Below are 70,023 nucleotides of genomic sequence, written 5' to 3'. Positions count from 1 at the left end.
TTGCTTCTCCTTCACCTGGCTACCGAATGCCTGGCCTGCTGCCTCTGTGTCTCCCAAGAGCATGAGTTGCTCCACCTTTTGCTGTCCTTGTTGCAAAACAGCAGAAGCACATGAGACAACAATTCTGTCCTGGTGAAGTCCGGGGCTGTGCACACATCCATGTGCTGGAGGAACAGATTTCTCTGATTTGAAGTCATTGGAACAGACTGCTTTACTATCTGATGGGCAGATACCTACAGAGGAAGAACATCGAAGCTCAGTGCTTGGATGCTGCCAGTCCTGCCCAGCCTGCCATGTGGACTCTGAGGCGTCACCGATCACTGTCCTAGACTTTTACAAGCTTGTCTCTGTGGTCATCAGGGCTAGAAGCTTTTTTTTTTTCTTAATGAAAAGCTGTGATTCTTAAGATACTGAATTATTCAGTGGATTCAACACTTGCGTTGTGCGCTTGCATATAGAATGCACGCAGCCTTGCAAATGCCCCTCCAATAAGCAGGTGCAGCGAACGCACAGCCCTTCCATAGCGCCAAAGCAGCGGTGGGGAACCTGGGGCCCTTCAGATGTTGTTGGATTCCATCTCCCATCAGCCCCAGCCAGCAGGGCTAATGGTCGGGGGTGATGGGGGTTGTAGACCAACATCATCTGGAGGGGCACAGGTTCCCCATTCCTGTGTTAAAGGGTCATGTAGGGGTGACATATTTTTAAATATGGTCAGCGGTATATAAATCTATTACATAAAAAAATAAAAAAATAGAGGTAAAACCATCTCTGCGCATATGCATGCAAATATGTACAAAACAATCCATTTTGAGAGAGAGATAAATCTGACCTAGCAACTCTATGAACACCAAAATGAAGTCTTGGTGTCTGAGAAAAGCAACACTTACTGAAATGAAAACTGAGGATAGTTAACCAAACAACACCCACCATGCATTAAAATTATTTGTTTTAAAAACAGAAGACATTGGCTTAATAATGATGATAATAATCAAAATGCCACTGAGGAAGCAAAGGGATAACCTATCAGTGACTTGAAAGAAACCACACTCAGCTAAAAGTCCCTTTGAAGTCTTAAGTGGCATGGAAGGCCCTCAGCCACCCACATTCTTTGCTTTAACATGATTTTTATTTTTCAGATGTAAGTCTTTGATCATCCTCCCGCCATTGCTATTTCTCCATCCTTCTTTGCAGGGAGAAATGCTTCACTGATATATAAATAGATCATCGGAAGTGTCTACCTGCTGCCATAAGAGCCATTAAGGGAGCAATCTCATTGGGATAGGCAGCCGCCTCCAAACTCGGAGGCGACTGCCTTTCCAATGCAGGGCAGGAGAAGCGCGGAGGGGATCTTCCCCTCTGTTTCATCCATCTTGCATTCGCGGCTAAACAACCACTTTTGGCTGCCTAGCCGCAGGAAGTCGGAGCGTGGGAAGCGGCGGCCGGACGACATCTAGGATGTGTCGCACTGGACTTCTGACTTCCCCACCCTGGCACGACCCCAGGAACGCCCCATTTTCACCACTCCACACTCCTCTTCCGAGCACAGCGTGCGGGGCCATTCTGCGCTGCCTACGAGGCAGCGTGGGAGGGGGTGAAGGTAGGTTCCTGGGAACCGACCTATCCTATGGCTGTCTAGCCGCTGCTGACTAGTGGCCATAGGATCGTACCCTATGAGACTGGGATCCAAGCCTCACAATATCTGCTATGCAATGCAACATTTCCTTGGTTTGTTGCCTTCTTTTTCTCTCTGGTCTGGTTTCTCTCTGGAAACAGTAAGCCGAGCTAAGTGGCCTCAATTTGCTGCCATCCCCAATCTCTTATCATTCCAATGCCAGAACAGACAAAAATGGAAGCATTAAGCATCCAGTGCAACGTATATGCATGCATTACATTTCTACCATAGGGTATCAGCCTCATGGAAGCCTAGACAGTCTTGAAGCCCTAGTAGGTTACCAGTTCAATGATGAAGAACTTCAGATAAATTGAATAGGTGGTGGCGGGTGATTGAAATTGGTATTTTGCCCTGGGGCAATTCTTCCCTGACTCAGAGTGGCAGTCTTGAATCAGGCCTTTGAACTCCTGGACTTAATAAGGAGCAATCAGGCACAAACCCTAATGAAGCACATCAAAGATTCTATAGGGCTATATCTTGTATGGATGTACAGAACAAGAATATAATGAAAAAAAAGTATGTTTTCTGCCCATTGTTCTCCCATCCCAACAGCTTGCAACAAAAGGACTGAGGTGTTGCTCATCTCTCATCTGTTGAGAGGTTCTTGCTGCACATGGTGGAAATGGACAACATAGCAAAGATACAGAGGAGATTTTAAGATTAAAGACCAAATCAGTGAGCCTTGCGATGGATGCATTACACCAGCCAAACCTGTTACCTCTTCCAGATCACTTTCCCTCCCCTGGGATGGTAAAGCTTGGAAAAATGATTGCATGCTTGCATAATTTTTCTGAGGATTAATCCATCTGAATTAACCATTTCATGCTCACGGTGACAGAATAATTTAGGTGTACATGGAAAGACTGGAAAAGAACATCCATCTTCTAATTCTTTACCCATGTTGGTTGAGAGTCGTCTAGGGTGGTTCAGAAGTGACTAATCTCAATGAAGCCATCTGGGACATTGGCCCTGCTCCATTCAACGTCACATTCAAGAAGCATTTAAAGACTCATATCTTTGCTCAGGCCTTCCTCATCAAATTTGCTTCCTGTATTCCTTCTACTTTGTGCCCCTTTTCTTTGAGAACATGTCTCTTAAGACCGTTTGCTTCTGGGTAAGGGGCTGTTTCTTGTTAATCTCTGTAAGCGTAAGGTCCCTAAGGTGCTTCCAAACATGGTTTTTAGGGTACAATCTTATGCATGTTTCGACAGAAAAAGGTTGTACAACTCCCAGCAAATCCCAACAGCCGTTGCAGTTCTCACAGTGATTAGAGGGGCCCAGCTGGGTGATTTCCTAAAGAGGCCAGAATTGGTTTGGGGCCAACAGTTGCTGATCCCTATCCTGCAGCCATCACAAAGTCATCAATGAGTTTTTTTTAACCCAGCTCCCTCCCATTATTGAAATAATTAGGATTTGAATACCAAGGATAAGGGCAAATAGATGGGGAAGTGGCTGCTTCACACCTTCCAGGGATCATTCAACGCTCAGCACTTCCGATAGGAACACAAACAATTTATTCTACCATTACTAGAAGATCAGGATGACAAGACATGCATTTTCTACTGACTAAAATCAAGTTTCTATTTACACTTGATTTAACACTTTCCAGTTGCGCACCTTTTCTATTTTTAACAGCTTCCCGTGTGCGGGTAGGGCTGCCATCATTTCTCTCTCCCTAACTTGGGGCTGTGCCTCTGATCAGCCATATAACAGGCAGAAATTCAGCTAGTGAAGCTTTTCATCACCATGTATTCTACCATTCTTGGAAGATCAGGCATGACTTTTTCACTGTTTAAGGTCAAGTATCTATTTGCACATGCCAATTATGGGGAATGCAGCACCTACAGAATTTCTATGCATCACGCATACAGCCGCTAAAGTCAGACTCTCAACCAGGACAATGGGTTGATGTGAAAGATGTTTCAGTAGAAGACTTGTCATGAATTTCCAAGACAAACGATTCCTACATTTTGTTGGCCTCTCAGGATCATGGCCTTGGCCTCCAAGGATTCTGATTTGCTTGCTTTTTGTGGGGCACACTGCTTTTACTCTCACTGTCATGTGGAAGGGGGCTTGAAGGGTTCCTTGCCTAATTAATTCTAGGGCTCAGTTCTCCCCCTTGGGCTGCATTCATTTCCTTTGTGTTCTTCAATGTTTCCATTGCAGCCTCTACACGGCTAGAGACAACCTCCTTTTCCATGTAAGTTGTTAAAAGCAGTTTGCCTTTTTGGCATGCAGTGAAACCTTCTCCCTATTCAACTGTTTCCTCTATTATTTTCATCATGGTTTCAGGGAACACCTCAGGCAAGTTCCAGAAACAGTGTTCTAGACTTCATGTGTGCAGTGCACACAGGAATCCCTTGCAATGCAAGTGCGCACAGAGCACCCTCCCGTGTTTGGACAGTGTTACTGCAGTGATTGCATCTGGATGCACATTCTAATGCACTTTTCGAGGCATGTTTTAAAAAGGCAAGGCAGGTAGGACCAGGGCTGGCCCAAGACATTTTGTTGCCCGAGGTGAAGGACAAGATGGTGCCCCCTCCCATTCCATGCACAAAAGCTGGCAGGATCGGCAGCTGAATCTGTCTTCAACGCTGTCCTTCACTGCGCCTGAAGGCATCAGGCTAGCCTAGGGGGTCCAGAGCAGGCTGTGCGGCACACAACACTCTCCTCCAGCACCTCCCTGGATCCGCTGCCTGAGGCAACTGCCTCACTCTAACCAATTGTAAGGCTGGCCTCGGGTAGGACTGAATGGGCTCTTGTGCACATTTTCACACTAAGCCTGCACTCCTAAATACACCTACGAGGGAATAAATGCCATCGAACATAGCAGGACTGGGCTGAGTGAATATGCTTAGGCCCGCCTTCCCCGACTGGGTGTCTTCTAGATGTTTTGAACTACGACTCCCATTCTGTCACCAGTCATTGGTGTGGGATGATGGGAGCTGTAGTTCAACTCACTGGAGGGGACCAGGTTGGAGAAGGCTGCCTTAGATTCACACTGCACATACTTCATTTCTTTTCCTCTCTCCTAAACTTCCTTCAACACAACTACGTCTTTTTGAAGACAACAGCGCCCCAAACCTGAATGCAAGACTCAGTAAGAAGCTTAACCAGGGTGGAATTAAATATTAATTTTGCTGGCAACTTCGGGAACACGTTTGCTTGCTGATGGATATAGTTTCTGACTAATGATCTTTCCCTCTTGTGGGAAAATTTATTTTTGTGCTTGTCACCCTTTGATGACAGAGGCTCAGCACAGAGCCCATATGTGTGATGCACAGAGACCACGAAGAGGAAGCACAGTATCAGTGCGCTACATTTAATCTTCCTGGTTTATGAATAAAATGGCTAGAAGGCAGGTATATTGCTTCTATAAATCACGTTGAATGATAGAAACAAACTCTATGGGCACACAATTGATTGCCATTGGCTAGTTACTTAACTATTTATCTCTGCTAAGGAGAAAAACAACGTTTTTTCAAGCTGATAAGTATGAAAATCCACTCCATCAACCAGACAAGTTCCAAGCGTATTTGGTCACTAACACATCACAATTCAATTGCCTTTCTAATAGACAACAAAAAAGAAGGATGTAATGGACTGTAACAGATGAGAGAGATTAATGAGCTACAGGCTTAACATGGCTTCTTTAAGGAAGTATTAACAAGCACTCACTCACTGAAAAATGAGTGAAACGGGACTGATCATTTTATTATTTATTAGAGCTGCACTTGGCTTGTCAGCACAGGACACACTGCTGACAAGCAAAGTACAGATGTAACACTATCGTGGAACAGGAGATAACCCATTAAAAAATCAATTTCATCACTATGCAGAAGCACTGCCAACATTTCCAGATTGCACCGTGGCCAAATATTTGGAAAAGGAACTTAAGAAAACCCTGTGTCACCTGTCCTCAAGTCATGTGGCATGTTCATGCATGCCCTTTTACAACTACAGGGGGAAAACATGCACAGGAAGCTGTATTAGTCTCACGGTTGCAAACTGGTTTTGCTCATCATCTTGTAGGATTGAGGTCATTCAAAACCCACAAATTGAAAGGTATTTGAAGGCCTTGTCTCGAAGGCAGGATTGTTCACCGAACACATTAGATTTATAGCTACTGCTACCCATATGAATGTGCCACGTGCCTATGCCAGTTCTTAAAAAAACCCCTTTGAACTTGGGAAGCTTATTGTTTATCACCTTAAATAAAGCTTCTTTTCCAATTTCATCTTCCCTGCAATCTCACCCATTTCTTTTTGAGACCATTCACAAATAAGAGTGAAATGGCAAATCTAGATGCTTAACTCCTAGAAGTTATTTGGCTTATCCCGTGTCATATATTGTATTTCAGCTGTGGTAGCTACATCAAAAATGTTTTTCCAATCTATCTGGAGTGGCAAGGAATTATTGGTATTATAAAAAAACATTTGGGCCTCTCTCAGCAGCTACAAATGATTTTGCACCATCACCGCCCCTTTCAGTAGGTCAGATAAAAAAATTTAAAAGTATTGTTCTAACCCAAACAATGAACTTGAAAATTCATTGTGGAGCTCATATATACCAGTATCTTAGCCGTATTGCAGTGCCTGAGTAACACAGGAAAAGGTAGGGGGCTCTTAATGAAATCTACAAGCCCCACCAAAACTTGTACTTGTAGCCTAAAAGGATAGGGCCCTCCTAGTATAATTTTGAGTGCTGCTGCAGGAACACATGCAGATCCTTCATCCTCTCATGGCACAAAGCTCCTCCTATTCAACAAAGCACAAATGAAGAACAGCGTTACATCCTAGCACTTTTAAGAAATTTTTGCATATGCTTTGCACATAAGTCTGACCTTTCATCTACATTCCCTTCTTTGGAAGGAAACTAGGCCCAAGCAATTCTACTGGTGTTAAACTGAATTTTATGCCTTCACCAACCCCAAAGGAATATGCACATCCCCTCATTCTTGCTGCAGAGAAAGCACAGTAGCATGGCTGTTTATTGTCCCAAGTAGCACCTGGCCTCCTCAATTAGCACAAGGGTCCTCTTAGTTCAGCTGCCACCTCCCAGAGACAGACAACGGAAAGCCCTTTTCCAGTTTAGCGTGTTTCAGCCGATTATAGAAAGAACTAATGGCCACTTACAATTAGACTAACACTTGGCCAATGACTACCTTAATTGGAATGTCAGCATCTTGGCTTCCACTACAGTGTAGACTATGTATTTCATTAGGGCCTATTTGGTACAGGGATGCCTGTGTACAAGCATGCATGTCAGTGGATGACTTTTACATAAGTAAACTTCTAAGAATCTCTTGGCTAGAATTCTACACACTAGAATTGTGTGTATTGTATCCCAACACTAAGGCCTAACCGTGATTACAAAACCCACGTGTTGATCTAATGATGCAGTAACCCTACTGAGATCATCCTCAGCATTGTGATGCAACTGCAAGGTTATTATCAAGTTAATCCTCACTCCAGGGGTTAACACACACTAGGGTGGGGCAGTACTTCCCTCCTTTTCCAACACTTGTCTAAAGATTGTCAGCCAGAACAGACCGGCTACCTACTATAGAAGCAAAGAGGCAGGCATTTTCCTGCTCTGGGGGTGGCCAGCTCTTAGGGAGTGGAGGGAAAAGGGGGTTTTGTGAACTACTATTTTGGCTGACAAAAAAGGTTTTACCCTTTAACAGGTTATTGAAAAAACAAGGCAACTGTTTCTGAAAATCATTTTTATTTAAATAACTGTTTAAATACATTACACAGAATATCAGGACTCAAACCAAGAAATCTGTTGCTTCACAGGGTCATTAGTTGCTAAAGCAGCTCTTTGTAAAGACATCCTATTGTAAAACTGCTCCCTTTAACTTTAAGCCACAGAGTGGGCTCACTACTGCCATGCCTGGGCTTGGTCACCTCAGTGCCTGTCCCAAGGGGAGCTTGATTTCCACATCCCCAACACCTTTGAAGTGAGAGTCCTTCACATATGCAAAGGTAGTTCAGACCCAATCCCTGCTTTCTGCCACTTAGTGTCACAGTTCATTCAAGACAGGAACCTCTAGTTATTAGCCTCAATTTCTATGACACAGGAAGTAGTCTGATAGATACGTCCTCAACACAGCTAGAACATCCAAGGCCTTTTATCAGAAATGTCTGTGTAGAATAAGCTTCTGGCTTGACACCACCACAACTGGGCCTGGTTTAAATGAGGGACAGCAAGACGACACAACATGGGCTCTTGTCAGTTTATTACATTGCTGAGTTACACTAGTCCAGACTAAAGGGAACCTGATGTGATTACATTATGCAAGCTGAGTTGTTTTAAACTAGTGACGCAGGACACAAGGAATTTCTCATTGCAGGGAAGTATTGTCCCTTGCAACTTTGGTGACCCACAGACACTTAAAACCCATGGACTTTCAGCTGGTCGTCTTTAGCCAGTCCAATCTGCAGAAGGAAAGAGGAAGAAAGAGGTGAGCACAGTTTCACCACAACAGGCAACAAGTGCTTTATTACTCATCACTAACTGGTAGCCATTGGTCATCAGCATTATCCCCATGCGAATGCAAGATAAAGCCAGCTATCCCCAGGTATATGCTCTTGCCCTGAATTCAATTGCTGAGACACAACATAAAACTGTTCAACCTATGCTTTCATCTTCAAACGCAATCAGGAGTTTTAAGAGACCCACTGGGGCCACTCACCTCAATGAGGAACTGACATATGTTCTTCCTCTGGTCCCCTTGAAGCTGAATCACTTCTCCATACTCTGGGTGCTCAATCACAGTACCATTGCAGGCGAACTTCTGCAGAGACAAAACATATGCATTAGCTTTTCAGCTCTGAGCAGCTACTATGGACTTGTCTGAAAGGGCCACTTGCTTCTGAAAACTAAGGCCTTTCCTCCACACCTCCATGCACTGCTCACAGCCACTGCCAAAGTTCTGACTGAAAAGGATGTAAGCCCCTTCCTCCTACTCACCTTCTTGAAGGCCTTCACCAGTTTCTTTTTATCATAATCATCAGCAATGCCCTGGACGGTTGTGAGGGTTTTTCTACCGTTCCTCTGCTGGATCCTTATATGGATGTAGTCCTCAGTCCCAGCAGGAAGTAAGTCATCACCCTTACTTGCATCAGCAAAGGGGTCTGAAAAGAGGAAGGAAGAGCGTTAAAAGCTACACACATCCCTTGGATACTACACTGCTGCTAGAAATGTAACCTGAACTGCCAGATGTGCCCACACTGGCCTTGTAGAACCGGTGGAGTTGCCCTTGTCCTCCCCTCTTAGAAATGGGAGGGGCTGTGTTTTCCTATTCTTCAAAGAAAGCTGAAAATGGCTCCCTGCCAACTTACAGGGCTTTATAAGAAGGTTCTTAACTCTAACAAATTGCTCCCATGTAACATCTACTAACATTTCTGTACCCAGCCGTCAACCACATTTCAAAAAAAGTAGTTCAAGCAAAACAAGGTTCCATTACTCCAACCACCCTTACCACCGCTTCGTCACTGTTTACACACTGCTGTGGTCTCCTCCCTCCTCTGACTGTCAGCCCACGTGACCCCCAATCCGCCCCTCCCGTTCTCTGGCTGATGCAACTGCCAGGAATTAGCAACTGCGACAGCAAGAAGGAAAGAAAGAACGAAGCAAGATGGCAGCAGGGGCTCTCTTCACAATGCCACATTGCCCGAGGCCTCCCCTCCCACACACTACAGCCGCGGCTGCTACCGGGTCCTAAACCCAGGGCACCGAATTACCTCTTTTGGCCACTTGCTTGCAGTCTGGGTTGCCTATTCCTGGTCCCTGGGAGAGGCTGCCCCCCACACTCCCAAACCCCACCATCTCAACGGCCCCTACTCCCCTCAAAACCCTCCCCGAGGACCCCCACGGCCACCCCTGCCCTGCCTCATATGTCCACCCCCCCCCAGGACTTAAGCAGTGCCCCCACTCCGTTGCAGGCGCTTCTCCCCCATTGCCACCTCCGGCATCCTAACGCCCCAGCCTTTCCAACCACCCCCCCCGCCTGACTCAAGTGGAGGCCCCGCTCCATTGCAGGCGCTTCTCGCCCCCCAACATCCTAACCCCCCGCCTCCCCATCCATCCCCCCCAGCCTGATTCAAGCGGTGCCCCCGCGCCGTTCATTGCAAGCGCTCCCCCCCTTAAGCCCCCAGCCTTCCCCCCCCCCCCGCCGCCGCCGCCAAGACCCACGCTGGCTCCCTTCCAACCTGGAGAACGGTTTCTTCTCCCACCTCCTCTCTTGACCCCCCCGCGCGGCGATGCGGCCCCTCCCCATCGCCCCCCCCGCGGAACAGGCCCCGCCCCCGCCGACCAGACCCAGTCCCGCCCCTCCGCCTCAGGAAGCGGCCCCCTGCCGCAGCTCCCCGCCGGCCTTCCCCTCAGGGCCCAATCGGGCCCGCGACGTCGGGAGCGCGCCCGCCCGGCTGCCTCACGCCAGGCCGCCGCCGCGCTGGCGGCCCCGCCCGCCCCGGAGCCCTCACCGAAGGAGTGGAGGTTCTGGATAGCGGACATACGACGCGCTTCGCTTCCCTCTTTCCCGGGTCGGAGGCAACGGCGGCGACAGGCGGGGAGGAGGCGGCTCTGGTGGCGCTGGCGGCGGCGGCGACGGCTCTTCAGCCTCCGTGAGGGGACGACAAAAAAAGGGAAAGGCAGCAGGAAGGGCGGGGCCAAACGGCCGACGGCTTATATAGCGGCTTGGCTTTTGTGACGTCAACGCGCACCGGGAGGCGAGGGCAGGGATTGGCTGGAAGGAGGAGGGGAAAAAAAGGCGGGGGGGAAGCCAGGCTGCGGCGGTACGTCCTCTACTTCTGCCCTCCAGGAGTGTGAGTGAGGGAGGGAGGGAGGGAGGGAGGGGCTGAGCGCGCGTGCGCGCTTGGCGACGCCCAAGCTGGATGCGGCTGGATGCCTTTGTGACGCCGAAGCGCCGTAGGAGCTGAGGGAGGGGATTGGCCGAAAAAGAACGTGGAGGCAGGGCGCGGCGCCTCCATCTCTTTCCCCGATTACGCCGCGCGGGGCGGGGCGTTCGCGCACTTTCTGGGAAGGCGGAGCCTGAAGAGGAGAAGAGCCGTAGGGGCGGGCGAGGATGGGGCGCATGCGCGTTAAGCCTGAGGCGATTTTCCGCCGTGCGCGTGATGCGGGGGCTTTGTTCTCACGTTACGCATATGCGTGTGTGGGGTAGATAGGATGATCTCCAGTGTCAGGGCCCTGAGATCCGAAACGGCGGCAGTCGACTGAGGGCAGCCTATGAGCTGGTGGGAGGAAATGTACTCTGTATGTGCTCAGAGGCAATCCTATTCTACTGACTAAAAAAGTAACATTCTGCTAGAAAGGCAAACTCATTTATGGCGGGTCAGCAACAACCATCAGTGGCCGCCTCAAGCTGAACCTGCCGCCGTGGAGTACCACGCCATGCCAATCATTTGTCAGATTACGTGATACAGATTCATACGTTTCAAAAGGACCAAGCAACATTTCGCTCTCCCAATAAATACGTGAGGTCCAGTTCCTAAGTCGCACGCTTCTGTTCGTTTCTGGCAAGGTATCTGTCATGTAAACAGGCAGAAATGCAACCGGTGAAGCATTGTTGAATTTCTGGCTGTTGAGGTGTTTTAGGAGAAGGACCAAAAAAAAGCAATGACCCTATCTGAGCGTCAGCTGTGGGGCAATTTAGGGTTCGTGGTCCCAGCACCTAACTTTTTGACGCTAGTTGAACAACAGCAGCAATTGCCCCTGGGCAGGGGTGTGTGGGTGGGTATCCACATGCTCCAGAGATGCTCCCACGCTCCAGAGATGCTCCCGTCGGCAGCCAGAATGGCAGAAGAGCCACCATCCCAAGCTATCCTTGCCTCACACTTCTCATAGACTTTGTGCAGAGTTGGTCCTCTCAGCGTAATTCAGAAATAGAAACATCTAATCCTGTTCCTTCGCCCTTTTAATCCAGCCAGTATCTTGGTGGTTCGTGCAGGTTGTGCTTCTAAAACCAATAGTAGCTTTGTCCTTGTGTCAAAGATGTTGTTATGCTGATTCACCCAGAGGGCAACTCCCTCGGCTGAGGACGAACTGAGGATTTTGTTAGCCCGGTCCCCAGGGCAGATTCTAAACAGCCAAGCAAACAAACAAACAAACCAGTCCATGTGTAGGCCCTCAATTAATGTAAGGAGCACTACTTGGTCAGCAATTAGATTAGCTGGTGGAATGATGCCACATAGCCAAGTACAGACACCACCAGACGGCAAAAACAACAGAGCGTCTTGTGGCACCTTAAACACTGACACATTTTGTTATCAAACTGCAGAAATGCCTGGACTGTGGTGGATTTTCTTACTTCCTGTGCATTAATTTCAGATCAGGTTCTAGACCAGCGGTTCCCAACCTTTTTGGCACCAGGGACCGATTTCATGGAAGACAATTTTTCTGTGGACCGGCAGGGTCCATTTGCGTCCCTGTTCTTTGCAGTCATAGGCTACGTAAAGATTTACGTAGCCTATTACTGTAAAGAACAGGGATGCAAATGGCGTCCGCGTAGCGGGCGCTATTTGTGTCCCAGTGGCCGGAAGTCCGGCGGTGGCCAGAGCCGGCCGCCAGCTCCATGGACTCGCTGTGAACCGGAGCTGGCCGGGGCCGGCGAGGATTCCGGGGGGAGGCACAGATTGCCTCCCCCCCCCGTGGACCCCTGCAGACCCAAGGTAAGGGGGTTTCGCACACCCCTACGCTCACCTCCTGCTGTACGGCCCAGTTCCTAACAGGCCACAGACCGGTACCAGTCCGTGGCCCGGGGGTTGGGGACCCCTGTTCTAGACCATCCAGGATTCATGTTAGATCCAAAACATACAGCGTCCTGCTTTTTAGATGCAGTATGCATTTTTATTTCATTACATTTATATCCTGCCTTTTTTTCCTCCTTAAGGAACCCAAGGCGGTGCACGAAATCCTCCACCTCCTCTTCCATTTTATCCTCACAACAACAACCCTGTGAGGTGGGTTGGGCTGAGAATCTGTGACTGGCCCACAGTCACTCAGTGAGCTTCTGTGGCCGAGTGGGGACTAGAACCCGGATCTCCTGGCTCCCAGTCCAGCAGTCTAGCCACTACACCACACTGGCTTTGTGGGGGGCTTTGATACCTGACCGCCCCCCAGCCCCATGTCTTCCCAGCTGGCTCTCTGCCTTTGACTGAGGTGATGTTATCGCCTCACACCAGGGCCTAGAGACCTCTACATGTTGCACGCTGTGGGTATTTCAACTGTCCAGAATTCCACAGATGCCCAGTTTGTCCAAACTATTTTTGAACTGAACTAGAAGGGATGTGTTTGCTCATCTATAGAGCCAGTCACTGGGACGGCATCCCATCCTCTCCTCCTGTGAATACCTTGTCGTCTGCCACAACACCCTTCCAATCACCCTGGAGCTTCATACGTACTCTGCTCCATATGGGGCTGCTGAACTGGGAAGTTCCCTCTTCTTTTTGGCCTGCCATTAGGTTGGAGGCTGCTCTGCCCTCACACACTGCTTCCTTGAGTGAGTGTTGATCCTGGGGCCATTGGTTGTCTGATGTCCAGGACCAGAGTACCAGAGACAGTACGCCTATGTACACCAGTTGCTGGGGAACATGGGCGGGAGGGCGGTGTTGCCCTCCTGTCCTGCCTGTGGGTTTCCTGTGAGCAGTTGGGTGGCTGCTGTGTGAACAGAATGCTGCACCCCATAGGCCCCTGGCCTGACCCAGCAGGGCTCGTCTTCTGTTCTTATGACCCCCTAAAGTAAAGCGAGGCAGAGAAACACCCGGATGTTATTTTCCTGTGACCCCCAGCTAGAACCAGGGCATACCTGCCCGAACCTGATTCTTGTTCTGTATGGAGTGCAAAGCACATAAACAAGCCCTCAGACATAGACTCTGTTGGCTGACCTTGCCCCAGATTGTCTCGAAGCCATTCCGCAGAGGAATGTGGCCCAGTCAGTCCATATAGGTTAAAGCTTAAGAATGGATTAACTCTGTCTGTTTACCACGGGGTTTAGATGCCTGGCACTTGTTTTTGTTATGGTGCCCCATGTTGTAATTATATGCAAAAGAAGAGAAGTGTGATACCTCTCGCAGGATCAACTCCTGTGGGTTGCAAGGATATGCAAATGTTGGTTCACCACCCAAGGCTTTGGTATTCTCCATGTTCCCCCTCTTACTGCATACCTTAAACTGAAACTCAGTCCAGACAAGACTGAGATGCTGTTAATGGGTGGTTCTTCTGACCAGATGGAGGGTGTTCAGCCTGTTGATGGGGTTGCACTCCCTCTGAAGGAGCAGGTTCATGGGCTGGGGTTTCTCCTGGACTCATCATTGTCACTTGAGGCTCAGGTGGCCGCAGTGGCATGAGTGCCTTCTACCAGCTTCAGTTGGTGGCCCAGCTGTGCCCCTATTTGGACAGAGATGACTTGGCTTTAGTAGTCTATGCTTAATTTGGGTATCAATGTTATTATAGCTTGTGTCCGTGTTTTTGGGAACGGGGCCCCCTCTTGTATTTCCCAATATAATTTCTTCAGTTGTAGCACCAACACAACAAATGCTCTATAAAATTCGCCCGTAAACCCATCTCGGCCTGGCAATTTATTATTTTTAATTCTTTTATAGCTTCTTTAATTTCCTCTTCTTCTGTCTCAGCTTCTAAAAACTGTTTCTGTCCTTTTTTTAGTGGGGGTATTTTTGTTTTGTCTTGGTATTCCTGAATCTTTATTTCTATCTGTTTCCCTTCATAAAGATCTTTATAATAATTTTGTAGTAATTTTCCCATTTCCTTTTGATCATATATTTCAATTCCTTCTTTTGTATTCAAAGCTAAAATTCTTTTCTTAGTGCTCTTTTTCTGGACTCTGTTCACCAACAATTTTGAGCTTTTCCCCATAAACTCATACCTTTGCTTAACATATAGTATGTTTATCATTGTTTTGTTTATTTCTAATGTCTCTCTTTCCTCAATTTTTCCATTTCTAATTCTAATCTGACCAGAATGTTTAGTAGTCCATGCTCTGATAACCTCCCAAGTTAGATTACTGCAATGTGCTCTACTTGGGACTGCCCCTGAAAATGGTTTGGAAACTGCAGTTTGTGCAAAATGCAGCAGCCAGATTGACAGCGGGAACCAGAATGTCTGAGCATATTACACTGATTCTGGCCTGCTTGCACTGGCTGCCTGTACATTACAAGTCAAGGTGCTGGTTTTTGACCTATAAAGTCTTACACAGCTTGGGACAGCAATACCTGATGGAATGCCTTTTTCAATATGAGCCGACTTGTACACTACGATCAACATCTGAGGCTCTCCCCCAGGTGTCTCCTCCAATGGAGGTTCAGAAGATGGCAGCAAGGGAGAGGGCCTTTCAGTGGTGGCCCTGATTGTGGAATGCTCTCCCCAGTCAGGTCTGCCCAGCGCCAACACTGTCATCTTTGTGGTGCCAGGTTAAGACTTTCCTCCCAGGCATTTGACGGCATATGATGGAACTCCTTAATCCAGTTGTTTGATCAGGTTTGGGGTATTTTTAATTGTTTTCAGGTGTTTAAAACTGTTTTAATTTTGTGTATGTTTCTAATCCATTTTGTAAGATACCTTGAGTCTTCCATTTGAGTGTCTAATAAATGTAACAATAATAATAATAATAATAATAATAATAATAATAATAATAATAACAACAACAATAACAACACCTTGCATGAGTTAGATATATCTCAAGTGAAGTGCATGAAGGAAGAAACCTGTGCAGATGTGAAGAAAAAAAGTTTGAACAGTGTAAGTCTGGTCACCATATTTGGGTTCAGAAAGCTATTTTCTCATGCAGATCCTGCAATGTCCCCCCACTTCCTCCAGCCCTGGTAGCATGTAGCTTGGCTCACTTGCTTGAGTTGTCTGAAACAATATGCTTTGCCTTTAATCTTTTCTTCAGTGTATTTGCTGTGTAGTTGTGTTGGCGTACAACTAGTAGTTTGGATCAGGGATGTTTTATTTGTGTGTCCCCGGAGGCCACACCAATTTTAATCAACGTATGAGGGAAAAAAATCCTCAGCCCGCCTTTACCATTGAATGAGGGGAGGAAAATCCTCTGCTCTCCAACAAGGCAAATGTTGTATGCACGGGTAAACCTGCCTCACAGTGTTTTTGTTCCCTTCTCATTCATTCTATAATTCAAAAAGAAGAATCAGGTATTAGTAATTATTCTGAGAATAAAAACTTGAATGCAATTTACTAAGATGAAATTTCCTTGAGACATAGATCTCATTTAAATAAATGGGATGTCAGTTAAGGCTTGGCTAATTTGTTCTGGTTGTAATTCACTAAACAAGTTGGTTCCCTGCAAACATATTTCGCAGAGAAAAATCCAATCTAATGAAAGGTTTAACTTAACTAAAGGTGCAGAGAGACCTTTAAACTTTATTTAAATGTTATTTTGTTAAATTTAACAGCTAGAGACTTCCTTTCTGAGACTTCTAGCCCTGCAATGTATCACAATAACTAAACTTTGGGTTACTTTTAACTGTAGGTATCTCTTAATCCCTTCATGATTTGTTTACAGGCCATATGTTACTGGCATATCACTGCACTTTGGCCTGCACCTGTGTTTATGGAACTGTACAGAGACTTTTTTTGTGTTCTTATTTCATTTTGCTTCAATTTGCAATTAATTATGTTTGTTTAATTGCACTTGACATTTTGATATTAAAAATAAAACTTTATCTAGTACATTGTTATAGAAGATAGCCTCATTCTTTAAAAAAAGCTTTATGGATATAAATAAACTCCCGACTTTTAATGATAGTGAAAACTGTTGTTATTCGTGGAATCTGCATGTCAAGAGCTTTCCAGTGAAGTGTGTTTCATGAGAATCGGTCAACGGGAAGGCGATCAAAAAGGGATGACCAACTAACGCCCGACTTTGAATTATGTATACAGATTTTCCAGCGATACCGGTGACACTGAGGAATAATCATTTCTGAAAGAGAGGGAGAGGACTGTACTCTTTGCACTCCCTAAGAGGTACCTCTAGTAAACAGGCCTTTATTTGTCAAGACAAGGGTACAGCTAGGGATGTTGGAGAATTCCACCACAGACTCCAGTAAGGCCGGATTCTTTAGAATCTGGCCTCCGGAGTCCGTGGCGGAACGGCCTCCCCCCCCGCCACCCCCCGGAGCCCCCCTCGGAACGGACCTACCTGGCGGTGGCTGCGGCAGTGGTGGCTCCGGCTCGTCTTCTGGCTGCTGCCAGGCTGCTGCACCTGCAAATGGCGGCCACAGCAGCCCAGCAGCGGCCGGAAGTCCAGCTGTGGCTGGCCCAGGCCGGCAGCTCCGTGGTCTTGCTGTGGAGCGGAGCTGGCTAGGGAGGATTCCGGGGGGAGGGACAGATCGCCTCCCCCCCACTGCAGATGCCCCGAACCTGAGCAAGGTAAGGGATTCGTACATCCCTAGGTACAGCTGATAGGCTGACGGAGTAGGCAGAGAGGACATATTAAAGGATGGAGGAATGAAAGCAGGAAGATGATGGTGCTAAATTTCTAGAGGGGAAGGTGGTGCCAGATCTTAAATCAATTTTAGAAGTCCTTCCCTTTCCCTTGGCATCACTTTCTTCTAATTGAGATGTGTAGAGGCTGCTGCAGTTATTCAGGAAAAGGTCTCTACATGTTCAAGGTGCCATTTCATCTGTGATGATATATGGCAAGTTTAGGCAACATTGGGCTGTGGATACATTTGGCAATTTGAGAAACTGTCCTGGGCACCAGCACAAAATGGCTGCTGTGGGAGGCTTGGCAAAAGACAAGTAGCCTGCCCCAAAGAGGTGGCGTCTGAGCCCCGGCACACTAAACAGCTCCTTTGAATCCACAGTTTTCAGCATCAACAAAAACCTATTTCACAGCAAAATGTGTTAATTTTTTAAAAAAGTTGGGAGAGTAACTTGTATACAAGTTGCTCTCCCAACTTTTTAAAAAATTAACACATTTTGCTGTGAAATAGGTTTTTGTTGTGAAATAGGTTTTGTTTTATATTTTTGTATACAACTTGTATATTATTTTCGGGAACTGAAAACAGGTTTTGGATCTAAATCCTGCTGGATCTTGATTCAAATTAAGCCCAGTGAGTGGAGGGAAAGAAGAGTCAGTGCTATACGTCAGTGTGTCTCTCAGATGTTTTGAACTTGGGGGGCCCCCATCTATAAACTCATTGTACCTTCTTGAGCCCCCCCAGCTTAGCACCGATAAGCTGTTCCATGAGTGAATGTGAAGGGATCTTTGCATGTAGTCATGTTTGACCGGCCTATGGCAGTGCACAAAGATCTGTAGATTGGAGTAGTCATCCCACGCTGGCAATTAGAAGAATTAGAACAGTGTTTTCTCCGATGCCGTCCTGTTATGGCGCCTTCAGTCTCCCCAGGTCTGGGCTGATGAGAGTGGGAGGCACCATCAGCTGCAGGATCCTATCTTTTCCTGGAATGTTGCATCACATTCCTGGGGCCCGTGCCACAGTTTGTGAACCACTAATTATACTTTAGTATGATGAACCAGACCATCAGGGGATATCCTGGAACAACCTTAGAGGCGACTGGTCCCTGCTGTTTCTTGCCCCATTCTCCAGATCAGCCTCCAGGCAAAAACATTCTTTCCAACCAGATTTTCTTCTCTGAGATTCTTCCCTTCACCTCCTTTCATAATAACCTCAACCTTGGTGGGTGGAATGTCTCACAGCAGGCAGGCAGAGAAGATTGTTTGTATCTGAAGGATGGCTTCAGGGGCAGAGTGCTTGGTTGAGACACTGAGTTCAGACAACATGATACCCCACACTCAAGGGTTGAGTATGGGTTGAGTGTGGGTCGTTCAACCATGGGCTGTTGTTGAAACGTGGGTTATCGTGTTGTCTGAACCCAGTCAGATAGTTCCATTCTGTGGTCTTGCCACTGAAGTCTTATGACTTTGAAAAAGTTGGGTGGGGCCAGTTCTCACTTCATTGCACTCAGCAGCAAAAGTCACATGGATTTATCAGTTCCAGACTGTACCCTTAGGGCATCTCTAGACCTGCAATTTATCGCACATCCATGATTGGCTACTTAAGGAAGTTTGTGGGTCCATTAAGTGATGTCGTAATCCCCCAGTGATTTTCCCACCATTTCCCCCTGCCTATCCCGTGTTATCCCCAAACGGAGAAAAATGCAGTATTTTTTTCAGCCTGCACAACAGGAATGCCATGACCTGCCTGTGTACTTCTCTTGTAGTGCAACCCCCCCCCCCCGCTTTGTTTGCAGTTGGAGGTGTTCTCATAATGACGGTGGCACTGATGTTGGGTTGGTGGGCGCATTGGTATATTGATCTGCCGGCTTGCCGCCATGCCGTGACTAAATGCAATGCACCGACTTTTGCTCCCGACTTCGGCATATTCCACAACACAGAATGGCCAGCTGGGAAGCCGGTGCCTGCAGGGATGGGGTTTGGGCAGTTTGGTGGAGGTTGCTGTAGGGATGGGGGAGAATTCCGCCACAGACCCCAATGAGGCCGGATTCCAAGAATCCGGCCTCATTGGGGCCCGTGGCAGAACGGAGCACTCACCTCTGCCTCCCCGCCGAATCCGTCCAGGCCGGCTCCGTCGCTGCCTCGATCCTGCGGAGCCAGCCACCAGCTCCGTGTCCCTGACGAATGTCAATACGGCCGGCAGCCATTGCCGTGCTGTATCGCTGTAAGTCAGGCTCCGGACGCAAATGGCGTAGTGGGCGCCATTTGTGGCCATAAAGCTGGCAGATTAGCCTAAATGCAGCCATTTACGGCTGCATTTAAGTTAATCTACCAGCTTTACGGCCGCAAACGGCGTCCACTACGCCATTTGTGTCCATTTTTTGACGTGATGGGCTACACAAATATTTGTGTAGCGTATCGTGTGAACAGGGACGCAAATAGCGTAGTGGAAATCCCTGTTCATGCGATAGGCTACGCAAATATTTGAGTAGCCTATCATGTCAAAAAACAGAGACGCAAATGGCGTAGTGGACACCGTTTGCGGCTGTAAAGCTGGTAGATTAACCCAAATGCAGTCGTAAATTAGTCGCAGCCTAATCTGCCAGCTTTATGGCCACAAATGGCGCCCACTACGCCATTTGCGTGCGGAGCCTGACTTACAGCGATACGGCACGGCAATGGCTGCCGGCCGTATTGACATTCGTCAGGGACGCGGAGCTGGTGGCCGGCTCCGCAGGATCGAGGCAGCGACGGAGCCGGCCTGGACGGATTCCGGGGGGGAGGAACGGATCGCCTCCCCCACTGCGGACTCCCCCCTGGAATGGAAGGTGGATCTTTCGTACATCCCTAGTCCACCCGCATTGCATGTCCAGCACAATCAAATCTCCAGTAATCTGCGAGGGGAGGGAAAGGGGCAGGAACCAGGGAGGAAATTTCACGATGCCCCCAGTGTGTGTAATGGCTTTTCATGGAAAAGTAGCCGCCCTGTGAAAAGCTAAGGAATAGAATATGATGAGATAGAAACAACTGCGTAAAGGAGCCCAATCTACGCCTGCGATGAAACCAGATGGAGAAAGCCCCGGTACTGATGCGGATTTCTGTCCCTGTGCGATGAACTCCTTAGTTTCTCTGGAGCTGAGGGCTCGCTTGGCCCATTTCCCAATACACAACGAAACACTCTGGCAAAAATGTTGGGGAAGGGGAACCAACAACCTTCCCATTAGAGCTCCAGCTCAGGCAAACGGAAACAAGGAAGCGGGGGGAAGCTAGGTCGTGTGTGCTGTCAGAATGAGGCTTGAGGGAATCAGCTCACTGTGTAGAGAGTGTTGGATATTGGGGGGGCTGTGTTAATTCCACCTGGTGTTGGTTCTTTCCCCTTCTTTTGGGGCACCTTTAATGGCTGCCTGACAGGCAGAATCATAGAATAGTAGGGTTGGAAGGGGCCTACAAGGCCATCGAGTCCAACCCCCTGAAATTCAACAGGCGGTGCTTTCCATGTCTCCATGTGACATAAAGCTGCACTTCTCACATTTCTGGGTTCTGCCCAACAGGCAACTGTTAAAGACAGAGGGCCTTTGTCAGGAAAAAAGAGGGCAATCCTACTCTAGGAGACGGGGGGAGGAAACAATACCAAAGCCCAAGGGGTTCAGAAAGTAGAGCAGGGAAGCGATGAAGGGCTAGCATGAAACAGTTAGTAGGGGAATCTGACTTTCAAGCAAGTGATTTTAATTGTAGAGGAATTCAAAATCTGGTGTCTGGGGGTGTCTCTACATGAGCGATTTATGGCACACTCGTGATTGGTCACTCAAGGAATTTTGCAGGTCTTTTACACAACGTTGTCAACCTCCAGGGCACCTCCTGTACATTTCCCCTTTCATCGCATTTTCAAAAAGATCAGAGATAAGCTAGTAATAAAAGTTAATGGTGCCATATCGGCCGTGTGTAATGCTGGTCTTAGTGCCAGGAACTTGCCGAGGAAGGACTTTCCTCGATTCAAACCACATGTCTCTCGATCACCGACTGGAGGGAGAAGAGAGCAAAATGCCTCCTTGCAACGAAGGGAGACAGATCTGATCCCCCTCCCCCAACTCAGAATCAACATCCTCTGTTGATTCTGAGCACCCCATTAAGTTCAGTGGGGCTTACTCCCAAGTAAGTGTGCTGAAGGCTGTGGAGAAACAGTACAGCACAAGTTAAGCTACGAAAGCAAGACTCCATCCCATCCCACCCTGCTCCGCTCCTTTGCCAACATGCCAGGAAGGGAGACACTTTCTCTATGCAAACCGTGTGTCTGCTGTGTAAAGAAGCCCCTTCTGATCCCCCAAAGAAAGTGAAAGCAGAAAGGTGTTTTTTTTGTTGCTTAATGTAAAATGTCCACCATTTAATGGACAGTCATTGAGTTATTTGAGATGCATGCTAAGAAATATATGGTGCAAAGGTATAACAGGTGCACAGTTAGAGCTGACTTCTTTTTTCCTACGTGCTCTGAGCAGCAACATGGGAGACAAAAATTAAGGAAAATGCCAAAATCCACAGCAGGGCAAGACACTTATATTATAGCAAGCAAGCTTTTGAGTTCCTCAGAACTCTTCATCATGGCTGCCTTTGCTTTTTGTGTGCCTTGAAAAAATTAAGGAAGTGAAACTTTTCCAGCACTTTATCGCCAAGCCACAAAAAGCTTTAAGGCGCAATCCTATGCTTGTTTAGACAGAAAAAAGGCCCACAACTCCCAGCATGCCCAGCCAGCTGGGTCACCAGTAAATCTCAGTAGGAGATATTTACAATAAGTATTTCTGCAGATGTTTTTATAACCCCCTGAAGAAGGCCTTAAAATACTAATAGGCCAAAACGCGCAGGGCTTTTCACCAAATAGAATCTTTGTTTCAACACCCTGAGACGTTTCTCTTCTATTTGTGGATCTTTTTTTCTGTCTATGCATGCATAGGATTGTGCCTTTATTTGCTTACTTTCTTTGTTGCTGGCTATTGTTAAAGACACAGGAGCAGGGCAAGGAAAAAAGCAGGCAACTGTATGCACAAACTTCAAAAACCACACCTTCAGCAAAGCTGCTCTTGTCCCACCACCCATGTCTTATCTCACATCTCCCCGTTTTCATCCCGGCTACTCATTTTGCAAATCCCCTACTTCTAACTTGTGTCTATCTCACAAGACTTTAAAACATATTTATCACCTTTGTATTCCACCCTCCAAATGAAGCATACAGGGTTTTATTGCCTATTTTATTGTTACAGCAGACCAAGGGCTTCTCTCATTTGAGATTGCTCACTCACAGAAGTTTGCGGGTCCTTTTCATGATGTCGTCAACCTGCAGGGCACATCTAGAGGTATGTCTTGGTTATTCCATCTCAAAAAGATCTGGAAATAATGAACTATTTAAGTTGGATTCTTGCGCTATTAAAACAGCCACTAGATGGCACTGTTTCATTGATCTCTATGGCACTTTGAAAATTAAAAGCTTCTCCTCTCAGCAATCCCGTCGCAGTCTGGGAGCCCACTCTAAATGCGGAAAGGCTTCAGAATGGGAGGACTGTAGGGTTTTTCTTTAGTGTAAAGGCAGCCCCAGGGCAGGCCTTGTGGAGAGAGAGGGAGAATTGCTGTTTCTGTGTAGCAGTTCTACCTATGTTATTACATTTCTGTGTGGGACCCGTGAAAATGTTTTCAAAGGGGGATAAGAATTCAACTTTTTCTTCCTTTTCCTTTTCTCCCTGCTCCCCGCGTACATTTCCTGGAGCTATCCCTGATGATGGGTGCTAACCTCTCTCCCTTGGGGGAAGAGGCAGGTGCAAAGTGGTCACCCCAAGTATCTGCTGGGAACTTGCTGGGTATATTAGCCTAGCAGCCCCACGCTAAGTTCTACTCCAGCCTTGTGTGTGTCCTGCTAGCCCCCATTGCAGCTGAGACCCTGGGCAAAGGGGAGACCTGGGGCCAAACGTAGGCCAGAGTTTCACTCACTGTAAGGCAGAATGTGCTTCAGTAACCTTCCCCCAACCCACAGGTTTTGCTGCGGAGGCAATGGATCCTTTCTGCCATGCCTCCTTCTCCCCTAGACTGCCATTTTTGGCTCCCCCAACCCCATGAGCAGGACTGCTCCTGCCCTCTCTCCCTAGGCCTGCTTTGGTACCCAGAAGATCTACATGCAGGAGTGAGATAGTACCATCAGTTCAGATGATGCTTTCCAGCAGGCGCTTCAGATGTTTCTGCCTACCACTCCCTTCGTTCCTCACCATTGGCTCTTGTTGCTAGGGCAGATGGGAGTTGGAGGCCCAAACATTTGGAGGGCCACATGTTGCCCACCTCTGCTTTACAGAGTAATATAAGCAAAGAAAGAAAGAAAAAGGCAGGACCCTGCCTCGAAGCAATTACAATCTAAACCTCTGTGGCAGAGGAAATAATAAGTGGAAGGAGGAGGAAAAGGAAAGTGATCCTACGCAGGCATCAGTAATGATAATAGGCAGCGCTTCTCTGAGTTGTCCCCTGGAAGTCCCATTGCAGTCTATTAGCTCTCCTTCAGACCTGCTCTGGGGGGAGAGATTTATGAATTGTGGCTGTTTATTTTGACTGATGTCTCGTGTGTCATTGTAAACCTGACATACTTTCAGGGATGTAGTTTGGAATGTGTTGCCGAAACTACTAATACATTACCAGGGATTTTCCGTGTTATTTCTCTTATCTTTGTGAAGTCGAGTTCATGGAAAAAAACCGTGGAAAATTCCAGGCACTGGAAAATTCCACATAACCTGTGTTGCTGTTTCCAACAGTCCTCGCTCCCAGCTGCCCCAATCCACTATGTTTTACTTGTTGAAATGTCCACATTTTTCAGGTGAGCTATCCCCGGTTTCAACATTCTTCCTTCCAGCTTTTAAATGTTGGTGGTGGCCTAGCCAGAAAATCCTGTATTTGAATGTTGAAGACAGTAGCAACATTCTGGAATTTCCACAGCTGAAAATATAACCAGAATATTGAAAGAACTTTCTATCCAATTTGAAAACTATATCTATATCCATATCTATATAGCATGCCTTTAATACAGCAAGACTTCGGGCATCTCTAAACCAGCCTAAAATCCTGCATTTAAAACGGGGCTTTCTGCTTCCGTTTTAAATGCAGGATCACAATGACTCCTCTTTTCATGTGCTTCCTTTCCCCCGTCCCCTTTCCCCCTCCTTCTCCCCATATCTGCATCCTCCATTCTTTTTCATTGATCTGGCTCCTCTTCTTGCCGCTTTTCCTCTTTTCACGGGGGAGGGGGACTCAAGTGGAGCACAACGGGGTAATTTGATAGTTCATTACCTGCGATCTATTTAAAAGCAGAACAAAGGGTATGTAATGCAGGAGACACCCTGGAGGGTCACGGCGTCATGTAAAGAGCCTGCAAACTTCTGTGAAGGAGCAATCTCAATCACAGGATAAAAGTTCCGTGTGAAGAAAGCCATACAACGCATTTGTGCCATCTGGAGTACATTGCCATGCAATCTCTCTCTCTGTCTCTTCCCCTCCACTACAAATGGAACATTGTAGACTGAATTGCAAAGGTGGGTTGCGGTGGGCCTGGCTGGCCCTTCTTTTTAGGAGTCCCTTTCCCTTTACAATTTTAAGTCCTAAGCCTAACATGCTCCATTGACTTGTATCGGAACAGAGCATGGGGCTGTAAGCAGATGAACCAGTGATGCTGAACCCACCCTCGCTCTCCCACCCTAGACTTGTCCTCTTGATTGTACCCCTGGCTGCTTTCCGATGGAGGGTTGCTAGCATTACCTATGAGAAAACTTTGTGCAGCTGTTCTGTCTTTTTCTCCTTCACAGATTTTCCATGGTAAGAAAAAAGACGGAAGAAGCTGTGGGAGAACAGAGGACGGTCGTGAGTGGAAGACAGTGACGTCTCGACTGCTTGTAAAATTCCATAAACACAGACACACTAAAACCTTTGTTTGGAAGCACCCTCTGGCTTTTGTTTCATGCCCTTCGTTAGCTTGTATCAACGAGAAACTCAGAATCCCTCAAAGACTTGTGGATTCCACGACACAAGGCCTCCAGGATTTGGTGGGGTGGAGTGGAGGATGGGGCATATGCCAACTGTAGGCCCCAAATATTCTATCCTACTCTCGAACAGCGGAAGCGTAATCCCCATCAAAGAGATTGCGAGTGTAAACTCATTTTGTTAGTCTACTCTCACAATTGCTTTTGAGGGAATGAATCCACTGTTGGGCCCCCTGCTTTGTTGGCAGCTATAAAGAAGGTAGCAGCTATTCCATATTCCTCTGCATGGATGAAGGGAGGGTCCCATATTTGAAAATGGGCACTGCAGTCACACGCTACACTGGAATGATCTGTCCCATTCCTTTCAAGCATCACTGGGGAAACAGCATTTCAGCTACAATTACTGCAGTACTGAATTAACACCGAGTGACCAAAAAGCACAGGTGAATGCTACAGTAATATGGACATAGGAAGCTGCCTGATACGGTCCATCTGGCTCAGTATTGTCACCACTCACCAGCTGCAGCTCTCCAGGATTTCAGGCAGGAATTTTTCCAGCCCTACCTGGAGATGTCGGGGATCGAACCAGGAACCTTCTGCGGGCAAACCAGGTGCTCTTCTGCTGAGCTGCGGCCTCTCCTAAATGTCCTGCTCACTCACAAGGGGCAAAGTCTCACCTTTAAAAATTCTGTTTAAAACCAGGGACAGCCCTGACAGTCTTGCATGGTATGATCCACTTCCAAGCTGTTCCCTTCAGCCTGTTCTCGCATGGTGAAACCTGTAAGATCACCCCCCCCCACACACACACACACATTAAGAGTTTTTGCATCCATATCTGGCTTGGGGACTGTAGGGTGATGAGAAATTGCATGCTGGACATTTTTCCTCTTGGTTATCTTGGCCTCCATCTGGCATTGACAAATCCAAATCTTGATCCATGGGTTTTGCAACGGCATTACGAATGTGCCTCTCGGAGCGGGGGAAAAGAATGACCCCGAGCGTAGTTTTCAAAACAAATGCCTTTCTTGTTCCTGACTGTATGAAGAACAAGGTGACCCACTGGGGGAAAGGGTGTGAGTTAGCCCTGCCCATCGGCTTGCCGATCTATATAAGGGAACTTTCCAGGAGTTACATCGCTCGCTCTCCCACTTTGCATTGCTTTCTGCTGCTGGGATCATGGCGACTACTTTCTCCAGCCGCAGCCAGTCCTTCTCTGGAGGCATCCAAGGACCCAGAGGGGGAAGCTTGCTTGGCCTAGGCAGGTCTCAGACAGCGTCAAGTATCTATGGGGGCACTGGGTTCCTGGCTAGCTTCTTGCCCCTGGCCAAGGACGGGCTGGCAAGGCGTTATGGGCAAGGGGCTGTGGAGACAAATATCCTTGACATGAATGAAAAAGACACCATGCAGAATTTGAATGACCGCCTGGCTGCCTATCTCGACAGGGTGAGTAGCTGGAGGGTGATCCTCAATGGAAAGTCAGGTGTGTAGTACTGGCGTTGAGGTAATATGGGTGTTGCCAGAGCGCCACCATGTCAGCCTCTGCTTCTGGAATGTAGTTCCAGGAAAGGGAGACAGTGCTTGATTTTTAAAGAGGGTGCCATGGTCCATCTGTGTCAGGAGCAGGGATGCTGGAGAAATTTGAGACGGACTAAAATGAGTTCAGATTTCTAAGAATCCGACCAGCAGAATCCACTGCGAACCGGCCTCCCCAGGCTGCGTGGAGTCTGTGGACGTTCGGATCTTTTTTCTCTTTTTTTAACATTCCTGAAATTTGCGCAAATGTATTTGTAGCAAAATACGCAAGTTTCTGCTGGGACTGGAAAATATATGAGGGGAAAAGTTGAATGGAATGGGGGACAATATGCTAAATGTTATGTAATAATGTAAGCTACATAAATTCTTGCGAATCCTCTTACGAAATTATTTGCGTATTTTTTCTCATGATGAAAAAGATCGAATCCGTCTGTGAATGGACGCTGGAATGAAAGACACCGCGCAATCCACAAAATACACTCAGGACGGATTTCACAAAATCCAGACATCTCTAGTCCGGAGCTCTGCCATCTTTCCTGGAAGAAAGTGTTAATTCTATGTGTGTGGGGACAGGCTAGAGTTGGTGAGGGAAAGCGACTCTGCACATGCTGGCTGGGGAATGCTGGGTGTTGTAGGACTTTTTTTCCTGTCTAAGCATGCATAGGATTGCGCCTTTAATGAACAAAAATTCAAATGTCTGCCTCCACTGGACTAACAGTGGAGACATTTTCCTTGAATGTGGATGGTAATCTAAGTGATGCCTGCTTGCCGCTCCAACATTTGAATTTAAAACTTTCATTCGATGGCCTTGTAGGCCCCTTCTAACCCTACTACTATTCTATGATTCAGACCTATTGGTCTTGAGTAGAGGCGCATTTCACATCTTCCACTGCATATATCCACATGTCCTGAGCAGTACTGTTTCGGATTCTGGATTTTCTGGATGCTGAAGCAGACATTTGACATCTTCTAAATCTGCCACTGAAGAAAGCAATCCAGTCGAAGCACGTTTGGTGGACAACAAGGTTAAATTCAACAGATTGCCCTCGTAATTTGAGACTGCAAAGTTTGTAACAGGGTCGTGATATGTTTGGTCTGACCTTATATAGTACTGTGAAGTTGGCCTGATCTTTGTTCACCGAAGGCACAATCCTATGTGTGTTTAGACAGAAAAAAGACCTTCACCTCCCAGCATTCCTCAGCCAGCTGAGGCGGGTTTTCTTGACAAATTCTGAGATTCAGAGTGTCCTCTTAAGATGCTGCCAGGGATTGGGGGATCAGGTCACCTCCTGTGCAGGACAATGCCTATTAGGGCACAATCCTATGCGAGTTTAGACGGAAAGGCCCTACACCCCCCAGCATTCCTGAGCTAGCCCTGCTGGCTGGGGAATGCTGGGAGTTGTGGGACTTTTTTCTGTCTAAACATGTATAGGATTGCGCCCTAAATTACTTTTACCTGCACCTCCTACAGCAAGGTGGAATCTTGCAATCCTTGTGATCCTTTCGGCCTGGTGGGATCTTTACTCTGCCACTTGGCTGCCTGACATCCACCTGCATTGCAAGAAAGGCTATTTAAGGTGGGCTACTGGGCTCTTGGTATTTCATTTTGAAAAAGAGAGGTGGCACCCACAATGGAAGTGGCACCCACAATGCTTCCTCCTAACACCAACTGTGCAGGGGCAAAGGCACTCTGCACATGCTCAGATGCAGCCTTCAATTATTTTTTAAATCCGAGAACTGAATTCGGGTGTTGAAAACCTATGAGGCAAAGCCCTGGTGAGCTCAAACCACGAATACCTCAGTGCTGATTCCCACATAATTCTTGTTTGTGCAGGAATCCTTTGACAAACAGGTTTTTATCCTTATCTTTGTATGTCTGACCTTTAGTTATGGTTAACAGTTACCTATAAAAACTAAATCTGGAAATTGGTATAACTGGAATAAATGTAGGTTTGAATCTGCTAGAGTTGGGATTTAGTAATTATTTTACCTGTTGGGTCAATTTGCCTGGTATTAACTAAGTTGGCTTTTACTGATTCATGTCTTCTTCTTCTTCTTCTTCCTCTTCCTCTTCCTCTTCTTCTTATTTTTATTTATTTATTTATTTATTAATTAAATTTATTAATCACCCATCTGGCTGATCACCCAGCCACTCTGGGCGATGTACAATAATAGAAACAGTTTAAAACAATAAAATTCTACATTAAAAACATCATATTTCCTCCTCCTCCTCCTCCTCTTCTTCTTTTTCTTCTTCTTCATTGTTATATAATGTCCACTTTCCTTGTTTTATATTGTGATGTCCTAAGGCAGCCTTCTTCAACCTGGTGCCCCAGGTATGTTGGACTATAACTCCCAAATCCCCAGCCAGCATGTGTAGCAGAGGTGGGCAACACACAAACTACACGTGGCCTGCTTGGCTAGTTTTGCGGGGGCCATCCTGTTTCAGCCACTGCCACTGCCCAAGCGGCAGCATCAGCAAACCCCCCAGCGATTTCCCTTGCAAATAAGGTGTGTGGGAAGAGTCTTGTTTGCAAGGAAAATCACCCCCCCACTTTTTTTTTGCTGCTGCTGTTGTGGCAAATTCAGCGGTGGCAGTTTTGGTGGCAGGGGTAGAATGTGGCCCCTGGTGAGGGGAATGCAGCCTCCCAACTCCAGGAAGTTGCTCACCCGTGATGTATAGGATTGCAGCCTATGTCAGCCAGCGGTAACCTACTAGTACAAATGGACTCATTTTGAAGGAACTGAATACACATCCCCACCTAAAGATTTGGCGCCGTAAGACCATTAAGTCTGGAGTCTAAAATTACGTAGCTGCATCACTGTGGGTTGGAGAACTCCTCCCACAAGTGATGCCGTGAACAGCAGCTCCTGCTCATTTCTGTGAGGCGCATGCAAGTGAATTTCCCAGTGAATTGTGCCCCATGTGGGTCAGATGATCTGTCTGACTCTCTTCAGGGCATCCATAATCCACGGCCTGCCACCAGGCTTCATGACAAGGCCGCCTCGCCTGTGTCAGGGTGGACACTGAGCCCATAGCATCCCAGAGTAGTTCTGATTCGGAGGAAGAGCAGTCGCTCCTGGGAGAGGAGCGCGCCCCTTTTTCCCAGGGCCCGCAGCTGACAGAGATTCCTCCCACCAGCATTCCTAGCTTAGATAGCAGTCCTGGGAGTGACAGAGCACGGGAAGCAGACTTGATGGACGCGCAACGCCGACGCAGAGAGCGGCGCCAAATGGAGAGCGCGGAAAGGAGGCGTAGTGCCCGGTTGGCGCTCAAAGAACGGTTGCGCCCAGAGGATCCAAGGGAAAAGGGGAGGGATTCTCCCTAGTCCTTATATTCAGGGGTCTGCCAGTAATTGCTTTTCAAACGGGGACCAACTGTTCCAACTTAGGGCATAGGGATGCTGCTGCTCAGATCTAGTTGCTACCTGTAGAGCTGTTAAGTTGTAAAAGAAGAATAAAGCTTTGAAAAGAATCCCTTTGTCTGTGTCTGGACTTGGCTACTGGATTAGACTGAGAGCCCTCCAAGGAGCCCTTGACAGCCTGTTTAAAAAGGCACAAATATGCCTATTATCATTCCCTCTAATACCAAACTTGTGTGGTTCCTGTGCTGATCAATTTGGAAGCAAAATGGGGGCCGCTCAGAAAAAAACAAGGTTTCCAGAAGGATATTAGTTTGTAAATTAAAAGAAAAAGATTTGTTTAAAAGAAAAATCTCCCGAACAATCTGACAAGGACCTATGCAGGTTCCGGGACTTACAGAATGTTATGGATGTCAACAAAAGAAAGAAAGAAAGAGAATGGAAAATGAGTCAGAGGAGGGGGTGGACTGGCTTGCAAGACCCCTTGCTTGTGTATGAGCCTTTCTTTCTACATGAAGTATTTATTGTGCACTCATGATTCCTCACTCAGGGTAGTTTGTGGGTGCTTTACATGACATCCTCCACCTCCTGGGCCTCTCCTGTTCTTTGGAACCATTTTAGCAGGTTTTTTCTTCTTCTTTCTAATGAGGAAACTATACCTGAATGGCAGCATGAAAACCTAGTGTATTTGCACAATTCTGCTACACCACAGCGCCACTTAGTGGTTGTGTCATGGAACATAGGGAAGGACACCTAGGGCAGTATGCAAGTGGGTCCTTCTGTGCACGGCCAGCCTCATCGGTTCCAGTCTGTGCGCGGAAAGCCCCGCTGGCCCCAATCCACAAATGGCCCCTACAGCTTGTGTGATGGACATCACGCTTCCAAGGGCAAGCCCCCAAATGAGCAGGAACGCTCATTTCTGGAAGGGGCAGGGTTCTGGTGACTTCTCCCCTTCCAGAAACGAGTATTTCCGCTCGTTTTGGGGCTTACCCCTGGAAGTGCACTATCACATCGCACAAGTGGTAGGGGCTGCTTGGGGGTTGGGGCCGGCGGGGTCTTCCACCCGCGGATCAGAACTGTCAGGGCTGGCTGTGCACGGAAGGACACACTTGGATACTGAACCTATACTTCAAGGATTCAGCAACCTCTCTTTTATTCTGTTCTCATTGCCCGGTTTGATTTTCTCTGCCTTATGCCAGGTGCACTCTCTTGAGGAATCTAATGCACAGCTGGAGCAGAACATCCGGGAGATCTACATGAAGCGAGCATCAACTGGCGGCCCTGACCTGAGCGGCTATTTCAACACCATCACAGAGCTGAAGTCCAAGGTATCAGCATTATCATTATTAATTTGAATTTGTATGCCACTTTGGATTTCTATTTCTTCCTTGTGGACTAGGGCTGGGGGAGAAATTGGTTCAGTTCACTAATACACAAACCAAAACACAGTTATACTTCAATCTTTGCAATGCTCCAAATGTTGCTATGCAGTTCTCCAATCAAAAAACACATACAAAAATGTGTATATTGGGAAAAAGTATGTACAAAAATCCATATATTGGTGCAAATAACATAAAAAATGCATTCTATTAAGGAAAACTGCTTGCAAAAATTGGGTTGTTGTTGTTGTTCAGTCGTTAAGTCGTGTCCGACTCTTCGCGACCCCATGGACCATAGCACGCCAGGCTTTCCTGTCCTCCGCTTTCTCCCAGAGTGCGCTCAAGTTCATATTCATTGCATCGGTGATGCTATCTAGCCATCTCATCCTGTGCCGTCCCCTTCTCCTTTTGCCTTCCATCTTTCCCAGCATCAGTGTCTTTTCCAGTGAGTTTTCTCTTCGCATTAGGTGGCCAAAATATTTGAGCTTCAGCTTCAGTATCTGTCCTTCCAATGAGCACTCAGGGTTGATTTCCTTTAGGATTGACTGATTTGACCTCCCTGCAGTCCAGGGGACTCGTAAGAGTCTTCTCCAGCACCACAGTTTGAAAGCATCAATTCTTCGGCGCTCAGCCTTCCGTATAGTCCAGCTCTCACAGCCATACGTTACTACTGGGAAAACCATAGCTTTGATTATACGAACCTTTGTCGGCAAGGTGATGTCTCTGCTTCTTACTATGCTGTCTAGGTTTGCCATAGCTTTCCTCCCAAGGAGCAAGTGTCTTTTACTTTCATGGCTACAGTCACCGTCTGCGGTGATCTTGGAGCCCAAGAAAATAAAATCTCTCACTGCTTCCATTTCTTCCCCTTCTATCTGCCAGGAAGTGATGGGGCCAGATGCCATGATCTTCGTTTTTTTAATGTTGAGTTTCAAACCAGCTTTTGCACTCTCCACTTTCACCCTCAACAAGAGGCTCTTGAGATCCTCTTCGCTTTCTGCCATTAGGGTGGCATCATCTGCGTATCTGACGTTGTTGATAATTCTCCCGGCAATCTTAATTCCAATTTGTGATTCATCCAACCTGGCGTTTCTCATGATGTACTCTGCATATAAGTTAAATAAGCAGGGCGACAATATACAGTCTTGTCGTACTCCTTTCCCAATTATGAACCAATCAGTTGTTCCATGTGCGGTTCTTACTGTTGCTTCTTGACCCTTGTACAGGTTTCTCAGGAGACAGGTAAGGTGGTCTGGTACTCCCATCTCTTTAAGAATTGGCCACAGTTTGTTGTGATCCACACAATCAAAGGCTTTAGCGTAGTCAATGAAGCAGAAATAGACGTTTTTCTGGAATCCTCATGCTTTCTCCATGATCCAGCGAATGTTGGTGATTTGATCTCTAGTTCCTCTGTCTCTTCAAACCCCACCTTGTACTTCTGGTAGTTCTCAGTTCACATACTGCTGAAGCCTATCTTGTAGGATTTTGAGCATAACCTTGCTGGCATGTGAAATGAGCGCAATTGTATGGTAGTCTGAACACTCTTTGGCATTGCCCTTCTTTGGAATTGGAATGTAAACTGACCTTTTCCAGCCTTGTGGCCACTGTTGAGTGTTCCAAATTTGTTGGCATATTGAGTACAGCACTTTAACAGCATCATCTTTTGGGATTTTAAATAGCTCAGCTGGAATACTGTCATCTCTGCTAGCTTTGTTGTTACTAATGCAAAGGTTTTAATTACTAAAGCCCACTTGACTGCACTCTCTAGGATGTCTGGCTCCAGTTCAGTGACCGCACTATCATGGCTATCAGGGACATTAAGATCTTTCCTGTATAGTTCTTCTGTGTATTCTTTCCACCTCTTCTTAATCTCATCTGCTTCTGTTAGGTCCCTGCCTTCTTTGTCCTTTATCATGCCCGTCTTTGCACAAAACGTTAAAAATTGGGTACATTAGAAGAAATGTGCATGAAAATGCATATAAATTTTCGAATGGATTTTAAAAATAAAACTGTGATCCCTCCCTAATTGGGACAACCAGAGGTAGAAACAGGATATCAGGTGACAAGAAGCTGCGCTCAGTAACACTTTCTTGGGACAACTCTCGGGCAGGTGTCTACATTCCAAGTATATATCCAGTAGAGGCTGGTGGCTCCAGTGTTGGTAAGGCAGTGAATCCACTCTGGGTTTCAGTCAGAACCAGTCAGCTTCCAGTTTCCGCACCATGGATTGCCCGTTTAGAGTTCTGGCTGGTTCTGACTGAAACCTGGCGTGGATTCACTGCCCCACTGACGTCGGACCCACCAGCCTCCACTGCATATATCAATTCTGTACACACTTTGTACTTTCCTCCTGTACCTTAACAAGATGCGGCAGATTCTTTGTCAGAGACCTCCCCTGCCTCCCCCCACCCTTAGAATTACAATTCCAGGGTTTCTTGGGAAGAGGGAAAAACTATTTAGGGCACAATCCTATGCATGTTTAGACAGAAAGGAGTCCTACAACTCACAGCATGAAGGACTCTGCCAAGAGAGTGTTAGTGGCCTTGATGATGTACAAGCCACATTCAGACAATCACATCTCAGTATATTACACTGCTACAGGCACAAGGCTTTTGCCTGCACACTCAGGCCCTTCATTCCTCCCTTTACTGCAAGCTGTGATGAAAACACAAAGCCTCTAATGAAATTTCCCAGTTTGGACAAAACAGGAAACTATGGTTTCCAACTTCGGAACAAGCCAGGATATAAAATCATGGTTTGACGGTGGTTTAATATTTTGGCTTGTTCTGAAGCTGATAGCCATAGTTTCCTGGTTTGGATGAAACAGGGAACTATGGTTAAGTAGAAGTCCTGGTTGAGAAGCCAAGAGGATCTGTGCTTGAGCAGAATGCATATTTCAGTGTAATAATCCAAGTTATGATCATCTGAACTGGCACATTGTTTCTCTTTCCATTCTGGAGCTGTGTTCTATAATAATTCTAGGATTATCTTCTCTTCCTCTTTCATCTGTCTGCAGATCCAACAAGAGACCCTGAATAATGCTGGGCTGCTCTTACAGATCGACAACGCCAAACTCGCTGCTGACGATTTCAGAGCGAAGTAAGAGCTCTTCATTATCATTGCCTCCTTCTTTGTATCATAACAGACATTATTATTTATTTTAGGGGTAGGGTCCCCTGGAATATTTTTATGAACTGGCTCTGTTCCTGTACCTTAACTTACCAGCATCCTGACATGCAGAAATTGAATGTGGGCGTCCACATAAAATTTTCTGGCAATAGGGCCATGGAGGTTAAAAATTTGACCAGGCTGTTTCTGCCCGCTGACCCTGCTTGGTCAGGCACCCTAGCTGACAACAAGTAAAAATGCTGTGACTCAAAACTCTCGGGGGGCCTGTTGCCTGCCATGTAGGCTGCAACGAGATGCTAGTTAAATATATTATTTTCCTTCTTCATATTGATGGTAGCCTTTCCTTATTCAACTGTAATTTATCAGACTTAGGGTGCAATCCTATGCATGTTTAGACAGAGAAAAGGCCTACAACTCCCAGCATTCCCCAGCCAGCCTTGCTGGCTGGGGAATGCTGGGAGTTGTAGGCCTTTTCTCTGTCTAAACATGCATAGGATTGCACCCTAAAGAAAGCTTTCAAAATTCTGGAAAGTCACCATCAGGAAAAGAAATAAGATGACTCATATTGCTGTTGGTTAAGACTTAGCAAAGGTTTAATATTCTAGTTAGAGACAATTGAGGATTTTGTTTGGGATGGATTTTTAAGCGAACCAATGTAATGTATACTTCCTGGACTAACAAGCAGATCAGAACACAGTGAAACTTCAGTCTTCACACTTCTTCAAACGTTGCAAGACACTTGTTGGCTCAGAAACATACCAAAATGTGTAGAAAAAGATTACTTCTAGACTATAATGCATACAAAAACATGTATTTTAGGATAAAATCTATATAAAATATGGATTTTAAGGTACTATGTGCAAAAATGTGTATTTTGTGCTTTGAAAATAATTCCTTAAAAAACCCCTCAGATTGATTCATAGATGGGACAGAATGAATTTATGAATGAGCATATGTGAAACTGACCCACACAGGAAATAGAATGATCCGTCCAGCCTTAATTCTAGTCTGTTGGTAATTCTAAACCTGGCCTATTCTGCATAAACTGGCAGGCAAATGGAGTAAAGTCTCCTAAGGGCTGCTTACAAGACTTTCAGTCTGAACTATCAGAATCTTTTTTTTATCAATGTTAACTTGCAAAGGACAACAGTTCATAAAAGGAGCTTTGTTTTGATCCAGTAGCTCAGGATTTTGGAAGACCCTTTAAAGCAAAGTTGTGGTTGATGAATGCCAGTCGATCTCGATAATTTTTTTGTTAGGTTTGGGGGTCTGATGATCTCAGCCCTATGTTGATGTCCGATAGAAATCACTGGGCATCCACAGTAGAACTGAAGAGCCATGGAGTACCACCTGTAATTACTCTGGGAGATCTAGATTAATTTCTGCACATTCTGTGGTTATCTATGTAATTAGGTAGGTTTTCCTGGATTAATTACAGTATATTTTTAAGACTGCCTCTGTTCCATTCTGCTTTGCTTTGATTGAGCACCTGAATTACCAATGACACCCTTTGGAAAGTACAGTGATTAGGGGCTTCTTCACACGGAGCTTTTATCCTGCTATTGAAATTGGCTACTAACGGAAGTTTGCGGGTCCTTTAGATGGTGTCGTCAACCCGCAGGGCGTCTCCAGCGCTAAACGACCTTTATTCCATTGTTAAAAAGATCAGAGATAATGAGCTATTAAATTATCCCGCTTGTGTTCTGCTTGAGTTCTGTCCGTGAAAAAGGAAAAGCAGCAAGAAGAGGAGCGAGATCAGTGAAACAGATGGAAGACTCAGATAAGGGGGAGAAGGAGCGGGAAAGGGGAGGAAAAATGGGAAGGGAAAAGGAAGTGTATGTAAAGGAAGCCTGTTGTGATCCTACATTTAAAACAGAAGCAGAAAGCCCCATTTTAAATGTGGGATTTTAGGCTGGTGTAGAGATGCTCTAGAGCTCTGGGAAGATGACATGAAATCCAGGGATAAGCAATGCATGGAGTGGGATCGCGCCTGTCAGCCTTATTCTCAACTTCCACGTGCTGATTGGGTCTTCTGTATAGGATCGCCTGATGAACACATGGAGTTTCTGAGTGGGGCAAGTGAGTATGATCTCCTTTCTCACTGCCCACATTAATTATCCCTGGATTTAATATTTTCTGAACAGATGTCAGGCAATCAGATTTAAGAGAAGGACAATCTGCCTTAGAAATGGTAGCTTCCTGCTTCCAGGGCCTGGATCCTGCATGACATCAGTGCTGTTGATGCAACCTGGGCCTAGATCAGCCTTTCGCAACCTGGTGGCCTCCAAATATTTTGCACTACAACTCCCACCATCCCCCACCATTGGCCATGTTGGCTGGGGCTGATGGGAGTTGTAGTCCAAAACATCTGGAGGACACCAGGCTGGGAAGGGCTGGCCTAGCTTATTGCTCCATGCACTTCTGGTTATAACGGTCTTGGACAGCCACGGATGGAAACATGTCAGGTGGACTCTTTTGCCCTGGTAGGCTGGAATCTGAGGCGGCCATGCATCTGTCTGTGGAGGGGGACCTCGGAGGGCTGCGCAAGGCCCTGGAAGAGCTAAACGCAAGCCGAACCAGCTTGCAGGTGCAAGTTGACAACCTCCAAGAGGAACTGACCTACCTCAAGAGGAACCACAAGGAGGTGAGAGGGTGTGTGTGTGTGTGTGTGCGTGCAGGGGAGGGCTCAACAACGGACAGGATACTTGCTGATCTTTCTTGCTGCTCAGTGCTTCGCCAGAGTAGCTTGGCATTAATGATCACTGGAAGATCTGGTGGTCCTTTACTTCTCTCCTTCTTTGGTAGGGTTGCCAGGGTTTGAAGTGAAGGGTCTGGGTTTTAGCCTCCTTCACAGGGTCTCCAGGAGGAGGTGTGAGACCTGCGAGCGTGGGGTCAGACCTACAGGACAGGCTGTTTTCTCCTGGCTTGATGAGAACCTTGGCCATTTGCTCTCCACCCAGGTCTATAAATGCCTGGCTCCACCACCCACCCACTGACCTGAACAGGTCCCACCCCTTCCTTCTTCCAGGTGCCATTAGCCTTCACCCCTGATATACTAGCCACCAGCCATTATCGATGTCAGGGTTGGATCTGAGCCCAAAGCAGGTCTGATTCTGAGGAAGAGATACAATCTGTGGGAGAGGAACCCGCTCACTTTTCAGAGGCGCAGCTGGAGGGAGAGCCCCCCCACTCACATTCCTGGGAACGACAGTGACCCTGGCATGGAGAAGGAGGGACAACTTGAGCTTCTAGACACGAGGCGCAAGCGCAGAGACAAGCGGGAGGTTGCGGGCACCGAGAGGAGGCGCTCAGCTCAACTGGCGCAACGACAACAGCTGTGCCCCGAGGCCCTACGGGATGGGGGGGACTCTCCCCTCCTACTCCTTAAGTTCAGAGACTTGCTGTGCTTTTCTCCAAACGGAGACCAACTGACGTTCCCAACACTTAGGATCCCCTGGCAGGCTGCTTTTTTGAGTTTTCCACTTAGTCTCAGGCAATTAGCATCTGTAAGCGTCATTAGGTTGAATGGAAATGAAGCCTTGGAAAAGAGCCCTTTTGTCTGCGTGTTGATTCTGGCTACTTGAGGATTCCAGAAGGCAACAGGGGCGCTCCTGACAATCCCCCAGGCTCCTCTCGCTGTCTCTGAGGGTCTGGAGACCTTGCAATCCCATCAACAATCTGGGGTGTGCGTGTAGGGTAGAGCAGGACTACTTCCATCTTCCTGGGCAGAAATAGTTGGGCAGGATGCCCTTGTTCAAAGACAGTATCGTCCCGCTTCCTTGATTCAAAGCAAAGGGTGACAGGGAACACAGGAAGCTGGCTTATGCTAGGCCATTGGTCCATCTAGCCCAATATGGTCTACGCAGACTGGCAGCGGCCCTCCAGGGTCTCAAGCCGAGAGGAGCCTTTCCCATCACCGGAGATCCTTTGACTGGAGAGGCCAGGGATGGAACCTGGGGGCCTCCTGTGTGTACGGCATGTACTCTACCACTGAGTTGTGGTTCTTGGGTCTGCCTGTACCATTTTATCTCCCCAGGGTTTCACATCTGAGAGCAAGAGCAGTAGTTCAGCCCTCATTTGAAATCAGTGGAGGCTGGGGGCTCCGATGTCAGTGGGGCAGTGAATCCGCTCTGGGCTCCAGTCGGAACTCTAAAGGAGCTATCCAAGGTGCCAAACCCTATCCCCAAAATGGGTTCAGCACCTTGGATAGCTCCTTTTGAGTTCTGAGTGGTTCTGGCTGAAACCCAGAGGGGATTCACTGCCCCACCGACATCGGAGACAGCAGCCTCCACTGTTTGAAAGGGCACTGAGAATGGCCTGGAAGTGGAAGACCACCAAAGTTAATGAGCAAGCAGAGCTAGCGTGGGAGAGATCTAGATCCATTTCCCTTGGGCTTCAGGCCTGGTTTTGGAACACAGACTGCCTTGGTCGCCCTGTGGGATGACCTCTGCTGGGAGAGGGTCGGGGGGAGTGTGACTCTGTTGATTCTCCTGGACCTCTCGGCGGCTTTCAGTACCATCCACCTTGTATCCTGCTGGATAGGTTGTCTGGGTTGGGAGTAGAGGCACCATGCTGTGGTGGTCCTGCTCCTGCTTGGATGGCCAATTCCAGAAGGCGATGCTGGAGGATTATTCCTGTGTGGTTTGGCAGCTATGCCATGGGGTTCCAAGCTGAACGTGAGTCAGCAATGTGATGTGGCTGCAAAAAAGGCAAATGCTACTTTGGGCTGCATTAATAGAAGCATAGCTTCCAAATCCCGTGAAGTACTAGTTCCCCTCTGCTCAGCACTGGTTAGGCCTCATCTGGAGTCCTGTGTCCAGTTCTGGGCACCACACTTTAAGAAGGATGCAGACAAGTTGGAAAAAGCTCAGAGGAGAACAACGAGGATGATCAGGGGACTGGAAACAAAGTCCTGTGAGGAGAGACTGAAAGAACTGGGCATGGTGAGCCTTGAGAAGAGGAGGGGAGATAGGATAGCACCGTTCAAGGACTTGAAAGGCTGTCACAGACAGGAAGGCCAGGATCTTTTCTCAATCATCCCAGCATGTAGGTCACGGAATCAAGGGCTCAAGTGACAGGAAGCCAGATTCCAGCTGAACATCAGGAAAAACGTCCTGACTGTTAAAGCGATACGACCATGGAACTGATTACCTAGGGAGGCGGTGGGCTCTCCCACACTGGAGGCATTCAAGACGAGGCTGGACAGCCATCTGCCAGGGATGCTTTGACTTGGATTCCTGCATTGAGCAGGGGGTTGGACTCGATGGTCTTATAGGCCCCTTCCAACCCTACTATTCTGTGATTCTATGATTCTACAGGGCTCTATTTTATCTCCCATGGTGTTCAACATCTACATGAAACCACTGGGTGAGGTTATTTGGAGGTGTAGGCTGAGGTGCCATCAATATGCGGATGACACCCAGATCTACCTCTCTTTTTCATCAAACCAGGTGAGGCAGTGGCTATTATGAATCAGTGCCTGGGCACAGTAATGGTCTGGATGAGGGCCAATAAACTGAAACTCAGTCCAGACAAGACAGAGGTACTGTTAGTGGGTGGTTCGTCAGCCCGGCTAGGTGATGTTCAACCTGTTCTGGAGGGGGTTGCACTCCCTGTAAAGGATCAGGTTCGTAATTGGGAGTGCTCTTGGACCCAGAACTGCCACTTGAGGCACAGGTGGACTCAGTGGCATGGAGCACTTTTTATCAGCTTTGGCTGATATACCAACTATGCCCTTATCTGGACAGAGATAGCCTAGCTACAGTTATCCATGCTCTGATAACCTCTCGTCTGGATTACTGCAATGCATTATACATGCTGCCTTTGAAAACAGTCTGGAAACTTCAGCTAGTCCAAAACAGGGCAGTGAGTTTGTTGATGGGGACTGGCCAAGGAGACACATTATGCCAGTACTTTTCCAGCTGCAGTGGCTGCCAGTCAGTGTCCGGGCCCAATTCAAAGCCCTTAATGGCTTGGGGCTAGGCTGTCTGAAGGATCATGTCCTCCCATATGTGCCTGCCTGGGCCCTAAGATCATCCTCAGGGGTCCTTCTCTGGGAGCCCCTGCCAAAGGAAGTGAGGCGGGCCTTTTCTGCTGTGGCCCCCTGGCTGTGGAATGAGCTCCCTAGAAAGGTTCGCCTGGCGCCTATGTTGTTCTCCTTCCGGCGCCAGGTGAAGACCTTTTTATTCTCCCAGTATTTTAGCCTTGTAGCTTCCTAATCTTTTAGCTCTGATGTTTTAAATCTGTATTTTAAATCTCTGCATTGCTGTTAGGTTTTATTCTGGTTGTACTTTTATACTGTGGTTTTAAGCGTTCGTATTTTATATTGTTTTACGCTGCACTTTGTGGTTTTAATTTTTGTGAACCACCCAGAGAGCTTTGGCTGTTGGGTGGTATAGAAATGAAATGAAATGAATAAATAAATGAATGAATGAATAAATAGTGGCAGCCTTCCCCAACCTGATCCCCTCCTGATGGGTTGGACTGCAACTCCCATAATTCCCAGCCAGCATGGCCAATGGGATGAATGCTAAAACTCCTCTTCCAGGATGGCAGGAAGATACAGACAACTGGGGTTTCCAAGGAGCTGGTTACATGCACATTGTCATAAGTTACTCCTTGGTCAATTGTTGCCTGCATTCGCCCTTCCTGGTATATGCAAAGATGAACTAAAGCAGAGAAGGGCGCAATCCTGTGGGGATAGGCGGCCACCTCCGAACTCGGAGGCGACCGCCTATCCAATGCAGGGCAGGAGGAGCACAGAGCGCATCGTCCCCTCCACACTTCTCCTGACCTGCATTTGCAGCTAGACAGCTGATTCGGCTGTCTAGCCACAGGAAGGCAGAGCAGGGGAGGAGGCTGCCAGACGACACACAGGATGCCCTCCCCGCCCCGGAATGCCCCCCGGAACGCCCTGTTTTGGCCACTCTGCGCTCCTCTTCTGGGTGTGGAGCGCATGGCTGTTCCATGCTGCTTGCAAGGCAGCACGGAAAGGGGGGAAGGTCGGTTCTCTTGGAACCGACCTCGGAGCACAGGCTCCGAGGTCGGTTCCCAGAAACCCACATATCCTATGGCCGTCTAGCTGCTGACTAGCGGCCATAGGATTGCTTGCTAAGTGTTTTAATTCCGTTGCTATGTGCCCCAAGCCATTTTGCATATAGGGGGTTGGAAATCTCTGCAATAAAGAAAACACAGGAACAGAGCTGTTGCTTTTTAAGTGCTTTCCGGAGGTCAGGGAAATGCACCTTTTGAAGCCTTCCACGGAGTATGCGGATCACTAGAGCCATATGAAAGCGGTTCGCACATACGACTCCCTCGCCACGCAACTGAATAAAATGCCCTCTACTTCCGGCGTTCGGGCACGAGTGCCGTCACTGATGCAGCCGAAACAGCACCACCCACACAAAAGGGGGGTTATCAGCAGGCTCAGTGCAGCTCTGAGGTTTGAAGCAGAACAACAAATCTTGGAGGGAAAGATAAAAACTGTAAGCGGGTGGGTGGGGGGTGGAATCGCAGAAACAACTCGGTTAGGACTGAGCCAGCGGCTGTCGAATGCTGAGTGACTGCTGGGGCTGTACAGTGTGGGACACTGTGCAGGAGTCGTTCCCACTGCAACATTTTGTTGCAGGTCCCCACTTGCAACAGTTCCGCTTATGTTTGTTCAATGCATGCTTGGGGTGTGGCGCTGATGACTGCAGCCTGTATCTATCCCGCCTTTGCCCCTCATGGATTCTGGCTGGTTCCCTGCTGATGTGTAAGCATCACCTCTCTCTCCACCCACAGGAAGTGGCCTCTCTGCAGGGGCGGCTCGGGGGCACCATCACCGTGGAGGTGGACGCCACGCCTGGTGCTGACCTACAGAAAATCCTGTCCGAGATCCGTGACCAGTATGAGGAAGTCATGGAGAAGAACCGCCGGGAGGCCGAGGCGCTGCATAACTCCCAGGTCTGGGAAGGGCTTGGCAAAGAGAGATGCTGAGATGGCTAACATGCCAAGAGGGGGGAGGTGGCAGTTTGCCAGCGTAAGGTGGTCTCACGCAAAAGTGATGTGGCGACAGGGTATGTGTGTGTGTCTGCAGGAATAGGAAAGAGGCAGGATATAAAAATGGGCTTTGAGCTGCTTCTGTGAGATTTTTCTGTTGGTTGAGTTCTCACATCACATCCCTGAGCTACTCTCTGTCACTGCTCTTTTCCTCTTCTGACAATGCCTAGAGATGAAGGGCTTTTGACTCATGCCATTTGCATGTCTTTACCCAGAATTCCCACCCTTAGTTTCTCTTTGTGGCCATTTTTTCCCACCATCACCAGAAAACCTGATGACCAAAAGACAGGATGTGCCTCATAGAAATAAAGGAAGCCGTGGGGGCTTCTATGACATCTAAGCAGGTATGAAAACAAAAAGAGTCTGTGGCACCTTAAAGACTAACAGTGTTTCATTACTAAGGCTTGAGCTTCTGCAATCACATTTTGCAAGTGCTGAACATTCAGAGAACTGTTTATTTATTTTATTTATTATTGCATTTATATTCCGCTTTTTTCCTCTTGCAAGGCACCCAAGGCGGCTTACATTATCCTCCTCCTCTCCATTTTATCCTCACAACAACAACCCTGTGAGGTAGGTTGGGCTGAGAGTCTGTGACTGGCCCAAAGTCACCCAGTGAGCTTCCATGGCTGAGTGGGGACTAGAACCCGGATCTCCCAGCTCCCAGTCCAACACTCTTGCCACTACACCACACTGGCTCTCTTGTTCTTGATGTTTTAACACCCCCCCTAATGTTTCTAGTCCTTATGACCACAGAGATTAAGTTTAAGAACTCTGGGGCATTTCATGAAATCTCAAAAGACACACGAGGGAAGAGGAGGCAGTAGATGAGTGTGGGAGCAAAGGATGTCTTACTTCAGTGCTCTGTATTGCTCCTTGCCCCCTGAGTGGCTAACAGAAGTAAAAGAAATGAGGCGAGATAAAACAAGGAAGGAAACACACACACATTCATTTAATTTGCATTATCTCTTTAGGGTGCAGAATGTTGGGGCGGGTGGGTGGCTCGAAGTATCGAAATACCTTAGTGCAGAACTTTGATTTGATTTGATTAGAAACAGCAAACACCCACCCTTTCAGAAGGGAACTTACATGGACAGTCAGACCAGAACTATAAGAACATCAGAACAGCCCTGCCGGATCAGACCAAGGGCCCACCTAGTCCAGCATTCTGCTCGCACAGGGGATGACCAGCTGCCCATGGGAAACTCACAAGTAGGACAGGAGTGCAACAGCACCCTCCCGCCCATGTTCCCCAGCAACTGGTGTACGTAGGCTCACTGCCTCTGGTACTGGAGGTAGCACATAGCCATCAGGACTAGTGGCCATTGATAGCCTTCTCCTCCAGGAATTTGGCTTCTCCTCTCTTGCAGTGTGACGCAATCAACCAGGAGGTTGCCATCAGTACTGAAGCTCTCCAGGCTGCTCAGCTGAAGATCACAGAGCTGAAACGCTTGGCCCAGGCCTTGGAGATCGAGCTGCAGTCTCTCCGGAGTACGGTCGGTATCAGCGATTTTCCAAGCTGTTGACATGCTAAGGGCCCATATGAAAAAAGCTATTGGCAGGGTGCTGCGGACTCAGTGGTTATGAGGTACAAACACAGTGTTTGGTATTGGACATGGCAATTGAATCTCAGTTTTCATTAACCCCTTTTAAAAAAAACCCAAGTTACTAGCCCTTAAGGCTGCAAACATAGTATGTGAAAGTCTATGGGCCGTGCCTGTTGAAATCTTAGTGTGTGTATCGACTGAACAGGATTGTCAGTGAGGAGACAGATGGCACTTCAGCATGCCACATTTCTCTTAGCCTGTACTTGGGACAAGCAGACACAGAGTTTCATTTGGACGTTCTATGCAGGTTGCAGAATTGTACCTTTTCTTCGCTATGGAATTTGGGTTCCTTTGGTGAAGTGGTTTGATATTTTTATCTTTTGGGAGGGGGCAGTGGGATTGTCCATGGCATGTTATTTTATAGGTATGATGGGAGCGAGCAAAGATTCAGGCTTCCCTACAATGCCAGGGATGGCTGTGGGGTGTTGCTAAAAGACGAGTGCATGAATGGGGTGTCAGATGTGGATCCTCCTTTCCCTTCGTAATCAACACCACAGTAGACAAAGCTTCAGTCTAATACGACTTTATTTTGTTAGAGCCTAGTCTTTCTACAAATGCAGATTCAAGGAAAACTCTCAGGCTGCCCTCAGGCTCTAAACAACTACTGAACAATCTCTAAGCAGAGGAGACGAACTAGTGGGAGAGAAAGGTGCTGGCCGTTTGAGGGATGAACCTTCTGGCCAAGCTAGCTTCGCAGGGATGCCCCTCCCTCAGGGTGGCTCCCTCCTACATTGGCTTCCAAGAGTGGCTATCCAGGTGCAGCGTCTGAGCCCTGCCCCTAACTTTTCCCACTTTGCTTTGCATCACGCCCTAGCTTCTCTCAAGTCATGGCCCACTTCCTCCTCCTCCTTGGAAACTTGCGTTCTTACGGTGGGGAGTGGGCAGGGACTCAGCCTGGGCCATCCGTTAGTTAAGTTCTTGGGAGGACTCCCTTCCAGCATTTTGGCTCACTAGGGAGGGTCCCTCCCCCGGCCTCTGATCTAGCTGCTCCTGTCAGACGTCTCAAGGTGCTTAGACTCATCCCTGACACTGGGCCTGAATCCCTGTCTGTCTGACACACCTGTCCTTGCAGCTTCAGGCCATTTCTTTATTTAGTTATTATACTTACATCCCACTTTTCCTCCAAGGAGCTCAAGGTAGTGACCATGGTTCTACCCCCCATCCCAATTTTTTAAAATCTTCACAACAACCCTGTGAGGTAGCTTAGGCTAGGAGAGAGTGACCAGCCTAAGGCCACCTGCTGAGCTTCATGGCTGGGTGGGGATTTGAACCTGGGTCTCTTCAGTCCTAGTCCGGCACTTGAACCCAGCCAGATGTGTTGGACTACAACTCCCATCATCCCCATGCTGGTTAGGAATGATGGGAGTTGCACTCCCACTCACCTGGAGGATGTCGGGCTGGGGGCGGATGCTCTAACCAGTACACCACATCGACATGGCTTGGGCTTTAGTTCTGACCACAAGGTAGCAAGGCCATCTAGGGGCTTTATTGCCTTTCCGTCCTGGTGGTGCAACGGGAATCACGTTTTGTGGGCTTCTGGCAGCCTGCTGTCTTGAAAGAGGGGCTTGAGGAGAATGGGGCTCTCATCCTGCTCTGAGCGGAGTAAAGATAAGGACTGGGCTGCCCTTGCCACGAGCCCTGCCTGTGTGTTTGTATCACTGTTCTGAATCACCACTACTGCGACAGGCCCGTGTTGCGCTAGTTGTTGTAGAAAGCATAGACGTCACTAAGAAACAGCGCTGTGCCGAAAATTCCTCCCGCATTTTTCCGACCATTCTCATTCCATTTGATAGAAAAGAAATGGCTTTCGAAAAGAAATTCAAAGGAGGAGAAATTTCGGAGAAATCCTCATGGGCTGGGTTTGGGGCGCTTGGGCTTACCTAACTTATGAGGTGGCTGAGGAGTGTGTGTGAGCATCCTGGCTGTCACTGTACAGTCGTCTCTGTGGCAGCCTGCAGCCTCCTCGGCTTCCCGCACTTCAGTCGAAGCCGTCGTGAGGAAGATGTCGTGAGGCGATTCCTCCCACGGGGCTCTTGCAGTCCAGGAAGGGCAGGTGGCCTGGGAGGCTGCAGAGCCATGGGAAGATGTGTCATCGCGAGAAAGAGAAAATACGCACAGCACCCTTGGCCGCCTCGCAGGGATGAGGCAAGCTCAAACATACCACCAAAAGAAATTCAAAATTCTGCCTCAGAAAAGTGGAAGCCTCAACACAGTTGATGCCGTGACCACCTGGAGAAGCAGTGCAGTAAACCAAAACACCCTGAGGACACAAGAAAGACGCTGTGCTACAACCCCTGCCAAAAGTGAGCCCCATCTGAGAGAAACTGTGGGAGAATTTCTCCTCCCCTAGGAGAGATTCGGTGAAATTGTCCCCCCGGTTTCTCTGCCCACAAATAGGCTTGAGAATTCTGAGAAGCAGTGGCGAGAGTGTTGGACTGGGAGCTGGGAGATCCGGGTTCTAGTCCACACTCAGCCATGGAAGCTCACTGGGTGACTTTGGGCCAGTCACAGACTCTCAGCCCAACCCTCCTCACAGGCTTGTTGTTGTGAGGATAAAATGGAGAGGAGGAGGATTATGTAAGCCGCCTTGAGTTCCTTGGAGGAAAAAAGGCGGGATATAAATGCAATAAATAAATAATAAATAAATAGTGCCGGCCTCTTAGAGCCTCCCCTCCCAATACAGTTCAGAATATTGCTCTTTTCTCTGCATTACATTCTTTCTTGACATCATTGTATATGTCAGGCCCAGGGTCCCAATCCAGCCCCCGGGGACTCCCCAAATGTCCCCATCCTCTTTTTCTCCCCCCACCCTTCTAAAAGGTTGAAATGCCTCCCCTAAGGCTCAGTTACTGGCAGTAGGAGCTGTGAGCTGCAATATGCTGGTATTTGGGGGCCCGCCCCTTTTGCCTTCGGCCCCTCCTATCCCTGGAACGTAGCCCCCGAAAGCTTCTCCAAGATTGAATTTGGCTCTTGGGCTGACAGAGGTCCCCCACCCCTGGAATATGTGAATTCAACAGAGCAATCCTATCACCAACGGCTGGGAGATCCAAAAGCACGCAAACTGCCTCCTCCAAAGCTCCTCCAAAGGGAAGAACCATAGCTCAGTGTGACAGAGCACATGCTTTGCATGCAGAAAGTCCCAGGTTCGATCCCCGTCTTCTCCAGCTGGGGCGAGGTAAGAATCCTGCCGGAATCCCTGGAGAGGTGCTGCCGGTCAGTGTCTACAATACCAGGCTAGATGGGCCCAGGGTCTGACTGTCAGGAGGCCCTAGCTGGCCTCTTTCAGTCTGCTCCAGTAGCCAACTCCAGACAGACAAAGGATTCTTTTCAAGGCTTTATTCCTTTTACAACTTAATAACTATCACCAGCGACTAAGCTATGAACAGCAGCGTAACCTATGCCCCGGGTTGGAAACAGTTGGTCCCCGTTTGAACGAGAATCACTTGCAGACCCTGAACTTATGGGCTAGGGAGAGTCCCTCCCCTTTTCCCTTGGGTCCTCTGGACGCGACCGTTGCTTGCGTGCCAAACGGGCGCTACGCCTCCTTTCTGCGCCCTCCATAGCTCGTCGCTCTTTGCGTCTCCGTTGAGCATCCAGCCAGCCCTCCTCCCGTGCTCTTTCACTCCCAGGACCACTATCTATGTCTGGAATGCCGGCAGGAGGAATCTCTGCCAGCTGCAGGGCCTGGGAGGGATGAGCGTGCTCCTCTCCCATGGACGGCTGTTCCTTCTCAGAATCAGAACTGCTCTGAGGTTCTAAGGGCTCAGTGTCCACCCTGACACTGACTTGGTATAAGGCAGCTTCCTATGTTCCTATGTTCTTGCTGGACTTGCGCCAGTGGGGCAGAATGGAGGGAGGAGGGGCGTTTTCCTCCCTTCCTTGCTGTTCTCATCTTGTCATCGATTTGTTTTATGATTTGCCTCCGATTGCAACCAATGGGAGGGGAATTATGTATGCCAGCTAAATCGTCCTTTGTGTTCAGGGTCTGTCTGGGATCTACAGGACCCAAAGCCTCCCCTGATCCACCTGTGACACGCCGCAATCCGCTCCCCTTTTGCCTCTTCTGATGCCGGAGCCCTGACATTGAAGGGGCAAGTCCTGTGGAAGCAGGGCCGGCCCTAGCATTAGGCAGAATGAGGCAGTTGCCTCAGGCAGCAAATGCTGGGAGGTGGTGTCACGTTTCTTCGTCCTCACCCTTTGCAAACTCAACACAGTCCAAGATACCAGGCTTCAGGCTCACTGCTTTATTAGTGAATGAACAGGTTCCTTACAAATGCAAATTCTAGGAGAATCTCAGGCTACAAAGGAAACAGCTACTCCACACAATTATGGCTACCAATAGAGGAGCTGAAGTGGAAGTTGGAGAAGTTGCTGGCAGTTTGAACAAGAACTTCCCGGCCAGACTAGCTTAGGGGGGGGGATGCCCCTCCCTTACAGTGGCTCCCTCCTACGTAGGTGCATAGCCAACCTGGAGGAGCGTCTGAGCTCCGCCTCTAACTTTTCCTGCTTCGCTGAGCAACGGACCCTAGCATCTCTCAAGTCACGCCCCTCACTCTCCTCCTCCCCCGAGACCTGGGTTCTCATGGAGGAGGAGAGGGGGGAGCCCTTCAGGTCAAGCCATCTGTGTGCCAAGGTCTTGAGAAGAAGGCCTTCCCATATCTGAGCTCACTAGGGAGGGAGCCTCCCCCAGTTCTGGCTGTTCCCATTCTGAGTCTGAGCTGCTAACTATTTCCACACGCTCAGATTCATTCCTGACAGGTGGCAGCAAGGTGTTGGAGGAGAGGACTGTGGGCCATGCAGCCTGCCCTTCGCCCCCTAAGTTAGCCTGATGCCTTCAGGTGCAGTCTCATTCTCAGTGTTGAAGGAATAGTCTGGGCAACTTTTGTACATGGAGTGGGAGAGGGCGCCATGCCATCCTGTTCTTTGCCTCGGGCAGCAAAAAGTCTTAGGTGGCCCCATGTGGCAGTTCTGCTGGGGTTATGTGGGGGTGTCCGAGATTGGATAGCCCACACGGAGGGCAGACCTCTCTCTGCCCTTGAAAGGGGAGGTCCAAACCGCCCCATAGACCCGGGGATACCCTCCCAGGGACCTGTAGGGTTGCAGCTGAAATGTTTAATCAATGGATATGTTTTCATTCTGGTTTGTCTCCTTGTGGCTGGGAAGCTTCTAATTCTTCCCAGGCTGGCGAGTGCTGTGGTTCCTTTCCTGCATTGCCTTCCCTCCTTTTGAGTTGGTATTGTTCAAACATAAGAAGAAAGTAGTCCCTGCCTGGGAGGTTTACAGTTGACATTACATGGTCAAGGCTTTGCACACAGAAGATCCCGGGCTCAATCTGCAGCATCTCCAGTTAAAAGGGCCAGGTAGCAGGTGCAGGAAAAGATCTCTCTCTCCCTCTGCTTGAGACTTGGAGAGTTTCTGCTACTGGAGTAGACAATACTGGGGAATCCAGTGGGTGCATCTCAGAGCATTTCTACACCAGGCAAAATTCCCACAACTTTACCAGGGCTTCTTCCGGATTCCTTGCAGGATTAGATCGGGTCCTTTCTAGGTGGCTTTTTCCTTCTTTTTTTCCTCGGCAAGGCCTATATGTTCCATTATAAAGCCACTAGATGGTGCTGTTGTGTTATTTGTGATAAACTGCCACAACATCAGTACACATAAGAGTTAAAGCAGTAAATTGCGGGAGGAGCAAAAACGCTGGAGTTTCCTCGTCATGGAAAACAGTACGATAAAGCTTGCAAAGAGCGGGAGGTGCCTGGAGGATGACAACATAGTGTATAGGACCCACGAACATCTGCGAGCAACCAATCGTGAGCACATGATAAATGCCTCGTGTAGAAATAGCCTCAGTCTCAGATTGTGTAGTAGTTCCTTTGGCCACTCTGCAGCGGGAGGTAACGGGGTCGAAGATCAACCCACAGGAGCATGGTGCCCTTTAGCAACATGCCACCACATAAGCTTGGAATGCTTGCGCAGTTGTGGGAGCCTGGGGGCTGCGTTCCGACATACACTGTCCACCAGTTCTTCCTCACTAGGGGTGGAGAGGCCAGTCCTAGCACAGAGACCAGCACAAAAGAAGGCACCAAGTTGGAGGGGGAGGCGATAAAGGGCAGAGGCTAGCTGGAGAGGGGCTATGAAACACGTTGGCAAAAAAACGGGTGGTTTGCTGCTGAATTTGGGTGGCCAGCCACTATGGAGTCCGAGGAAGGGCACATTTAGCTTGAAATTCTGTCCCTTTGATTATTACCATCTATTAGGTTTGCCATTGCTCTCGAATTTGGTGGTGTAGCAGCAGGGCCCACACAAGAGGACAGTGGGTGGTGGGTGGTGTACACAGGCCACATGTTGCCAACCCTGCTTGAAGGACTAGAACCTTGAAATGCAAATGATGCATGAAAGGAAGCCAGCCAGTATAAGGAGCAGGATGACTTGGTCACAGAAAGGTTAACATGGAGCATCTCTACACCAGCCTAAAATCTCGCATTTAAAACGGGGCTCTCTGCTTTCATTTTAAATGGAGGATCACAATGGACTCCCTTTACATGTGCTTCCTTCCCCCCCCCCCCGCTTATCTGAGTCTTCCATATGTTTCTCCTCGAGCTCCACTTCTTGCCGCTTTTTCTTTTTCACGGGGGGAATTTAATTTTCAAGCGGGGTAATGTAATAGCTCATTATCTCTGATCTTTTATAAAGCAGAATAAAGGTCATTTAGTGCGGGAGGTGTCGGGGAGGTTGACGACATCATCTAAAGGGCCCGCAAACTTCTAAGAGTGAACGATCTCTATAGCAGGATAAAAGCTCCGTGGGAAGAAGCCCATGATCTTCTTTCCTCCTCAGGGTAAACATTTGTGCACATCCAGATTCCTAAGTCTTCTGCACTCTTTCCTCCAAAGGAAACCAAGTTTGTAAGGCTGTCCGAAGCCTCATGATCCACTATCTGTGTTGAAAATGCCCTGCAGGGCTGCCGGTTACCTTCTTGCACCCTCCATATAACTTCCCTCTTTGTTTCCAGAAAGGAGCCCTGGAGGGCACCTTGGCTGAGACCGAATCCCGCTACGGGATGGAGCTGTCACGACTGCGTGATCTTGTCGCGGCCAGGGAGGCAGAGCTGCTCCAGCTGAGATCTGATGCCCAGCGCCAAGCTGAGGACTACAAGCGGCTGATGGATATCAAGAACAGATTGGAACAGGAGATTGCCACTTACCGGCACCTTCTTGAAGGGTAAGAAGGCACGGGGACCGGAGGCGCGGACTGCCTCACTGGGCTGCTTAGTAATCATTCACTTTATTTCCAAAGGTGTGTGTGGATACTTACGTAGCCAAAATGGCACTGTCCATGCACAAGAGGGAGGGGTCACCAAGTTTGGGAGAACCCCAAATTTTGCAACATGACAAAAAATTATTAGGAAAAAAAACCTAAGGAGGGGAACGCTCCACTGAGCACTATTTATTTATTTATTTCACTTGTATCCTACCCTATATCATTAAGATTTTAGGGTGACGTAGAGGCAAAATCAATTTAAATAGTATAAAACAGTAAATAATGTAAACAGCTAAAAGCATATCAAAACATTAAACAAGCTAATACCAATTAAAAAATCTAAACCAATAAAACAGTTAAAACAGTGTGCTACTTTAGGGAATGCATTTAGCCCTCAAAGGTTTGGTGAAAAGCCATGTTTTAACTTGGCGCTGAAATGAAACCAACATCTGCGTCAACTGGGCCTCCGAGGGGAGGGCATTCCACATCCGGGGTGCCACAGCAGAGAAGGCCCTCTCCCACGTCCCACCATAGTGTATGTCTCACACTGGTGGGATGCAGAGGAGGGCTGCTCCAACAGAACTCAATCCTCAGGCAGACAAAGATAGGGGGAGGCGCTCCCTCAAATACTGAGGTCCTGAGCCACTTAGAGCTTTAAATGTCATCACCAGCACCTTGAATTCTGACTGGAAGCGTATTGGCAACCAGTGCAATTCCTTTAAAACTGATGCTATATGATCTTTACGAGATGTTCTGGTCATCAGTCTAACTGCAGCATTTTGCACTAGCTGCAATTTCCGAGTTGTCTTCAAGGGCAGCCCCACGTAAAGTGCATTGCAGTAGTCTAATCAGCAAGTTATCAGCGCATGCACTATGCATGTACACAGTAAGCGTGCCCAGTGGCTACAGAATGGTGCTGACAGTTGGCAGGGTTGGAATGGAATATCCTGGGGGAGGGTGTGGCTGGCTGATGGGAACACTGAACGAGAGCACTCTACTTTACATTATATTTGTAATATGGATGGGTCCCTACATCAGGGGCGGGCAACTTGTAGCCTTCCAGATGTTGCCAGACTGCACTGTTGGTGATTCCTCACCGCTGTCAGTGCTGGCTAGAGCTTATGGGACTTGCAGTCTAACAACATTTGGAGGGCCATGAGTTGTCTGCCTTAGATTACCATGTGGAGGGTTCAGATAGGGAAATGGGTGGCACAAATGACCCTCATGTTACATAATTTGAAAGCCTGGGGATCTTTTCACTCGTTCAGCTTTCTTTTACTCCCTTTAGGTCAGAGGCTGAGCCACCGACTACCCCAGGTATGCAGAACATCTTGATATTTAGGGCTATCCTTTAGGGAAATCTAGGGCTGTGGTGGCTTAGTGGTTAAGACCCTGAACTGCAGACCAGAAGGTCGGCAGGACAGCAGTTCGAGACCCGAGTGCTGCATGACGGAGTGAGCTCCTGTCTTCAGTCCCAGCTTCTGCCAACCTAGCAGTTTGAAAGCAAGAAATTGCAAGTAGATAAATAGGTACCGCTTTGGCGGGAAAGGTAACAGCGTTCCGTGCACCTCGGTGTTCAGTCATGCCGGCCACATGACCACGGAAGCGTCTTCAGACAGCGCTGGCTCTTTGGCTTAGAAATGGAGATGAGCACCACAGCCTAGAGTCGGACATGACTGGTTGGGGACACCTTTACCTTCAGGGAAATCTGCATATATATGCATATATGCCAACTGGAAAACAGATCATAATTTTGTGCAGGTTTTTGGACTGAGATTCTGCCAGCTTCTCTTATTATATTTTCAGACAAATGAAAAGAAAACTGCTTGTTCTTCCTCATCAGATTCCTGGGGGTGACTTTCTCCAAAGGGGCTGCATAGATCCTCTGCCCTCCTCACATCTGAACTGAATGGGCTTTGCAGTCATTCAGCATATCTGGATTTACCCCACATTCCAAAGGCTGACCCCCCCCCCCAATATATATTGAGATATGATCGAGACAAAGCGCTGTTAAGCTGTTACATGAAGCTGTTAAACAACTGTATCTATTTTCAGTTTTGTCACTGAACTGAGATCTGAGCTATACCCAATGAGCATTTCTGTTCCCGTTTTTCCGCTCTAGGTGGCACTGTGCTATAGCGGAATAGCACAATTACACAAGTGGAAATAGCGTTTTCGTTTGTTTTCTTTAAATAATGCCACATCTTCCCTGCTCTAAAAAAACTCGTTGAAAGTGCTGTTTAGAAACAGAAGCCAAACTGCAGGGTCACAACTTTGTCTAAAGAACCCGTAAACAACCATGAGTAGGGAATGATGAGTGCACAATAAATGCCTTGTGTAGAAAAGCTCATAGTCTGGTCCAGATCTCAATTCACCAAATACATCCCCACCAATATTGAAGTAAGTTTTAAGTTTTAACCAGCATACTGTGCCCCCCCCCCGAATCATGGGAAATGTAGTATTGTGCAAGTGTTGAGATTTTTTTTTGACAGAGATACTACAATTCCTAGGATTCTTAGTTGGGAGCCATGACAATTAAGCAGGCTTGAGAACCGATTTGAATTTGTAGGGTAGGTATGCCCACAACATCATGGAAATCTTCAAAAAGTGAGTTGAATCAGGACAAGTTGAGCATACCCCAAGCCCACTAAAATTGCCTTAAATTTGCTGGGCATGACCTCTGCTGTACGCCAGCTGTTCATTCTGAGTAGGACCCCCAGGCTAGGGGGGAGGAATCTATTGCCCTCTAGATGTTGTTGGACTCTGACCCCCATGAGCCCAGCCAGCATGAGCAGTGGTCAGGGATGACGGAAGTTGTCACCCAGCAATATCTGTAGGGCTACGTGAGTCAGCTAACAAGGGAGCTTAGAAAGGTCAGTTTTTGCCATAGGATTTGTCGGGGGGGGGGGCGGAGCGGGAAGGGAGCATGTGTCCCACTCTAAACAAGCTGTCAGTGATAGAGCCCCCCAGTATCTAGCAACACTGCCTGTGTCTGAGCCACATATGAGCATCCTCGGAGAGACCCAAGGGCATCTAATACAACCACCCACCTAAAAAGCAGAGCCTCTTACCAGGTGCACAATCTAGAGTCTACAAGCTGAGTTCAAGTGCTGAGTTCAAGAGCTCCAGATGTTTCAAGCCACATGCTTCTGTGGAAGAGCAGAAACTAACCCACCCACCCACCCACCCAAGAATCCCTAAACATTTTTACCTGGGGGAAAACTCCTTCCAGGCTCCAAAGACAGGCTGACTTTGAACCATGAGTGAAAGCCAGCCATTGAGGGCCAGCCCTCACAACAGCTTCAGTGGAAGAAAGGCAGCCTGTGCCCAGCCCGTCCTGAGCTGGCAGTCCCCCATTCGCCACCTGCTGAGGCCGAGCACTGCAAGCCCCTCTACGTGGGGGTTAGCGGTGGCTTGGCAGACGCTGCAATCAGTGCTAAGCAGCAGGAGCGCATGGTTGGCTTGGCAGGCGCTGGGAGAGACCGGTGTCACATTTCAGCTGGGCTGGGTGGGAGCCCAGGGTGACCAAAGAAGGCCTCAGAAGGTTGACGATGGTGGTCGAGACAATATGGGACTGGCAAGTTGTCAGCACCTTGGTGGCAAGGCAGCGAAGTCCCTCAGGAGCAGAGAGGCAGGGCGGCAGGTGCCACCACCAGCAGCACCTGAGAAAACTCCGTGCACAGAATCAACGCTGCTCCAACAAAGGCCAAGACTCCCCAGCAGAAACATAAATGCAGGCAGTCTAATACGTTTAAATTAAAGCTGTTTAGCTGGTGGGGAAAAATAAAACGTTTCCGTAAAATCAAGAAAAAGATGTGCCAAGTGCCCAGTGCATATGAACCTTCCATGGGTCCTTGTGCTCATTGCTCAGGTTGGAGACTTACTTTGGGAGCGATCCTATGGCCGCTAGTCAGTGGAGAGATGGCCATAGGATATGTGGTTTTCCGGGAACCGACCTTCCCCTAATTCTGCGCTGCCTCAAAGGCAGCATGGAACAGCCCTGTGCTCCGTGCTCTGAAGAGGAGCGTGGAGTGGCCAGAACGGGGCATTCCGGGGGGCATTCCGGGGCGGGGAATTTGGAAATGCCAGTATGGCACATACTATGTGTCATCTGGAAGCCTCCTCCCCCGCTCCGCCTTCCCACGGCTAACAGCTGAAACCGGCTGTCTAGCCACAAACGCAGGGCAGGAGAAGCGCGGAGGGAATGATCCCCTCTGTGCTTCTCCTGCCCTGCATTGGATAGGTGGCCACCTCCGAATTCAGAGGCGATAATCCCGATAGGATTGCACCCTTAAGCATTTAGCTGAAAATCCAAGCCAGGGTTCTGAGATATCCCGGAGAGGATAGGGCCAGCCCCCGGAGGTCTCCCATGTTGAACATCCATGACGCCTCCCATCCCCAGCAGCATCTTGGGTATTTCGCTCCAGCGTCCCACCCCAGACTCAGTGTCTTCTGTCCCTCCTTACAGAGCCCTCTGCAAGCCGTCGAGTGAAGACTCTCATTGAGGAGCTGGTGGACGGCAAGGTGGTCTCCTCTCGTGTGGAGGAGGTGGAGCACCAGCTCTGAGAGACGCTGTCTTGTCGGTGGCCGGTGTTGGCAGAGCGGTGGTGGTGGTGGTGGTGGGGAAAGAAGCACAATTCCACATGACTCTTTCCACTGAGTAGATTCCACGGCTAAGTCTTTGGTGTGCAAATAAAGTGAGTCTTCCACTTCCGCCAAGGGAATGGCTTTGCTGTGGGGTCTGAGGTGGGCTCCTGGGTTTGAAATCGACACGTGACATTTTTCCTCTGACTGGTGATGCTGGAGAACTCTGCAAGAGAAACAAATAAAGTTCATATTTCAATTTTTATTATTTATTTATTATTAAATTTATTAATCGCCCATCTGGCTGGTCACCCAGCCACTCTGGGCGATGTACAACACACCGTAAAACAATTTAAAACAATAAAATTCTACCATAATTTTTTTTTTAAATACCCTAACCCACCCCAAATGCCTGCCTGAACAACCACGTTTTTAATGCACGACGGAAGCTCATTAAAGAGGGGGCATGACGGAGTTCCCTAGGGAGGGAGTTCCACAGAGTGGGGGCCACCACAGAAAAGGCCCTCTCCCTCGTCCCCACCAGTCTAGCTGTCCTGGCTGCTGGGACAGAGAGAAGGCCATCCGAGGCTGATCTTGTTAAGCGGCCTGTCTGGTGTTGCTGGAGGCGCTCCTTAAGATAGGCTGGGCCGGAACCATATAGGGTTTTAAAGGTCAAAACCAACACCTTGAATTTGGCCCGGAAAACAACTGGTAACCAGTGCAACTCCTTCAGCACTGGAGTGATGTGATCTCGCCAGCGGCTGCCTTTAATCAGGCGAGCCGCCGCGTTCTGTACCAGCTGCAGCTTCCGAACCGTCTTCAAGAGTAACCCCACGTAGAGTGCATTACAGTAGTCTAAACGAGAGGAGACCAGGGCATGTACTACCGATGGGAGCAGATGGTCAGGAAGGAAGGGGCGCAGCCGCCGTATCAGATGGAGTTGATACAGCACTGTCCGGCTCACAGCTGACACCTGAGCCTCCATGGACAGCTGGGAGTGTAAAATGACCCCCAGGCTGCGGACCTGGTCTTTCAAGGGTAGCTGTACCCCATTCAACACCAGGTCAACATCCCCCAGCCTCCTCTTGTCTCCCACCAAAAGTACCTCGGTCTTGTCAGGGTTCAGCTTCAGCTTATTCCTCCCCATCCAGCCACTCACCGTCTCCAGACATTTGGACAGAGATTCTACGGCCAACCTTGGTGAAGATTTGAATGAGAGGTAGAGCTGCGTGTCATCTGCATATTGATGACACTGCACCCCAAACCTCCTGATGATAGCCCCCAGCGGCTTCACATAGATGTTAAATAGCATCGGGGAGAGGATGGAACCCTGTGGCACCCCACAAGTAAGTGGCCACGGGTCCGAAACCTCCTCTCCCAGTGCTACCCTCTGGTACCTGCCGGAGAGGAAGGACCGGAACCACCGCAATACAGTGTCTCCAATGCCCAACCCCTCCAGTCGGTCCAGGAGGATACCGTGGTCAACGGTATCAAAAGCTGCTGAGAGGTCGAGGAGAACAAGGAAGGAGCATTCACCCCTATCCAGAGCCCTCCTCATATCATCCACCAAGGTGACCAAGGCCGTTTCTGTCCCATGCCCAGGCCTGAAGCCCGACTGAAATGGGTCTAGATAATCAGTTTCTTCCAAGTGTGCCTTCAACTGCACCGCCACCACCCGCTCAATCACCTTGCCCCCAAATGGAAGATTTGAGACTGGGCGAAAGTTGTTCAGAACTTGAGGATCCAAGGAAGGCTTCTTTAAGAGCGGTCTTATCACTGCCTCCTTGAGGGCTGATGGCATCACTCCCTCCTCAAGGGAGGCGTTCACCACCGCCTTGATCCCCTCACCCAGTCTCTCTCTGCAGCTCATAATGAGCCAAGATGGGCAAGGATCAAGTAAGCAGGTGGTCGGCCTTACAGATGAAAGCACCTTGTCCACTTCATCAGGAGGAAGAAGCTGGAACCGATCCCACAAAACCGGTTTGCCACAGGCCGCCTCTTGCTCACTAACTGTATCCACAGTGTGCAGAGTAACTCACCTAATCTGATCAATTTTATCTGCCAAGTGCCTTACCAAAGCCTCACAGGAGGCCTTAGAATGCTCCAGTGGTTCCGGAGCCACAGGACCGACCAGGCTCCGGACCACTTGGAACAGCCTCCTGGGACAGCACTCTGCAGACGCGATGGAGGCAGCATAATATTCCTTTTTTGCTGCCTTCACCGCCACGTGATAGGCTGAAGATACAGCTCTAGCCCGTGTCTGATCATCTTTGGAGCGAGACTTCCACCACCGGCGCTCTAGCCGTCTCACCTTCTGTTTCAGAGCTCATAACCGCGGATTGAACCATGGTGCAGTCCGAGCCCTGTTCAGGGGGAGAGGGCGTTTCGGAGCCACCCGATCTAATGCCCCAGTGATTGCGGCATTCCAGCCACCCACCAGGGTCTCGACCGAGTGGCCGTTGGCATGCCCCAGAGAATCCCCAAGCGCGTTCAGGAATCCATTTGGATCCATAAGACGCCTGAGGCGGACCATTTTAATGGGTCCTCCACCCCTGCGGAGGGGTTGTGGAACCGAGAAGTCCAACATCACCTTAATCCTTGGACTCCACAGCAGACCGGTTTTTCCTGAGTCACACAGATTTCACAGACTTGTGGCCCAGTTTTTTTACCTTCTGGAATTTTATGCAAATTTTGCCATAGAAAAATACATACCCCCTGCCCCCCGCAGCTGAATATGTGCATTTCCCCCATAGGTTAAAGCATGAAAATGTATTTATTTACAATATGCATATGGGGGGATTTGTGCATTTGTTGTTGTTGTTGTTTATTTGGTCAGTCGCTTCCAACTCTTCGTGACTTCATGGACCAGCCCAGGCCAGAGCTTCCTGTTGGCCATTGCCACCTCCAGCTCCCCCAAGGTCGAGCCCGTCACCTCCAGAATATCATCCATCCACCTTGCCCTTGGTCGGCCCCTCTTCCTTTTGCCTTCCACTTTCCCTAGCATCATCATCTTCTCCAGGGTATATCCTGTCTTCTCATGATGTGGCCAAAGTACTTCAGTTTTGCCTTTAATATCCTTCCCTCAAGGGAGCAGTCTGGCTTTATTTCCTGGAGTATGGACTGGTTTGATCTTCTTGCAGTCCAAGGCACTCTCAGAGTTTTTCTCCAGCGCATTTACACAAGCCCAAATCTGCGCAAATGCGAATTTGTGCAAATTCGGGAAATTGGGAAAACTCCGATTCTGTCAATGAGCGGATGACGGAATGAAAAGCACCTGATGTTCTGTGAAATGCAGATGGAACAGATTGTACAAAATTCGTACATCCCTTCCTCTGACCACACCTCCTTTCTGCCCTATGGTCACCATGCGCCCCCGCTCCATCCCCCCCCTCCACCCCAGCACTGTGCTTTGATCTGAGAGGGACTGTAGCTCAGCGGTAGAGCTTGGCATGCAGAAGCAATTGATGAGAAAGACTCTCTCTCTGCTGAAACCCTGGAAGGCCACGGCCTGAAAGTGTAGACCAGGGACAGGCAACCTGGTGCCCTCCAGATGTCTTGGACTCCAGCTCCTATAAGCCCTAGCCAGTATGGCCAATGGCCAGGGATGCTGGGAGTTGTAGTCCAAAACATCTGGTGGGCACCAGGTTGCCTGTCCCTGGCGTAGACAATTCTGGGCTAGAAGGAATAACGGTCTGACCTAGTGGAGGCTGGTGGCTCTGATGTCCGCACCTTGGATAACTCCTTTAGAGCTCTGATGGGTTCTGACTGGAACCCGGAGTGGATTCACCGCCCCACTGACATCGGAGCCGCCAGCCTCCGCTGGTCCGAACTGGCCAAAAGCAAGTAGCTTCCTGTGTTCCCACTCACCCACCCTCCCACCACCACTGGCACATGTTTCCATGGCTGCCCAGTCCACGTTTTCTGCGTGGCCATTTGCTATTCAATCCAACCGAGGGCCAAGTTAGGTGCGATGGTGTCAGACGTGTTTCTTCGCACCTGGGGTGGGCAGCACACGGCCCACAGACCACATCTGCCCCCTCCTGTGAAGGCTCCCTCCCCACGGCCAAATTTGCGTAGACAGCAGACAACATTTTGGGGGTGGCTTGCTGCCTCATTTTGACGGCACAGCAGCAAAAAGGGCCCATTTAGCTTTAAAACTCAGGCCCTTTTTTTCCGCTGCTGAAATTTGGCAGCAGACTGCTTTTTTTTTTTTTTAACTCCCCCTGCCATGGGATTTCAGTGGTGAATTCAGTGGTGAGGCAGGGGCCAGGGGTTTGGCCCCTGGTCTGTTCCAGGTGGGCAAATTTGGTCCCTGGGACTTGCCTACCCCTGCTTTACACTTTTCCATCCTAGCCACACATACATTGGGTTGGGGTGCTCTTACTCGAGTGATAAAAGGAGCAGGGGGAGAGAGGTGCTCATCCCTCTGCAGTCAATCCAGTAAAGGACCCAGGAAGGGAGAGAATGGGCTTGCAATGGCAATTGCCAGGAGGGAAGTTGCTCGCCACCCCTCTTCCATGCACCCCTAAGACCCCCACAATGTATATGTGAGCGGGGCACGGGACACATGGCCGATTGTCCTGCCCTGTCTTGTTTGGACCTCGGCTGCCAGAGGTGAACCCCTCGGTAAGTCTGAACATCCCTAGTCATGACCTCTTCTTGCCACGAGGTGGTGGTAGAAGCTGCATAACCAGATCAGTGAGCGAGCGTACCTATCACTTGCACTCCCGGCGATGTAGATTAGCGATAGTAATGGGGGGGCCTGTCTACAGGGTGCTTGGTTGCTACACAGACTTGCAAGGGTCAAAGGTGGTTTTGCAGGGCCCTTGAATATACTTTGTTCCTTCTAACCGGGTGAGATGAAGGAATAAACTGCCTAAGGAGAAAGATGTTTTTCTTGGGTCGGGGCGGGGGGGAAGCAACTAAGAGTCCTGCAGCACCTTAAAGAGTTGCCCATTTATCATGGCATGCGTGTTTATAAGCAACAGTGTGACCCACCCGTTGGAAATCAATGGGCTAGATGATCCATTCTGGGGCCATTCCAGTCCTGGGTCCAGAATGTCGAAAATTCAAAGCTGTTCAAGCCAGTTCCGAAGCTGGCCATGTGAGCAGTAGAAGAAGAGCCGCACACTTGAGGACGATTCGATTTAGGGTGTGTGCACCCAACCCTACACTGAAAAAAAATCAGGACGCCTTTTGTGACGGCCCAAACTCCTCACGCTGTTCCACGTGTGGCCGCCAGATGTCAGTGCAGCCCGCATGTTAGAGCAGGTAGGGGGGGGCGCGCCCAGCACCAGCCCAGCGAGGTTGTCAATAGAAAGCAAATATGCACCATGGGCAGCTCACCAGTTCGGGGCGCGGTAGGCCAAGGAACGTACAACGAATAAATCAAACTCGCAAGACTCAAGCAAGCAACCGAGCCAAGCTAGACCAGCCGTTGGTCTAATTCCTTTTACAAGCACCTATGAAGGAGTCCCAGTTGGATCACGCCCTCCCCCAAATTGCGCCCTCCCCCAAGTATTTGTTTTCTCTAGTGGGGCAAAGAGCAGTGGCTGAGGGGAGGGTACGATCCAATCTGGGTGCCCTCCCCATCGTTATTCCTTTGAAAAGCCATAAACAAGAGATGGGAGATGGTCCTCAGAGCTGCTGCTGGAGAGCATGGGAAGGACATCTGAAAATGCTGTGAGCAGCCTCTAGTCCTGGAGATAGAGCGGGATAGAAAAAGAGATAAGTTGCCTCCTCCCTGCACACCATGCTCACCGTTCTGGATGATGCCACAGATGATCTTGGAAGAGGGCCTTGTATCGCAGCACCCAGTCTCTGGAACTCCCTACCACTACGCATTCGACAGGCGCCAACTCTTCTGGGTTTTCGGCTCCTGCTGAAAGCACACTTTTTCCAACAAGTGTTCCCCAGAAGCCATCAAGTGTTCTCCTACATAGAGCAATAACACACAGTATTTAATCGTGGTGTACGGCATGCAGATATTTATTTTCATGTAAGCGGTTCATAAATGCCAGGTACCACTGCCCCAGTCCATTGTACATACAATGCAGTATGCCAGTATGGGGAGGGAGCCTGGGGAAGAGCTGCCCCTTTTCAGAGCCTTTTTCTCTAGCACAGACCACTCTGGGCCCAGTTAGGGCCAGAGAACAGTGGCGGCATCGGTCAGAGAAAGGGAGCCCGGCAAACTGACTGTCGTGCAAGTGGCCGTATGTCCGATGGATGCAGCTTTGGCAGAACAAGGCCAGCGTGGCGTGGAAGGGCCAGAGCCAGGGATGTGCAACACCAATTTAAAAGCACATTTAAAATCTGTCCCTGCACTGATGCAGTGGAGGCTGGTGGCTCTGATTTCAGTGGGGCTGCGAATCCATTCTGCATTTCAGTCAGAACTCCAGAGGAGCTATCCAAGGTGCTGAACCAATTTTGGGGATCGGATTCAGCACCATGGATAGCTCCTTTAGAGTTCTGGCTGGTTCTCACTAAAACCCAATATGGATTCATAGCCCCACTGAAATCAGAGCCACCAGCCTCCACTGACTCCATCTTCCCATTTAACAGGCCACTGCTCTGTATATTTTAAACTGTCCAATGTTGTTCCTCTCGCCAAAGGACCACATTTTTAGCATTTCACTGCACAATAATATATAGAGTGCACACTGCCTTGAGAGTTAGTGGTGCTCACGACTTCCAGGTAAAGATGCACAGGTCTTTGAGCTGTCAAAGCATGAGGAACAAATGTGGCACCTACTATCAGTAACCTCATGCAGAAAATGAGCCCTGTGTCTGTTCAATAGCTACACCTGAAAGGCATGGTCAAGGCTATGTGTATTGTACAATTCTGCAATCACAGCACAGGAGTGCAGAATCAGAATTTGGTCCTGGGTGCAGGAATTCGTATTCTTTGGGTGCAAAGACAGAAAAACATTCTATAACTCCCAGCATTCCCCTGCCAGCTGCTGGCTGGGGAATGCTGGGAGTTGTAGGACTGTTTTCTGCCAGAACATGTATAGGATTGCGTCCTCAGAATCATAGCCTTCATTTTTTTAAAGCAAGTTTCTAGTCCTTAAGGCTGTGAAAATAGGCTCACTAACTGAAACCTCAGCTGCCGGGGGTAGGAGGACCAAACAGGATTTCCAGTGATGGGTAGCAGGGCTCCAGGGTCCAGCCAAGCTCTTCGCCAGTCTCCAGGATTAGCAGCCAAAGCAGATTAAAATGATGCAAAATCAGCAAAAGTATGCCATTTATGCGTATTACATAAGTAGCAGAATTCAGAAGACAGAAATTAGGGGTTATTTGCAGAATTTTGATTTTCTAAAAAAAGGAAGCACAGAATATACAGAACCCTGGGTATGTACAGGACTGGAAGTGGTTTAGATTTCTCCAACTGCACTTATTGGGTAGTGGACAGTGATGGAGGCATCAAATTTTACAGGTAATAATCAGCACGTTGAATTGTGCCAGGAAATGAATTGGATGCACAACTCACATAACGCCAGAGTAATGTGCTCTACAAAGCTGACCTCGGCCAATACTCTGCCTGCTGTTTTCACAGCCTGTTGGCTTGTGGTGTGAATGCATGCTAGTTGTGGTCAGGTGGTAGCATAAGCAAGGCACTCTGCACAAGTTCAGAGGCTCACTCTTGCCTTCGTTAGTGTTTCAAATACTCAAGGCCTGAGGTCTAGCTCGGAAAACAACAGGCCAGAACTGACTGAGTCCTGGTCAGTGCTTGCTACAAGGTGCTGAAGGACCTTGAGAAGCCAGTCTCTGTGGGCCCCTCTTAACCTAGGAGGAGCAAAGCACACAAACCATGAATTCTCTCACTTGGTCTCTCAAGCCTGGTACCAACACATGGTACCACAGGGCAGGTGCTACAGTCCCAGTGGGTCCACCGCTGACACCTTCCTTGGACATCCCTTTAACGCCCCCTCCCCCCAGCATCCTGGTCAGCCCTGGATGGCTGGGTTCAGGAACCGCCATTTTAATTGCGCACAGTTTCCCTGATGTAGCGTTGCTCTGGGGCACTGTGGGGAATTGAAATGGCAGCTCCCAGACCCAGCTGCCTGGTGCTGATCCGAGCACGGCTGCTGCTGCTGTATGAGCTTGCCAGGGCACACCCACATAGGAGGGGGCACACCGAAGTAGGAATGGGTCCATCGACGTGGGAGGGACTCCACCAAAAGGCGCTGTGCCAGGAGCCCCCTGAAACCTAGAGCTGGCCCTGGTGTCTCTGACCTTCTCGAGTTCTCCGTGCAAAGTGAGAACTCCAGCACTGTCCGCTGTGCCACCAGGGTTGGACTTTGGGGCCAACTTCCAGGGCCCTGCAGCCCCACCCCTCATGTCCATCCAGACAGCAGCAGGCGCAAAAGCAAGCTCCATTTTATTCCTGCAGTCATGATGGAGCTATGATTTCAGTGGGCTTGAAATGCAAAACTGCACATGGTCAGAGGGATTTTTTTTTTTTTAATTAGGGTTGATGGACAATGTTGTTCTCACATATCTGGAATGTGGAAGCACTTGTAAGGCATGGAATGGTGGTTGGAGGGCCAGGGGAGAGAAATGTGTGTGCTTCACAACTGAAGTAACACACATCTCTCTCTCTCTCTCTCTCTCTCTCCCACACACACACATAAGACCATAAGTTCAGCTGCTGAAATGACCTGGCTGCACCACAGAATGCAAATGTCTAAGGAGCTGGCCCTGGCTTGGGTTGCAACTGAACCTTGATTGCACGCTTTGGAGGGGCTCCTGTTTGAAAACCTCTCGCATTTTCTGCCGAGGATCCAAGACGCAAAGGCAAAGGAGGATGGGAGGGAGTTGCCAAAAGGAAGGCCGCTTGCTAAATACATGGGGAAGACGAGATTCTTGCCAAGCGCGACGATCACAGAGCACGGGCTGTGGCACTCCCCTTCCCTCTGATGTAAGGTGTAATCCACAGCTCGTGCCTCTGAGCCAAATGTCTAGCATGGACCCCGACGCAGGGGGAAAGAAGCAATCGCTCAGTGCGTTTGCAAAGGCAGGCTGAGCACTGCTTTCTGGGCCTCCCTTTGGGAGTTTGCAGATGCCGTGTGTGTGCGCAGAGCCCCCAGTGGTGGAAAATAGACGCAGGGCTTGAGACGCAAACCACAAATATAATGCAACAGTTCAGTGCTACAAAGCACGATGTGTTAATGTAACGTCATCCTGATCTTAAGCATGTTTACTTGTAAGGAGGTCCTTTTCCATCCCCGTAGAGCAGCCTTCTCCAACCTGGCACCCCCTAGATGTGTTGGACTGCATCTCCCATCATGATGGGCGTTGCAGTCGAACACATCTGGGGGGGCACCAGGTGGGGAAGGCAATGTAGAATTCACTTCCAAATACACATGCTTGAAGTTGACGGTATCCGTGACAGCATATGCCAGAATAAACGTGTTGGTCTTTAAAGTGCCATAAGATTCCTTCGTTGTTTTGGCTACAGCAGACTAACACGGCTACCCCGCTGGAAAATGCCTCAGACAGCAGCTGTAGAGCTGATTTACACATTTAGGGGGAAAAAACCCAAACCCACAGGCGTTTCAGCCCTTCTAGTGCGGTACCACCTTAGATTGGAGGTGCACACCTGTGCATTGAGGGCTTGTAGGTTTGGACACTCCCCCGTGGAACAATCTCCTTGCATATTGCAAACCAAACGTACCAGGGAGAAGGGGGGGGCTAGAACCTGTCACCCTGAAATGCTAGCTTTCCGCTGGCAGGGCATGTGTTCAGAAGATATTCATTCATTCATTCATTCATTCATTCCATTCCATTCCATTTCTATACTGACAATAGCTGAAGCTCTCTGGGAGGTTCACAGAAATTAAAACCACAGAGTGCAGCATAAAACAATACAAAATATGAAATCTTAAAACCAAAATAAAACCTAGCAGCAATGCAGAGATTTAAAATACAGATTTAAAACACCAGAGCTAAAAGATTAGGAAGCTAAAATGCTAAAATACTGGGAGAACAAAAAGGTCTCCACCTGGCGCTGGAAGGAGAACAACAAAGGTGCCAGGCGAGCCTCTCTAGGGGGCTCATTCCACAGTTGGGGTGCCACAACAGAAAAGGCCCTCTTCCCTTTAGTACAAGAGCCTCCGTGTTTCTTATTTATTTAGGGCACAATTTGCAGCCCCCCGAAAATGCTGCACAGAGTCAGGAGTCCCCGCTGAATGGGGTGAGAGGGGTCCAGCATCTGATCACGAAGTCCAGAGTCTAAAATTTCCTAACAGTACCAGTGCTGCTGATATGACTGGAATGGATTATTCCCATGAACGAGTGAATTAAGGGGCCTAAAGAAACATGGCCTTAAATCACCTTTCCCCAACCTGGGGCCTCCAGATGTGCTGGACTACAACTCCAGGCATCCCTAACCATTGGCCATGCCACCTGGGGCTGATGGGAGCTGAAGTCCAAAACATCTGGAGGGCACCAAGTTCTGGAAGGCCGCCCCAAATTGGTAGGGAAATATATATATAGTGTGGTTGTGGTTTCCAAAAATCCTTAGCAAGGCCCGCCATCCATTGGAACCGAACTATATTCCACTATAAGGAATTATATGATACAAATCAAGTGTATCTACTAGAAATATTGGGGGAACAGGCAGTGAAGCAGCTTGGAGGGGATCCAGGGACCTGAACCTCTTGAAACAGCTTTTCAGAACGGGGAGGAAGGCAGCAGTAAGCTGCGAAGACACAGGTTCCTCTCAGGCACTGGGCAGGGTTGCTGTTTGCACACAGCTCACACAAAAGGGAGTATTTGGCAGGCTGCCACTGTTTGGCCCTGAAGGGAGAGAAAAGCTGTGTGGGTGAGAGCCATGTTCTCTCTCTCTTTCTCTCCCTGCCTCTTTGTCAGGCCCTGCAGGAAGTGGCGAGGAACTCAAGCAAGGTGGCAGGTTGAGGCACACACTCTTGTTTCTGTTTCAGCAGTGAAATGTCAAACTGGAGCAAAGGCAAAAGTGGGCTTGGAACGAGCCCTCTCCTGCGTGAGGCAAAAGGCCAGTCAAACCTTTCACCGTCACACGCAGCTTCAGCCAGCTTGTTTGTCCAGAACAGTCCAAACAATTGGAAAAGTGAAGAAGCTGAGGAAAAGGTGCTGTGGTGTCTGTACACCAGGACCGGCCCTACCCTTAGGCACAGTGAGGCAGCTGCCTCAGGCCGCGGGAGCTGGGGAGCTGTTGCAGTGCAGAACAGTGTGCAACATGGCTGCCCTGGTTCCTCTAAGCTAGTCTGCTGCCCTCTGTTCCATTACCAGTGTTGACGTAAGCGTCAAAGGCCAGTTCGGTCAGCTTCTATGCATGGAAGGAGAGGGAGAGAGGGCTCCAACTTGTCCTTCACTTCTGGCAGCAAAATGTCTTGAGGCCTTGTTTTAGGCCTCTGTCTTCAGCCTCATTAGAGGCCCTGTTTTAGGGGCCCAACTTGTCCTTCGCTTCTGGCAGCAAAATGTCTCGAGGCCCTGTTTTAGGCCTCTGTATTCAGCCTCATTAGAGGCTCTGTTTTAGGGGCCCTGTTTTAGGGGCCCAACTTGTTTTAGGGGCCCAACGTCCTAAACTTCTGGCAGCAAAATGTCTTGATGCCCTGTTTTAGGCCTCTGTCTTCCGCCTCATTCCTCCTCCCCACTCATGGCTGGCCCGACACGTTTTGCCGCCTGAGGCAGAATGGGAAATCCGCCCCCCACCGCCCCATCAAGGTAAATAATACCCAGTTTACGTTGGCACCTCAGCAATAATAATTAATTAAACATCTAAAAACAGGCTGCCCTCTCATGGCACCTGCCTGTCTAAAATCACCTGCCTGTGGCAGCCACTTCATTCTAGCGAATGTTAGGCCCACCTCTGAAAGCAACACCTCCAGAGACCCACAGGTTTTCCATACATCCAAGGGAGTCCGCCACATGCAGACAACAGCATCTAAAACAGCAGAAAGTACAGCTGCTGGGTTTATGCTGCAGTGTGTTTGCACATTGGAACAGTGCTCATCCGGTTCCCACTGAGGTTGATGGGTTGCATCTGACACAAAGAGAGATGCGCAGGCTCTTTTTTGAGCCACGAATCGCATGTAACACAGAACGACTAGAGGTGGATGGAGGCCAGAGACCTTGACTATGCTCCCACTGCTTCCCAGTCAAACCCAGTTCCCAGAGGCCCTCACGCTGAAGTTTGAACCAGGGTCCCCAAGAAAAAATGTGCAGCCCGGCATGTCCAAGTCTGGAAGACATGAAGAAGGCAAGACACGCTAGATGGTAGAATATGAGGTCTTTTTGAGGGGTGGGCAGCAAGTGTGGCCCTTCCCTATGATAGTGCCTCAAGGTTAGGCCCAACTGAGAATTGACAGTAATGAGGCACAGAAAGAAAGAAAGAAAGAAAGAAAGAAAGAAGAAAGAAAGAAAGAAAGAAAGAAAGAAAGAAAAGGCTTAGTCAGCATATTATCTTGAGACTGCTGCCATGATGCTGTCTTCTACACTCTGAGAAAAGAGGAGTCATGGGACCAGAGAAGGGCTGTTCCCATGGGATGTCCAGGATAGGGGCCACAATCTCAGTGGGGTAGTAAACTTGTGTCTGAGCGATACCACTTCAGAATGGGAGAAGGATTCACATACAAAAATAAAAACAAAATTCCCTGTACATAGAAATGTAGCATGTTTGGGAAGAAAGGTTCTATCCTACCTTTTCCCCTGACATGCTAGTTTTCTATATGCATCAATATGTATGTATGTATCACACACATGCACATGCACATGCACCTACAACTTTCGGAGCAGGTCACCTTCCCAAACCAGGACAAAGCATTTTAGCTGATGGAACATTTTTCATGGAACAGGCAGCCTCTAGTTTTAGCTGATGCTCCAGTTTTTGCAGCACACACCTCAGCTTAGTCACCGATTAATGGGAAGAGCTGGGTGCTTTCTTCCTCTCTCTGGAGAGGGTTCTGGGGCCCTGCCCAGGGCGTTCCTCCTCTTTCAGGTCTTGCCAAGGTGGTAATGCAGGTGGGAAGAGATGTTTGTATAACCTGACCTGAATGCCGCACCCTTTCAGGGAACTGGCCATGATTTTTAACCATATAAGGAAGCAAATTGCAGCAATGTTGTTTTTGCAAGAGCTGGAGCTGCAGACAGCTATTGAGGCCCACACACCTGTGACCTAACTCTGCTGGGATGATAATATTTTGCCAGGCATGGGTTGGAAAATGAGTCGGAGGGTCTGCAGAGGCTATTGAGGTTTGTGGATGAATCAAACCCACATCGTTTGAGCACAGGCCCCAAGAGCGACTGCTAGAAGACACTGGCCACCTCTTTCCTCAAACATGGAAACGATGTTGATGCCACCAGAAAGAGCCTTTGCACGGATCCAGTTGCACTTCTCCAAAGAGGGGCAAATGGTCTTGCTAAAGTCTAAACTACTGAAACGCATGGAGATAGGAGCCCCACTATAAAATCCATGAGTGCTCATCATGGTTGCAGTGAGGTGGTTGAGCTGGATGGCTCTTGTGTGGCCTCATCTGGCCTTCCATAAGAAGAACCGAAACACGTCCTCAGTGGAGTATGCCAAAAGAGCCAAATTGTCCAGCACGCTCACCCAGGAAGCCACTTCAGACCAAGTCAAACCATTGCTCTCTGTGTGACTCAGTATTGTCTACGCTAGTTGGAAGCACCTCCCCAGGGTGGTAGACAGGGGTCTTTGCCATCCCTTCCTGGAGAGGCTGAGGATTGAACCTGGAGCCTTTTGCATGCAAAAGCATCTGTTCCACCACTGAGCTATTCCCCTCTTGGAGAAAGTGCTCAGCCAGTAAGGAGTGTTTATATTGACACAGCCAGTAAGGTAGTCATGGGTCCTACTTTGCAGACAATAATCCTCTATGTCAGGAGTAGACAACATGGTGTCTTCCAGATGTTTTGGACTACAACCCCCACAATCACTCACCATTTCCATGCTGACTGGGGCTTCTGGGAGTTGTAGTCAAAAACATCTG

At 48.7% G+C, this 70,023-nt stretch overlaps 3 protein-coding genes across 6 annotated transcripts in view; 1 reads left to right on the top strand and 2 right to left on the bottom strand.

The window, feature by feature from the left end:
- LOC146341050 (gastrin/cholecystokinin-like peptide) overlaps positions 1-804 on the bottom strand; it is a 6,553-nt gene extending 5,749 nt beyond the window's left edge. The window contains exon 1 of the mRNA XM_084804638.1: positions 1-804. This exon is cut by the window's left edge and continues 1 nt beyond it. Coding sequence (XP_084660764.1) covers positions 1-63 — 63 coding nt within the window. The 5' untranslated portion in view covers positions 64-804.
- A 6,578-nt stretch (positions 805-7,382) lies between these two features.
- On the bottom strand, positions 7,383-10,343 carry EIF1 (eukaryotic translation initiation factor 1). 3 transcript variants are annotated; one of them, XM_084804643.1, is made up of 4 exons: positions 10,162-10,343; positions 8,648-8,811; positions 8,370-8,471; positions 7,383-8,112 (listed from the first exon to the last, which is right to left on the bottom strand). In XM_084804643.1, exons 1-4 carry the CDS (start codon positions 10,190-10,192, stop codon positions 8,068-8,070), a joined length of 342 nt encoding a protein of 113 aa, XP_084660769.1. In that variant the 5' UTR covers positions 10,193-10,343; the 3' UTR covers positions 7,383-8,067. The 3 variants fall into 3 exon arrangements, with proteins under 3 accessions (XP_084660769.1, XP_084660767.1, XP_084660768.1); XM_084804641.1 differs by lacking the exon at positions 10,162-10,343 and adding an exon at positions 9,872-9,966; XM_084804642.1 differs by lacking the exon at positions 10,162-10,343 and adding an exon at positions 9,421-9,577.
- Positions 10,344-26,205: 15,862 nt separating this feature from the next.
- On the top strand, positions 26,206-56,302 carry LOC146341048 (keratin, type I cytoskeletal 19-like). 2 transcript variants are annotated; one of them, XM_084808259.1, is made up of 9 exons: positions 26,206-26,590; positions 31,242-31,370; positions 34,435-34,517; positions 37,035-37,191; positions 42,330-42,491; positions 43,958-44,083; positions 51,207-51,415; positions 52,743-52,771; positions 55,923-56,302. In XM_084808259.1, exons 1-9 carry the CDS (start codon positions 26,324-26,326, stop codon positions 56,018-56,020), a joined length of 1,260 nt encoding a protein of 419 aa, XP_084664385.1. In that variant the 5' UTR covers positions 26,206-26,323; the 3' UTR covers positions 56,021-56,302. The 2 variants fall into 2 exon arrangements, with proteins under 2 accessions (XP_084664385.1, XP_084664386.1); XM_084808260.1 differs by lacking the exon at positions 26,206-26,590 and having other exon boundaries at positions 30,796-31,370.
- Positions 56,303-70,023: the final 13,721 nt, after the last annotated feature.

The sequence above is a fragment of the Heloderma suspectum genome, chromosome 6 (assembly GCF_057233095.1).
Source record: "Heloderma suspectum isolate Gila_16-S chromosome 6, 16-S_ref, whole genome shotgun sequence".
Lineage (NCBI taxonomy): Eukaryota > Metazoa > Chordata > Lepidosauria > Squamata > Helodermatidae > Heloderma > Heloderma suspectum.
The sequence above is the reverse complement of the archived record's forward strand: the minus strand, read 5'-3'. Positions and strand labels throughout refer to the sequence as shown.

What these genes read in the sequence shown, in the direction of transcription:
- EIF1 (XM_084804641.1), bottom strand. Translation starts at nt 9,956, where the DNA reads ATGGGGAGGGGCCGCATCGCCGCGCGGGGGGGTCAAGAGAGGAGGTGG. An exon ending in CAGGTTGGAAGGGAGCCAGC is followed by an intron (nt 8,812 to 9,871) that starts GTGGGTCTTGGC and finishes TCCTCTTTTCAG; the next exon opens with ACCCCTTTGCTGATGCAAGT. An exon ending in TATGTCAGTTCCTCATTGAG is followed by an intron (nt 8,113 to 8,369) that starts GTGAGTGGCCCC and finishes TTCCTTCTGCAG; the next exon opens with ATTGGACTGGCTAAAGACGA.
- LOC146341048 (XM_084808260.1), top strand. Translation starts at nt 30,888, where the DNA reads ATGGCCCCTACAGCTTGTGTGATGGACATCACGCTTCCAAGGGCAAGC. An exon ending in TCACAGAGCTGAAGTCCAAG is followed by an intron (nt 31,371 to 34,434) that starts GTATCAGCATTA and finishes ATCTGTCTGCAG; the next exon opens with ATCCAACAAGAGACCCTGAA. An exon ending in GCTGACGATTTCAGAGCGAA is followed by an intron (nt 34,518 to 37,034) that starts GTAAGAGCTCTT and finishes TTGCCCTGGTAG; the next exon opens with GCTGGAATCTGAGGCGGCCA.